This window comes from Leucopleurus acutus, assembly GCF_964270905.1.
Source record: "Leucopleurus acutus genome assembly, chromosome: 1".
Classification (NCBI taxonomy): Eukaryota; Metazoa; Chordata; class Mammalia; order Artiodactyla; family Delphinidae; genus Leucopleurus; species Leucopleurus acutus.
In genome coordinates, this window is record NC_139142.1 from 181235060 (window position 1) to 181307148 (window position 72089).

Below are 72089 nucleotides of genomic sequence, written 5' to 3' on the forward strand. Positions count from 1 at the left end.
CCACAATGCACCTTTTTTTCTCCTGCCACTAAAGAAAGAATCTTCATTCTACTCCTGGAGTGAAGCATGTGGATCAACTATTCCTGATTTAGGCTGAGATTACCTCTCCCGGTGTGGGAAGAATAGGTGATGACAAGTTGGCTGTATTAATCATGGTGCTCTCAAGTCAAAAACCTGTATTCTTATTTTGAAGAAATCAGAATTTTCTTCAATTGGAAATATACTCATTAAAGGTCTCTTAAAGTACAAGCCTGGAGGTTTTGAGGATTATAATACAATCGGTGGATGTACTCCTCATCACCAATAGTTCAAAAAATTTTAAAAATCAGATTTACTTCATAAATCACATGTCTAAATAAGTAATTTTAGAAGTTATTAAATAAAGTATGGAATCAACTACAGTATATATGTTAAAGATGTTTTTGAAAATATTTCCTTTAAACTTACGATGTAGAATAGTTTAATCATATTGCAAGTTTTTCCATGAAATCTATAGCAATAAACTGTTAAAGAAAGGTCAGGGTATATAACAGCATGCACTGGCCTTCAAATCTTTTACAGCAACTGAAAAGCTGTTAAACAATTGTGACAGATAACTGCTTACTTTCTGACTTTTGTGTCACACTGAAAGCCATTTTTCGCTAGATATTTGCCTGAGTATTAAAATACAGAAATTACTACCAGACTGATTAACTATCAATGCCACACACACGCGCCTCACTCTAAGTGGTTCAATAAACGATGTTTGAAATCTTTATGGTTACTAGGTCGAAAACCTCCAAATCTTTTGGTCTACCCGACTGGAAAGAAGTCATCATTCTTCAGAATTGGAAAGCCAAAGAAGATCAAAAAAGGCAACAGGATGATGACACACAACTTTAAAAATTTTTTTTCATTGCCCTTTTCATTCATGTACTTTCAAATACTGAATTATGATTTTCCTTCTCAAGAATTCACCCAAATCTCTAGTGAGATAAGAACACAATGTATTTATGTTCATTTAGATTCACGAAAGAAATAGGGACACAGTTTGGAAGACGACCAAAATTTCTGAAACTTATCCACATGTTCAATGAAAGTTAGTCAAGGACCCTTTGACTCCCTACTGAGGGCATCAAATTGTTTCATCCTGTTCCTCCTTTGACTGATCACTAATATCTTCAGGATCCCTGAAAAGTCAGAGTTTGTAGCCAGATCGCTACCTATTTAAAGGCCATAGGACCTGTAATTTGATAATATCTTTCTCAATTGCTTGAGTTTAAAATAACAGTATATTTCCCTTTCATGATCTAAGACAGAAACCAATTGGGAGATGTCACAAATTCAAAAATATTGAAAATGAATCATGCCAATAGCTTATGCTGAATACTGTTTTATTTTTGAAAAAATTAGGTTAATATTAAAGTGAAAAGAAGCTTCTCTTTTTCAAAATATCCAGTCATTTTTAGAGGTTAGGAAATAGATGACATATGTGCTACAACTGAAATACATCTCTATTTATGCAGTGTTTTTCTAGGCAGGGACTTTCTAAGTTTTAGAAAACTTAAATCATATTCTTAAGGTTAAATGTATTACAAAATTATAAACTTCTGTAGTAAATAGAAATTAAAATATAAAGTCAAACCCTTCTCTTTAATCTAGAGAAAATATAAAGTATATAAAATGGAGGGAAAGATCTTGATAACTGTAGTTCCTTCTCCTTTATAGTTCTCCTCCTAAAATAGCACTCTGTAAGCAGTACCATGAATTAATTCATCTGAATGTATTTTTCCTCTGGTTTCTACAAATATGAAGTCTTAAAACCTTGTCTTATACAGAACTTTTAAACCTCTTTTGGCACTAGTTAGAATACAGAAGAAAGCATATTAGGCAGAAAAATGTGCCTCCATTCAGGCCAAGAAGTGCTAAATTCAGCCCATTTCTGGCACTAAAATGTATCAACCCAATTGCCCTTATTTCTAGTATCATACCAATTACATGAAGTTATCCTCCTAATTAGCTATTTATCAATTTTCAATCGAATTCATCGTTCCTCAAAGTGAGGTCTGGGAACTGACTGTGTCAAGATCACCTGGAGTGTTCATTCTCTCATAACTCCTAGGTTCCATCCAAAACTACTGAATCAGTATTTCTGGGATGGGTCCTGGAATCTGCATGCTTTACAGCCTCTTAGAAGATTGAGAATTATTGGTCGAATTCATTTCAGTCCATCCATATCAGTTGGTTGATGTAATACTAGACTAACTGATTAAGCCTGTTGAAACTAGTATTTATTTCACCACTGGTGTCAAATCCCACTTTTCTTAACTGTCTTCTTCTGTATTCTCATAGCACCTCCTTGTCTTTTCTTAAAGTTGACTTTTCTCAAATGATCCACTATGCTTCAAAACCATCACCATAGAGACTTCACCTTTTCCTATTTTATTCAACTTTGTATATACTGTGTGATCTTCTGATCAAATCAAGCTCTATGATAGCAGGGATTTGTCAGTGTTGTTCATGTTCATATCCATAGTGTCTAGACAAGGGTCTAGCACATATTAGGTATTCCATAAATACCTGTGAATGAATGAATGGATTCAGGAGAGCTCTAGCACTTTGTCCTTCTATAACCATAATATACCTCCTCATTTGAAAGACACCACCAAATTATACTGTATCCTTCTTCTAATTTAATTAAGATACCAATGTGATAGCTTTTTCTTTTCTATGCACTATGGATATAAAGATGAATAGGGCATATGCCATTGTGCTTGAGAGGTTTGGAATCAAAAGTGAAGAGCTCATTACTCCCGTCAGCTTAATTCGGCCCCTGATTCATGTTTTGCTATTTTATCCTTGAGTGGTATCCCTGATGACCTTTCTGGAAGCTTGAGCTCAGTCCTTCTACCCGCGAGACACTCATCTCTTTTGACACCAGTCGGCCATAGACAGCATACAGCTCATGAAATTCAGCCACATGTGTAACTGCATCACAAAATTTCAAAATAGGGCACTCCCCCTCTACATACAAGACTTAGTAATTGAACTGATTTAAACAAATATTTATTAAGCACATACAGTATTTTTAATGCATCATGTTAGAAGACAGAATAATGATATATATATATATATATATATATATATATATATATTCCTCTATCGATATCTCTATATCTATCTATCTATCTACCTACCTATCTATCTACCTACAGAGAGGGAGAGAGAGTAAATATACATAACAAAATCCAAAAAGACATTAGAATGTCTGTGGTAAAGAAGCATAACGATGAAAGTTAATAACTACTGGTGAGTGTCTTATAGTGTGTAAATAATGAATATCTGAGTGAAAAAAAAAAGTTAGATCATGTCCTTAGAAGACATTTGAAATCATCAGGGAATCTCTAAAAATCTCTCAGGACCTCTTCAAGAAGTTACCTTTTTAACTTTCTGAAAATTTTAATACTTTTTAAATATAACCCCATTCAAATATATATTATATCCCAATTGACAACTCCAATTTAAATTCTCCCTCTCTTCTCTGTGTCTTTCTCTTAGAGCTTTATTTTGTTTTTCATTTTACAATTAGCAGCTTCTTATGAAGAGTTATTCAACTCAAGTATATAAAAATCACCAGGGGAAGATTGGGAAATATTGAACAAAGATGGAACTTATTCCTTTCCTTTATTTGAACTACCAGTTACATAGCTTTGCATCAAATCAAACCTGACTACTATAAACCACATTCTTGAATAGTTTACTATTTTAAGTTATTTTACATTTTTTGCAGAAATGAGAGCATAGACCTCTTGACTCTCCAGCATTCTTTCCTCCATTCCAAACTGCCGGGCTGAGGCTAATTTTTGAGTCACTAAAGACATGTTGGATGTGTGGGTGGCTTCTTTTCTTTCCTTTTCTTTTTCCTTTTTTTTCCCAGAGACTGGTAAAATCGCACTGGCTCCAGAGTTTCACCCTCATGCCCTAGCAACAGAGGTCATCAGTAGCATGGAGTCAGTTTGGGGTATCTCCCAATCAGAAACAAATAACAGTGACTCCTTTGGGAATCCGCTGAGACCATTACAGACCTTCCAATGAACAGTTAAGCTTTGTAGTGTGCCTCCTTGAGAAACAGCTGTTTGTCTAACCTTTGAACTGACCAATACATTAATCTGAAGCATAATTTTGTTCTGTCTGAGCTTCTGGGTACGGCATGAATAGCTGGCTTGCTTACATTCTGCCAGTCTCCAAAATAATACTTTCTGTGCTTGTTTAAAAAAAAAAAAAAAAGGCACTTTCCCCTTCCCAATTTGATTATGGACGATCGTTTGATAAGGGAATGCCAGAGCTGGCGCATAGTTCCTACACTCCTGCTCTGATAACTCCACCTCTGTCCACCCTCGATCCCCTGTTAGTGACTGATATTCATCAGTGTCCATGAAGCAGCTACTGCTGTCTCTGGAGCCTCTTTTCACACCAAAGAGAAGGTTGTGCTCAGGGTTTAGCTCCGGTGAGGAGAGGTTAAGAGGAGTGGCACTTATGTACAAGCTCCTGCATTGTGAAGCAGTGTGCTTGTCAAACAACACTGTGGCATTCTACAGGAAAGCCCCAGTTTGAGGCAGCCTCCCATGGAGTCTCCTTTTGCAAGCTAGAGAAGGTTTCCAGCACACAGAACCATCCGATTTTGTATTTCCTTTATTAGAAGTAGATTCCTATCAGTTCAATAGAAAGAATGAGAGAGAAACCCTAGCAACTGGGAAGATACTTAGACAACAAATGTGTAACTGGAAGACTACAGTCCCATTCTTCTATGATGTAAGGCAAAGGAAATTATAAAATCAGGAAAAAAGAAAAAAGAACTTGTTACCTGAAATAATCTAACAGTAAAGAGAAAACGGTGACAGCACATTGTAACGCCCTCAGAAACCTCCCAGATGCAATGGTCACAAGCACCCATGAGTGTGTTTGCTTGCTTTTAAAGGAAACAAGAAAACACCAGTCTGTACAACTGAGAAACAACCAGTAGCTGACTTGTAGGTACAAAAGAGTCTGAAGGCTCTGAGCTTTATGGGATGATGAAAAACTCGGGACAGTGAGACCTTGAGCAGCCTGCCGGGTTCGAATCTCAGCTCCTCCACTTACTAACTGTGGAGCCATGAGAACTTTCCTCAACCTCTCCATACATGAGCTGTACAGCGTGTGAAATGAGAACAATCCTGATTCACTTATCTTATAGGATTGCTGTGGGTACAGAAGAGGTAGCACATGTAAAGAAAGAGACTGGCATGGAATAAATAAATCTCAATAAACTACTAGCTGATTAGAGACCTTTCATTCGCCAAACGCATGGCTATAGGCAAGACATCTCATATTTCTGAACCTCAATTGCTTCGCACATAACATTAGGTGAAAGGACTAAATAGTATTTAAAATAACTTCTAGTAATAAAATGCCATGATATCCATGAATTTAAGTGTTCACAATCTACTAGTTAATATTTATAGTGATAATAATAATTGCCCACATTTGTATTGCATTTATTGGTTTACAGTAATTTTCTCATACTTCCTTTTTATTCTTACGAGTCCTTTGAGATAGATGTCATTATATTCTCATTTTGAAGAGGAGGAAGTTAAGGTTCAGAAAATTTAAATGAGTCACTTGAGCTTAAGGAACTATTGAAAGCTAGGTTGTGTCCATATTTTTGTTATTACTATAAACTCAATAACTTTCATATACATATGGGTGGCTATACTACTACAAAACATTGAAGACAGGTACACACCAAACTTATACTCAAGGAAAATTTAATTGTCTATGCTTGTGTGGAATATAAAAATAAAATGTAAAAACTTGGTCCCTGTATTCACGTGTCCTATAGTTTCTGGGCCTCAATATTCTAATCTTTGGAGTAAGGAGGTGATATTAGATATTTCTAAGATCCTCTCTAGCTTTAATAGTCTTAAGCATTTTGCTTCCCCCTTAGAGCACATCTCCCTTCCGACATGACCTTCATTTGCAATTTACCCTTGTGTTTTCTCCTCTAATGAGGTATGTCCATTCTAGCAGACTGTTGCATTAACAAGCCATGTTGCACACTTCTGAGGATTTGGATGAAAAGATATGGGATCTTCCTAGAGAAGAATTCTCTCACTGTTTAGTCAAATAGCCTCACATATCCTGGTACCCCATTTGTTTTATCTCCATTCTTTTGGCTGTGCAACCTTCCTGGTCCTTTTTTATTTTCCTACAAGAAAAGAGAGTTTAATTGCTAAGGCATTATTAACCCTCTTTTTCTAGAACATCAGGCTTTAATTGCTTTTGGCAGGAAGCTTAAAGAAGGATCTCCTTCTGGGAACTCTGATTGTGAAGCACACTGGAAGTAATGCAAGTTTATCTTTGCAAATAAAAAGGAGGTGATCCGCCATGTTTTCACTATCTAATCAGAGAGCTAGTATTTCCCATGAGATAACCAATTTCTGGCTATCTAAACCCAAACTGTCAGCAACAAAATTCACATGAAGTCTTGAAATCAGTGACTTTCAATGTCTGCCAATCCTCACAACAGTACTATTTACTTCTTGACTTTGGGAGGAAAACAAACCAATAACAACAACAAAAATACCCCAGCCTTGACATAGAGTTCATGCAGAAATTAGTGAAGGATGGTTTTAAAGTCAAATACTCAACTCCATATATCAGTAGGACCATTTAGAGTGGCCAAATTACAGATTCTTTGGATTCTTCTTTTTTTTTACTCTAAATCCCACTACCTACACCTTAGTTGCTTCATTTCTCTTTAATACTCCCTATAAAAAGTGCCAGCCATCAACAATAGCCTCATGGCAATCTGTTCCTTTGGGGACTGATGTCAGCAACATGACAGGATAGGAAGTCTCAGATCTTCCTTCCTCCCATGGAGAAGCCGATTTTGACAACAATACATGAAGCTTTTCTTTTTATGAGACATCCAGAAACCAGTTAAGAGGCTTCTGCACTGCAGGTGAGTTCAAAACCAGCCACATCAAAGCTAGTAGGAATATTTGTGATACTCTTCCTCCATATTCCTCCCCCCTTCCCCCAGAAAACAGTGTTATGTCACTAGGAGAAATCTCCCAGCACTTTGCTTCTTCCTGAGGCACAAAAGAGTAGACTGGACTGTACATCCAACATTCTGACTTTCTGGTGTCTGCCTGAGGGACTGGCTTCTGTCTTCACTGTCTCAGAGCATGGACACAGCCCAGCATACTCTAGGTGCCTTCGGGAACAATGGTGCACATAATTTATAAGTTTAACTATAATAGAATTTTGATTCTGGTATAAAAAGACAAAAGTATTTTTTAAAAACCCTGTAACTATAAAACTATGGTAATAGATATACAATATAAAATGATGTAATCTGTAACTTGAATAACATAAGTAGGGGGAGAGAAGTGAAAGTGTAGGTTCTGTGTGTGATTGAACTTAAGCTGTTACCAGCTAAAAATATATTGTTACTATAATACTGTAAGATGTCTTGTGTATGCCCCATGGTAACCACAAATACCTATAGTTCATACACAAAAGAAATAAGAAAGAAATCAAAGTATGTCACTACAAAAAAAAAAAATCAATGAAACACAAAGACAGTAAGAGAGGAAAACAGAGATCAATGGCTACAAGATTGAGAGAAAATTAACAGAATGACCGTTAACAGAATGTCCCTCCCTATCAATAATTACTTTAAATGTAACTGGATTAAAATTCCCAGTTAAAAGACAGAGAGTGACTGAATGGATTAAAACAACAAAAAAGAAACAAGGTACACTATATGCTGCCTACAAGAAACTTGCTTTAGAATTAAGGACACATATAGGCTGAACATGAAAGAATGGAAAAAGATATTCCATGCAAATGGTAATCAAAAGAAATCATGGATGGCAATGCTTATACCAGACAGTAGACTTTGAGTCAAAAGCTGCCACAAGAGAAAAAGAAGGGCATTATAAAGATAAAAGGCTCAATTCACTGAGAAGATATATAACAATTATATATGCACCCAACATCAGCACCTCAATATATGAAGCAAATATTTGACAAAACTGAAGAGAGAAATATTTAGATGGTAACACAATAACAGTAGAGGATTTTGATCTCCCACTTTCAATAATGTTAGAACATCCAGACAGGAGATCAGTAAGAAAACAGAGGACTTGAACAGCAATACAGACCAAATGGACCTAACAGAACATTCCAGAATATATTTTGTTCATGAGTGCACATGAAACATTCTCCAAGACAGATTACATGTTAGGTCACAATATAAGTCCAACAAATGTGAGAAGATTGAAATCATAGCAAATATGTTTCCAACCAAAATGGAATGAAAGTAGAAATCAATAGCAGAAGGAAAATTAGAAAATTCACAAATATGTGGAAATTAAATAACACACTCTTGAACAGCCAATGGGTCAAAGAAGAAATTTAAAAGGAAATTAGAAAATATCTTGAGACAAACAAAAATGAAAACAATATACAAAAACTTATGGGATCTAGCAAAAGCAGTACTAAGAGGGAAGTTTGTAGCAATAAACACCTACATTGAAAAAGAACAATTTCAAATAAGCATCTTAACCATACACTGTAAGGAACTAGGAGAAAAAAAAAATTAAATCCAAAGTTAGTAGAAGGAAGGTAATAATAAAGATCAGGGAATAAATAAACATAATAGAGAATAGAAAAACGATAGGAAAAATTCAATGAAACTAGGATTTGGTTTTTTGAAGATTAACAAAATTGACAAGCCTTTAGATAAATAAGAAAAAAAAGAGAAGACTCAAATAAAACAAATAATAAAAGAAAAGGAGACATTATAACTGATGCAGATTATTTGTTAAAATAAATTTATTTATTTATTTATGGCTGTGTTGGGTCTTCGTTGCTGCGCATGGGCATTCTCTAGTTGCAGTGAGCTGGGGCTACTCTTCGTTGCGGTGTGAGGGCTTCTCATTGTGGTGGCTTCTCTTGTTGCGGAGCATGGGCTCTAGGTGTGCGGGTTTCAGTAGTTGTGGCTCGTGGGCTCTAGAGCACAGGCTCAGTAGTTGTGGCGCACGGGCTTAGTTTAGTTGCTCCACGGCATGTGGGATCTTCCTGGACAAGGGCTCGAGCCTGTGTCCCCTGCATTGGCAGGCGGATTCTTAACCACTGTGCCACCAGGGAAGCCCGATGCAGATTATTAAAATATGTGTTTAAGAGAATGTTCTCTAGTGGCAAAGGTGGGGGGTGTAATTTGAAGGTCAGGAACAGACTGCTAGTGAAGGCAGACCTCTTAAAAAGCTACTGCCATGTTCCAGCAAGAATGACAAGTCTGAAAGCGGAGTGACAGTGGAGCCAGAAACAAAGAGAATAGACTTCAGTGGCACTGGTAAGGTAAAAGAGCATAATGTGATGATATAACGAATGTGCCTCATGCAGGGTAGACACTAAGGATAGAATTTGAATATGAACAGAAAGGCCCAGGTCTGTACTTTCTGGGGTGTTAGAGAAATAATAAACATGTAAATAAATAAATTAACAAGAAAATTATATATGTTGAAAAGTGCCGTGAAGGAAATAAACAGAAGAGTATTACCATGAATAAATACACAAGAAAATATTAAAGGTGGATTGTGTCTAAGGAAAACCAGAGCTGTACAGTAGTTAAAGTGGTAAAAACCAATTTTATTCGGGACTATTGCAATAGGGGAAAAGAGACCTCCGGACAGAACTGGGCTCAATTCCAATACTGCTTGGACAAGCAGGATTTATAGCCAAGGAGCAGGGTGGAGGTCAGTGGATGGGAAATGACTAAGAGGAGACATCAGGAGTGGGGGAATTTTGGCTAAATGTACTTAACAGGATCTTTGCTGAAGACAGGCCAGGTGATCAGACAACACCTGGGAGGCGGTGGCGGATGAGGAACCTGATCAGATATTGAGGGTGAGGGGTTCTGGTTAAACTGACTTCACAGGATTCTTGCTAAAACTAGATTTTACAAGGAAATGCACAGATGGGCCTGACTGAAGTTTGGTCAGGCAAAGAATCTTTGTCAATTGAGAGTGCCTGTTCTATTTCATTTGTGTAAGTCACTATATTTTTTTTAAAGTTTTAAAATGGACATTTATTCATCTAATAATAAAGAAAATTTTATTTCCACTTTGTTAAAAAATAATTGAAAGAGACAAAGAGAACGAGAAAGTAAGATTCAACTCATGCGAAAACTGATTTTTTAAATGGAGAATTTTTATGCCTATATAACAGTAGCTGAGGCCAGAAATTCACTACACTGGTACTGTTAGACCGAATATATCTTTAGATAGATTAATTTTGTATTGGTTATCATATTCCTGCAAATTTAAGAATTTAAAATGGCATAACGATATGAAAGTAGTCTTTGGAACTATCTTATTCATTTAAAAAAAGTGAAGGCATTTGATATGTAAGTTCATATTCTATTTTCAGCAATTAGAATGTGAGATTACATAAAAGAAAGGAAGGTCTTGCTCAAGTAGGGTTAGTATGAGAATCATTTTAGGTAGTGCAGCAGGGAAAACTTTAATCCAAATGAAGTCCGTATTGATGCCTATTTTCTCACAAAAGCTGTGCTAAGCCCTGGCATACAGGAATGAGCTAGACTCCATCACTGTCCTTTCAGGATAAATTCTCTGATAATTTAGGAACTGATCACAATACATCAAGATGGGTATTCCATGGTGATGGGCACACAGTTTAATTAAATACATTTGTCAGGAGATGTCCTTTCACTCCCTCTCTGTTTCTACAGCACGGCTTCCTTCCTCATTATGCTTACAGTTATCACCATCCATAGGTTGGCAAAGAATCTCGGGCCTGTGGATGTTTATGGGAAAATTCAGTACATTGCTGATTCCTAGTTTATAATGGATGTCAGTTTGTGTTGAGAGAACAATTCTCATGTAATTTAGAGGGAAATTATGAGTTTTGTAATATGTTTCTCATACATAAGGAACTGATTAGAAATGTCAGAACAAAAGTTGTGATGTGCTTGTAAATATTTAACAACTCATTCTCTTGGGGGGAGTGAAAAGGAAGCCCTAATTTACAGCATTTGACAATTTCTATGGTGCAAACACTTCCTACCGTGATTTATTTCAAGCCACCAACATGACATTACTGAATGTGTAGTTGGGAAGAGGTGGTCACAGGCAGCTTTTGCAAACCTGTGGGGACAGCTCCAAATGCCACTGAAGAGTGTCAAATAACTTGCAAAATTACGTGTCCTGAATGAATCTCAAGTATAGCCTTTGCCACTGTAACTCATTATGGGTTCTTAAAACTTGAAGCACTATCCTCAACAGGCTTTGGAGAGGTAACAGGTGATGATGAAAAAGATCTTCCACAGAGCAGTGTAGAACTTGTATAGGTAACATTGAAAATTTATCAATTTTTTATTTTCAGTATTTTAGTTTGGACACAATTGCCAATATTTCTATCTGCCTAAAACAAGCTTTCTCCTCCTTCCAAACAAGACCAAAAATGTCTTCCTGAGTGTCAGTGTGAAACAATATACAGTTACTGTCTTATAATCAACTAAATATCACATAAAGATTTAAAACACTAATGAAATCATTCGTGAGCAAAAATTAATGCTAAAGGTGATTCAGAGACCAAAAAAAAAAAAAAAAGATAAAATGGTACCTATGGAGTGCCCTTTCACCTAAAATCCTGATGTACCATCATCAGTTATTAAGTTATCAGAGAATTTAGCTCCTAGAGGACAAGGATGGAGTCTGGTTCACTCCATTACTCCAGTCCCTAGCACAATTTTTACAGCAGAATAGGTTTAATAAATATTTGGTTGACCTGGGTTAAACTTTTCCCTAGCTTCCAGTATCCAAACTGACTCTCATACTAAACCTTCATGAAGGCAGATTTTCCCTTCTTACTTTTTTCATTAGCCTGAGGTTACATGGATTCACAGAAGGAAACAAAAGACCTACAAAACCTGACAAAGTATGTGACTAGATTATAAACATAGTCCAAATATTAAGGAAGTAGATTTAAAATTTTTCCACATTTTTGGTAATCAAATACATGCAAAATGAATAAATATTTATATTTAATTTTAACTCATTAAATAAGAATTTAGAACATAATACTTATTGTCCCATGTTAGGGATCTAGTGGTAAAAATCGGGGTTCCAATTCCTTCTGCTAGCACTGGAAGTTAATTCAAACCTTTTGGTACAGGAAAATAGATCAAGAGGTCAAGAGACATAAAAATGATCATACTCTTTGACCCAGAAATTTTTTTCTATGGAATATATATATATATATATAACCATATAAATAAATAAGTTCAAATGTATAGAAAGAAGACCTATATGACTTATAATGCTCACTGAATACTCTGTACAGTTTAAGATATGAAAACAACCTAATATTTTATCAAAGAGGAGAGGCTAAATAAATTGTGACTCCATGCTGACAGATGAGTAATGGAGAATTTACAAAAGTTTTTAGGTCGTAGAAATTAGGAAATATTTTTGAAATGTTAAGAAAAATTAATGCAATATTCTGTATATATTATATTGTAAATCTAAAGTATGAGTTGGCAAACTTTTTTCTGTAAAAGGCCAGGTATTTAATATGTTGGTCTTGTAGGACATACGATCTCCATTGCAACTACTCAACTGTGTTGCAGCATGAAAGCAGCCTTGGACAATATGTAAACCAATGGTCATAGCTGTGTTTCCAATAAAACTTTATTTACAAAACAAGTGACAGCCAGATTTGGTCCAAGAAATATGAACATTATGAACTAGAAGGGCCTATGGAAAATTGAGAGCAGTTTTTTTGAAGTGGGCAGTTATATTATTTATTTATTTATTTTTCTTAAATCCTTGTTTAATATTTTTGCTATATTTTTGAATGATTATACAACACCCTCTAAACCAGGGGTCCCCAACCCTCAAGCTGCGGACCACTAGTGGTCCGTGGCCTGTTAGGAACGGGGCCGCACAGCAGAAGGTGAGCGGCCGGCAAGAGAGGAAGCTTCATCTGCCGCTCCCGTCGCTTGCATTACTGCCTGACCATCCCCCCTCCCCCACCCGGTCCGTGGAAAAATTGTCTTCCATGAAACCGGTCCCTGGTGCCAGAAAGGTTGGGGACCGGCTGCTCTAAACTATATACGGCCATATAAAAACACCTCCCTCATCATAAACCTGCAATTATCATGTTTTATCATAGTAACGTGTCTCACTCAGAATATAATTTTATATGAGAGAAATTCATAAAGATAAGCATATTACTCTAGAGATCAGTTTAACAGAATTCATTAAATATTTCTCCAAATAACAAAAGGTGTAAACACCTTATGTCAAATTCATACTCATAAGACTAATATTAATTATTCATAATAATTTATAAGCATCTACTAAATGATTGACCTTGTGTTAGGAGGTTTATGTTTACATACATTATTTCTCTTAGTCTTCATGACCATCCTGGGGAAGCAAGGCAGATTGGGTTAATTATATTTATTTACAAAAACTTAATGTTTCAGTTTATAAACCCACATTGGAGGCATAATGTTCTCCCTCCCCAAGACTTTACTTCTCTTCTCCAGTAGTGAGCTTGCCATGGGATTTGCTGCGTTCTTAGGGATGCTGCCTCCCCGACCATACTATGTTGGCCTGGAGGGTAAGCACCAACATTGGTCTTTCCCTGGAGTTCTTTAGACTTGCTACTACTTAAGGGATCCAAACTCTTCCTGGAGGTAAAACTGTGAGAAACCTAAGCCATTTGATGAGGATGAGAAAACAAGAAGTGCATCACTCTGAGATATACTTGCTCATGTCTGGTGTGAAGGAGCGAGATGGGCGGAGAAGCACAGTGATCATGTGAGAAAAGACACCACCTTCAAAATGCACTGTCCAGCCTTGCTTGCCCCAACTCACGTGACACGGATTGTGATGAACCGCCCAACCAAGCTCTTCCCACATTCCTGACCCAAAATCATGGGCAAAATGACCGTTTTAAGGCACTAAGACTTGGGGTAGTTTGCCACAGGACAACAGATAACAGGACCACTTACCAGAAAAAAAGAATCTTTATGAAAAAAACTGTTTAAGACTAAGAGACATACTTAGTTCATTGATATAGACTTTTTGACTCAAAACTACAATGAGAATAAAGGTGACAGCACTTAAACTTCCTGTAGCCTAGTGATATTTATCCAAAGAAGTTCTATTAAGTGACAAAGGAAGCTATGTCTCATCTCACTACACACTGACAAGGTCTCTGAAATTTTGAGACTATCACACCTGGATACTGAATTCAGTTTGAGGTCCCTAAGCCCAGACAATTTGGAAGAAGTACAGAGAAGAGGAATCTCAACTCTGACCCACACCTCCCTCAATTAAGAAATAAAAATTAAAAAATTAAACAGAAACGTAGCAAGAGTCTACCCCACACATAAAACCACAGTGATTAAAGAAGGAAGGTCTGGCTAGAGATAAAAGACAAAGCATGTAACTCACTACATGAAAATATACTTCACGGCCAGCAACTGGGAACTACAGGGAAAGTATGATCCGAGGCTAGAAATACTTCAGAGTCATTTTGCACTGGCAACTGCACAACTTTTTATGAGGTGTTACTAATAAGGTAAAAAAAAAAAAAGTGTTTTTTCAAACTTATTCTTTTTCCTCAAGCCTACATGAACAAACTTGGAGCAAAATTGTGAACTTGCAGGAGAAGCAGACTTTACTAAAGGTTGGAGGAGCAAAGGTATATGAAATATAGAAGGCATATTTATGTCATAACACCAATAAATTAATCAACTTTTCCCCATGATTCCTACTTAGACAAAATTTTCCACAGGCCCCAGCCTCTCCCAATCTTGCCCATCTCCATGTGTCTCTTCACTAGACTAGTGCCCCCATGCGACCTAAAATTAATTTTCACTAGACTAGTGCCCCCCTTTAAACAGTACAGAGCACTTTAGTCCACCCTCCAAATTTCCCTCCACTTAAATCTTTACAAAGCCTGTATCATTATATAGCCAGAGATCCTTTCAAGTAGCTGGCTACCTTAAGGCCTCATCTGCTAACTTCAGGTTTGAATCTCTGCCTCTTTGAACAGCCTCTGCAACGAGCTGAAAATAGACTTGCTGAATTATGGCAACTTCCTAAAAACCTACTGACTCCAGTCAACTGTGGTTTTAAATAGTGTTTCTTTTTCTCTGTGAATCTGTCACAGGGTTTAGTGTTGGAGATGCCTGTTGTGGACGTTCACTGAAATCAACTCCTGGAGGCAGGTGGGGAGACGGACTGACAATTAGGAGAAACTGTAGACCTGACAACTTCAGCCCAGTGATTTTCAACTGGGGGCAATTTCCCCCCCACCACCTTCCCCCAGGAATATTTGATAATGCTGGAGACATTCTTTTGTGTGTGATGGGCTGGGGGTGAGGGATTGATACTGGCATCTAGTGGGTAAAGGACAAGAATGATGCTGAACATTCTATAATGCACAGGACAGCCCCTTAACAAGAATTACCCATCCCAAATTGTCACTAGTGCCAAACTTAAGAAACCCTGCTTTAGCTGACCCCCAAGAGGTACCATGGAAGTAAAATGGCTCATCAGAATTGTCCTGAGTTGGGCCAAAATAATTGGGCCTTGATAACCCCACCTCCATCAATAAGTGACCATCGGCAGACAGTCCGGGAAGAGGCTGACACCTGAGGGCTGTGCAGTGACTGCACTCCCAGAACCAGGACAGCCACTCCTTTATGGGACAGGGATGGAGGCAGCACGTCTCCATTCCTAAGGTTGTCTGTATAGCTATGTGCACAAGTACAGAGGACAAATATTTCATGGAACTTCCCCGTGTTGCTAAGGATAAAGAAAAATCCATGCATACCTGAATGTCCAGTGTCTACTGGAGCATAGCTAAGTATATGCTCTACTGTTCACTGAGGTCTATCTGGTATGTAAGATGCTCTATCTGCTCCATCATGCCTCACATTTCCTTATGTCAACCGCTATAAAGTTTGGTAACAACAAATCTGTATGTACCTGATAAGATTTCCATCTCCGGCCAATTCAGTGCTAAATCAGATGAAAACACTTAATAAGCCTTGTATGTAATCAGAAGCAAGACACAGACTTTGAAAATCATAGAATGTAAGAAGTAAAAGGGACCCTATTGATCATCTAATCCAGTTTTGCGAGCAACCTGCACATGCATCCATCTATCCACAATACCTTTAGCAAACTATGATCTTCTTAATTATCTGCAGTGAGATGCAACTTGCTACCTTGAGTGGTAACTCATTCCAATTTAAGAAATTTCATTGTTTTTCTTCTCCTTTATTAAGCTTAAAAGTTCCTATCCACAATTTCTTCTCACTGCACATAATTATATCTTACAGATACTAGTTTTCTATATGAACAGTGTTGAGAGGTATTTTGTTTCCAAATAAACTCTTTCTACATATTTTCCAAATCAAAATATTTTCCAAACTAAATATATCTTTTTTCCTTCAACCTGTGTGATTCATAAGACATAGGCTTGACTCTGCTGGTATTCCTGGCTCCTGTGAACTCTGAGATGATGTGTTTCTATTTGCCTTCTCCAATATTCCTTTCTCTTTCTCCTCCCCCAACAATTTTGCCTTATTGGTCAGAAAAAAAGATTCAGAGTAACATTTTCTCTGATGGAACTAATCATAGACTGGCAATCCAACAAAATCTACTTGTTACATAATAGTATCATAAATTATTGTTCAACATCTTTTAAAAAATAGTTAATCACTGTGTTTATTTTTATAACGTCTGTGACAAGAAAATAATGTCTGAAAAATAACAAAGACTCAGGAAAAATAATGGGAATTTTGTTTTTCTCATTATTTTCATTAGGGCAGTTTTTAAATTGCCCTTGAATATATTAGTTATTTTTCTGATATTTTAAATGGTTGAAGCCCAAAGTATACAAACGATATTTGAATGTAATGAGGTTTTTCTTTTCTGGAATGTAGCCCCGGTTATAAAAATATGAATGATAGTAAAAGTGAATGGAATATGTTAATAATTATTCATAATTGTTAATTCTAAGTTTAATAATTAACATAAAATTGCAAAAAGAAACATTTGGTCATATATAATATGCATATTATAAAATGACATTGCATAATCAATGCAGAGGAAGTTAAGGAGTGCCCATTTGAAATCCCTAGTCATTTATGTTTATGCTTATTAGTATACAACAATTAATAAAATAATTGATGATAAGAAAATGGAGTATGTAACTAGTTCTCCATATGTAAACCCCCAATGACGACATTTTTCTCTGGAAAAATGGTTCTCATATGTCACATTTTTTTTTTTTTTTTAAGAAGATGTTGGGGGTAGGAGTTTATTTATTTTATTTATTTTTGCTGTGTTGGGTCTTCGTTTCTGTGCGAGGGCTTTCTCTAGTTGGGGCGAGCGGTGGCCACTCTTCATCGTGTGGGCCTCTCACTATCGCGGCCTCTCTCGTTGCGGAGCACAGGCTCCAGACGCGCAGGCTCAGCAGTTGTGGCTCACGTGCCTAGTTGCTCCGTGGCATGTGGGATCCTCCCAGACCAGGGCTCGAACCCCTGTCCCCTGCATTAGCAGGCAGATTCTCAACCACTGCGCCGCCAGGGAAGCCCTCATATGTCACATTTTTAAGAGTTTGGTACATCCATTTCAGTTACCGGAATCAACTTTTATGGAGTGGATTCAAGACTCTCATTTTCTTTTAAAAGAAATAAGCACGTTTCTCCTCTTTGAGTTTAAGAGAGTATTAACAACAATGCATTACTGGCATAAAGAGGGTTATTCTTGTCTCTGCCATTCTCCAGGTTTTATGAATTTGGCATCTCGTTTGCCCTAAATCCCACCTGCAAGGAATAAAACTAATGCTCATTTTCAATGCAGATGTTTAAGAGAAAGAATACACTTAGGATCCATGTTACACAGGACAGGCCAACTGCTGCAATCAACAGCCCCCAAATCTTGGTAGTCACCTAATAAAGGTTTACTTCTGGGTCATGAGACTGTCTATTGAGGAGGGAGGCTATCTCCTCGTGCTTTGAGGTCTATTTTATGCTGTGTACAAGGCCACGCAATAGAGTTTCAGGACCCAACCTGGAAGTGGCAAACATCACTTTCTCCCACATGAAGAGGACTCAGTCACCTGAGGCTAGGGAAGCACGGGGATGTCAGCTGTATTCCAAGAAAGAAAAGAAAATGAGATTTGGCGAACAGCATCGTCTCTGCCACAGACTCATTTTGGAGCAATTACTTCCCTCACTTATTTTTTTGCTATAGTTTCCTGACCTAACTCGCTTTCCCACACTATACCACTGGCTCTGAACTGTATTACAACCTCAGGTTAACCCAGCCTCCTGACCCACTACCCCCACCCCTCCCTGTCAGTTTGCAAGGAGAATGAAGAAAAAAGAGGACAATTCAGGTTTATGGAGGGCTACCCTGAAGCAGCAGATTGTTCTGACAGTCCCCAGAAAAGCCCCCCCAGTTATCACTAACAGGACCGTCACAGCGACAGCGGCCACCAACACGCATCCCACACCCTGGTGCCTCAGTCAGCTCACCTGCCCTTTTTAAACTGAGCACACACATCACTTTGTGTATGAAGTATGAGTGAGCTGAATTTTTTATTATCTTAGGTTACCTGATAACACAGATAGTAACTGAGACAGAAGGAGAGGAAATGCATTGCTGGAAGAGGAAGAAATTGATACAGTGCTTAGTCAGAACTGACTGAAATGCAGAAGAGAAAATGACAGAGTAGTTATTGCTAAGAGGACATAAATGCATTCATTTCTCATTCAACTTAACCTAAAAAACTCTTCAAAAGAAGTGAATGGCAGACCAAATGGGATAGCATTTTAATATGGATTTTTAAGGTATTTGTCCACGCTGGCTAATTATACTATAATCTGTCACAAAGTGGAAATAAATATAATGCTGAAGCTGTATTTCCCATGCTCAATAGCTTTGACCCAACAGGATGTGTGAAACATTTCCCCCAGAAAACCCACGTGGTTGGCTGAAGAGTGGCTAATTGTTCTCTACATACTCACACAGTATATTACTATTGTCTCTGTATTAGAAACCCTAAGGCATGGATTGAAGTGTTGACTCTGTTTGTAAAGTCCAGGCCCAGGCTGGTGAGGATGAGGAAAAAGCTTAGATGTGAGGCAGAGATAAATGGATTGCAGTGCTATTCACTGCTCTGATGGTGACTCCTTCAACACAAGCCATGGATAACTAGTTGCTCAGAAGCTGTGCTTGCTTGGAAAGCAGGACTTTTCACGCAGGTTCACACAGAAGAATCACACCAAAGAGCAGCCCACGAAAGAGGAAAGGAGAGGAAATTTATCTAATCAATTTCTTCCAGTCTTCCATCCTAGTTTGAAATAGGGAGTGACTCAGCTCTCCATAGGGTGTCAAAATTCACCCTATGGAGTGCTAAGTCACTCCCTATTTCAAACTGGGCCATTCAACACCTTGCCAGCTTCTCAGGCAACTAAATATCATGCTGTCTGTTGGGGCATTTCGTCCAAGTATAGAAATGGAAAAGAAAATCAGCATGGACAAGTCATTGACCATAAGAGAGAAAAGAGGCAGTTAAGCAAAAATGAGGTCTACAAGGTTTATATCTCAGACAGTGCCCATTCCTACAAGTCGTGTCCATCTATGTCCTTTGAATGTGACGTGTCAGCTCACTAGCTCACTGACCATAACGTGATCTGTAAAGTAACTTCAAGCCAGAATTGTATTTATCACTTGATCTTTGCCCCATTCTAACTGGTGAACCATGGTTGCATTTCAAATTCCCAGATATCGATGTCCTCTAAAACTCCATGCCTAATATTTTTTAAATCTGTGTATTTCCTATCCACCAGTACACAATTTTCTAGGCAAATACCTATACAAGTATTCAAAGGAATAATTGGAGGAATATTTACTTCATATACTTGCTGTGGAATTGCAGCGTCCCTGCTCACGGTAACCTAGCCTCCCCTTCCATCAAAGTATCCCGGGGATCAGGCACAACTTATATTTGGAAACTGGGTTAGTAACCATGACTTTCCATTCCAAGAGCTATCAATAGCTTTCTGCTAATTTATTCTTGACCTTTTTCCTATTACATAAGACATATAGCACCCTATTCAGCTGTCTATCTGTCTCACTTCCATGGGAATGCCCTGACCTGCTAGCTGCCACCATAGGTCTTTGTGGGTCAAGGTCCCATTTGTCACTCTGGACCTACTGCCCATTTTGATGATTATATTCATCTTGGTGCTAATGATTAATTGTTGCTACTTGTACTCTACCTTCCCAGAATCTCATCTTTCCTGGAGAGAATAGAGAGGTCAGGTCAATGCCTGGAATACCTACAAAAAACAAAAAAACACCTCACCCTACAGAGGACAGTTACTACCAAACTATCAAGGACTATCAAGGACTCTGGTACCCATCCCCACCTCTGATAGTATACTTTTTTTACTCCCTAGTGAATGGAGGATCCTTCATCGGCTCCCAGGGAACTTGGTCACATGATGAGTTCTTGAACTATGCATAAAAACAGCCATTATAACATTCTCATATACTAGAACTTTCTGATTGCCTCTTTAACATTTTGCCAAGGAAGTTCTTACACCCCTACTTGGATTATTCCTGGCCATGACTGAGTCCAGGCTTCTAAGAGCAAAAACAGAAAATTATTAGGACCAACTTGGGTAGTCCTTTCTAAATACTAAATCCTGATTCTTGAGACTCTGGGCCTACCCAGTCTTACATTCCATCTCCCTTCCCAGTCTTACAGTCTCAAGACCCAGACCCACACATACATTCTGGTTTCTTGCCACTACATACCCTGGTTCTGCTATTACTTTTCCAGTATAGGTTATTTATTCCTGGAGTATAGTTTTGAGTTCCCCTTTGAGGGTGTGCTGAGACCTGACTTTGGTTATGCCTTGTAGGCAGTATAGTGTGATAGGAACACATCTTGAGGGAAATGTGTCTTATTACAAGATGCTGGCCTCGTGTGAGATCATCACATAGTCTCTAGGTAAGAGGAGACTGACGTGTGTCCTATGACAATAGAGAAGGGCTGCAATTTGGGGTTCGATATTGTCAAGTTCATTTACCCATTGCCCCATCTCTTTCACTCTCAAAGTCTTAACTTCGTCATAGAAAAACTACCAAGCCTGCAAAGTTAGCGTCCTCTGGCTTACTGAGAATGCATTAACTTGGAAAATCTCTTGCCTGATTCTTTTAATCTAATATTTAAGGTCTCTATTGCTATCATAAATAATTTCTCCACATCACAATCCTTACAAGAACATGGTCCCTAAAATTGCTAAGATCCCTCCCAATGCTTTGCCCTCCACATCATAATTAACCACAAATGGATGCCTAGGTAATTACGATTCCACTTAATGCCAGCAGTTTTTGTTTTTAGAGAGCTAAGGAACCTAACTCCAAAGCCCCATGCTGAGGCACTGATTGTGTTAACCTTGGCACTCTAGAAAATAGAGCCTGAGGCAGAGGCAAAGAATACAGTGCTAACAATTTATTGGGACATGCAAGCACAGGGCTCTGAGAGCCAGAGAGAAAAAAGTGCAACTGAGTCAGGAAAGAGGCAGGCAAGGGAGCTGGAGAAGGTGTACAGGTATGGTGACATCCCAATTTTTAAAAACTAAAAATCAAATAGTGAAATATTTAGTCATTTTTAATATACTTTTGTGGTCTTGATCTTCTTATGATCTGAATCAATATAGTTATATTTTGCATGTATCATTTTCACTGCTCTGCTTATATGGTACAAACAAAAAAACCTATTTACACATGAAAGCGGCAGATAACACATATTTAAGAGCAAATTGTTCACTACCTGAAGCAGATATAATCTCTTCTAGGTCATCTGAGGTAGAAGCCGAAGTCGTTCACATACATACAAGAATAAAGACATTTAAACATGCCAAATTATACAGGAAATGCCTCTGATAATGGTTGCCTTAGATAATATATCACAAGTGTAAAATCAATAAAATAGGCACTTTCAAGCTATCGTCTTCAAAACCTATCTCAAATGTCCCTTGTTTTTGGAACTTGCCCTAGGTTGGGCTGGTTACTTCCTCATATGTATTCATTTAGCAAGAACTGTATCATTTTATATACTTCATATCTTTCTTCCCAACTTGAAGTTCAGGAATGTCATTTTTCATCTGCCCTTACTCTTAAAACAGTGACTAGAATGTGCAATGCTTTAATAAACAGATGAATTAAAATGGCATTTTTATTTTCAAATGCCTCCAGCTTTTGAGTCTTGCTCTTTGCACCTTTCTCAGTAATAATTACTCAGACGTTCCTCCAGGCATCCCAGGTCCTTATACTCTATTCTGTCAAAATATTCTCTCAAGAGAGGAGATGAAACTTAGTTTTACTAAAATGTAAATGAATTAAAAAAAAAAAGCTTAAGGATAACATAAGGCATAATAAATATAGATTTCTCATACTATTTCAAAAACCTTGGAAAATGCAAAAAAAAAAAGATTATCAAAGAAAACAAAAGGAAAAATTAGTTTTAAAAGTACAGTTATATATTGGTTTGCATCTGAGTGTGTGTGTGTGTGTGTGTGTGTGTGTGTGTTTGCACATGTGTGCTTTTGCATGTAGATGGGAAATTAGCTTTTCCCTAAACTGGAGAATTAGAATGTTTCATGAAATTAATGGAAAGAGTAACCTAGAAAGAATAAAAGGAGGTCTGGATAAATTAAAGATTTTATCTTCAACCAAACTGGAGTAATTGGCTAAATTAACTTGTCTTAAAGAGACACGTACTGAGACATTGCAAAATAAAGAAAAGATAAAAGGAAATTAGAGAATGTAATATGGCATATAAACAGCAATAGTTAGAAATAAAGGGGAGCAGAGAATACCACTGTAGAGGGGAGAAAAGATTTACACCTATGAAAGTGACAAATGTGCCAGTTCATTACGTGAAAAGAAGCCTTAGCATCTTTCAACTTACATATGGACAAAAATCTTGCATTCATTTTCCCCCAAATTCTATAAGGAAAAGATCAAGCTATAAATTAAAAGTAAGAACTTACAAAACATAAAAAATGGTAGCTCTGTTTCTCTTACGCTACCCAAATTGCCAAAAGATTGTTCTTTGCAGACATTTATATATAAATTTATGCATAGTAAAACCGATTTATTAACAAGAAGTTTAAAAGTTCTTGCATTTTTCAAACATTGTCTGATGACTTTGGCACTCTTTTTTCTTTGAGTCTTGATTACAGAATTTCATTACAATTCTCCAGATTTGGTTAAGAAACAGGCACTATTTGGGAAAAATTAAAAGTAGTATTCATAAATCATATGTGATAGAATACACTACTAAGCAATATTTTTATACATGCTCTTCTCTGTAAGAATCTAACAAAATGGAATTAACATGGCAAGAGAAGTAATTAAAATTATGTTTCCTATTATTACTCCATAACTAAGATTTAGCATTTGCCTTTGAATTTGGACTACTGCATGGTCCTAAGATAATGTCTAATGTCTATCTCCTAAACACAGCAAGGAAGAACAATGAAAATATTCACTATTTGGCTATTGCATCACTATTTACAGCTTTGGATTGATAAATGCATCTTTTGTTTTTATTTGAATAATTATTGACTACAGATAAAGTATCTTTAGAGTCACAGAAACACTAAATTTCACATACCTCAAAATTTGAAGGACAGAAGCAATATTGGTTATCATTTCAAATAAAAATACCTGTGATGAGTTTAAAGCATGAAGAAGGGAAAACCATAATCAACGTTTGTGTTGCTATATAGAAGAATTAATTTAACCTCTAGTCCTTTCCTGTAAAGTTACTAGCCTAACAATCATATTTCCTTCTTGCCCTTTCTCTGATGCTTATTACTCAGGAACACGGTCCTTCCTGGCAGCTTTCCCAAGAATCCTATCGTTCCTGTATATTTCCCCTGTACAGGTATCACAATGGTAGCTTCTGGAGACAATGACCCAGCTTTGCAATCTAATGCTTTTGTGACTCTAATAATGAGAATTTCAGTAAAGGGTGGTATCCTGGCATTATGCTAAGAAGGCTAACATGATGCTTTTGTTTAGGGCTGGCCTCCCAAAAGAAAACCTGTGAATCGGGTTATTGTCATTATGATATGAAATATCCCAGCTTTCTAGCAGAACATAATTAAATGTAGCTTATAGAGTTCATATAGTCAGCTTTTGCCAGGTTCTTAGGATGAATAATGGATTACAAAGTCATATGGGGAGAGTAGAAATTTGAATGAATAAAAAAAAATTTGCAGCCAAAGACACCCTTATTATTGTACCCTTGTAGACAGAAGCATTAGTTTCAGCGAGGTCACGTCTGCTGTGATCCCATCAGAATTCTATAAACACTCTCAATACTGGTGTTCGGGACATACCATAAGGGCATGGTGCTCAAAAAATTTTAATTTTCTAACCACCTTCCCTTTCATCCAGACTGGATAATGACTTGTTGGCCACCATAATGGTGTCCTTAAATCATTTCATATTCAATTCTGAATAATTTATTTAAATTATTTTGGACTTAATTTTGTCTTAAGTTAGTATATCAACAACACTAAGAGGTTTTATTTCCCTTGTTGAAAGGGGAGAAATACCATTCCCATAATTTACACATCTCTGACTTAGGGTATTGTTATGGGTTTTGATTGAAACGAGGCTTGAGTATTCTAAAAATATGTTTAGATAAACTTTTCTTTCAGTTGGGCTGAGAAATACTCTTGTCTAGTCTCTTGCAATGTTGATTACATTTTATATTATGAACTAATTGACTTGAGAGGCAGGAGACGTATGGGTTGCGACAGCCAGCGTGTGGGCAGCGTAGTGTAGGCAGGGGCAAGTCTTTATGGAGGAAGCAGGCAATTTATGTGGATGTTGAATGGTCACTAGAACCTACACAGGTAGACATGTGGTTGGATAGAGAACAGAGTGTGAGCACAGAGATGGGGTGGGAATTCTATGTTCTAGGTGTGATTATAGTTCAATACTATATGGTCTTAAGTTTTTTTCTTTCGGATTGCAGTGAAAAAACTGGAAGGTTGCATGAGGTTAGATCTTAGAATGCTCTGCATGACTGTTCAGGAGAGTAACCATTATTATTGAATAAACACAGAAAGGAGTCAGGTTTGTATAACATACTAGTCACTTTCCACTTTATCAGGAAAAAGATAAATGTTTGAATCTCTGCATGTATATACATTTATTTGTTATGTGGAGATAATGACGATTAAAATAACTAAGATGTGCAATTTACCAAATGCTTCATATAAATCCTCATTGCTAACACATGAAGTTAAGTACTCTTTTCAACTTCATTTAAAGGGGAAACAAGCAAAAAAAGGAGTAGTAACTTTTTCATGGCAACGTGATGCCAAGTATCCAGCTGACCTAAAGACGCCCAGTTTTAACCACTGAACAGACTCTCTCATGTGTGAAAGGCAGCATTTCTGTAATCCAAAATTCTATATATTCCTGCCCATTCCCTCTGACTTACTTTACACATAAAGTCATATAATCCAAGGATGTCAAAGATACATGATGGCAATTGGAGTTCTAGCAAGAAAACGCTCCGTGAAGGCCAGGAGCAATGGAAGGAGCTTTCTTCACGTATGGATCTCATTGGGAAGTTGCTGATTAAAATAATGGCAGCGAGTCCAGAATAGGGACTCTCCCACTCAGTCTCCAGGTATACTTCTCAGCCCTGGCTGTATACTTTTATCACTTGGGCTACTTAGAGAAGAAATATTCTTAGAGAGTAATGCTGGAGCCCTGTACCCATAGACACTGGCTGTGTGACATGGGTGTGGCCTAGGTAATTTTTACTCCACTCCAAGTGATCCAAATGCACAACCAGTGTGAGAAACTATTGACATACATCAAGGAGGAGAACTGGGAAACCAGAAATGAAGACCATGAAATGAGATGGTTGCCTTTCACTGGCCCTAAATTTCATCACGAGCACTGTATCTGCCGTAAATTGTAGCCACATGCTTCTTTTAAAGACCATTTTAGCTTAGACAGAACAGCAACAGACCCAGTTTAGGGCAGGGCCAGGATCACTTGGTAAAAATCGAAGTTCAACATCAGTGAATTATTAGAAACACATAACAGATTCCTGTCTACCTATAGGCAACATTAAGTTGAAAATACTTCTGGTGAAACTTTATATAGATATGTATATGTATTTTTACATATACAGAAACAAATCACATGATTAAATTAGTTAGTAAATGTTACGTACTTCATCCCTTATTAAAAATTTACAACATGCAATAAGTAAAATTTTGATTATTTGATGTTAAAAACTGTATTGAATGATAAATTTCCCAAGGTAATTGGCAATGAAACCCTTTTTTACATGAGAATTAACTTATACTCTGAGGAATCAGTATTCTATGGAAAAAATATTGCTCACATCACATCTAAATCATGCAGAAAATCATTCAGGTCCCAACACTATAATTAATAATAATTATCCCATTGAATTTCATTGCAAACTTTTAAGTAATGATGAAGATCTACCCCATCGTGTCTAGTTCACGGATGACAAAATGAATTATAGATACTTGCGGGATTTATTCAGTGAACTATGAAAATTGATGATAGAAGGAGAAATGACACTCAACTAGGAATTCAGTGGGAATGGTCAGGTTATAAGAGACTTAAAAGATGGGTTTACATCTCAGAAAAAAGATTACGGACCTCATGAAATTTTAAAAAAATTACTGCTGTTATACTCACTGATTATCTGTTGTTATTATTAGTGTAGCCACTGGATCAAAAAATGTGTTTAACATATTTTCCCATTCAGCTTACATGAATGTTTCCTATGATTAATATTTCCATTCATAAGATAGCATACTTTAGCTATGAGTTTTACAGGACTAGAATCAGAGTCACTGAATACCATATTGCTAAAATTCTTCAGTGGAAGAAACTAGTAACATTAAAACCATTGAGAATGAATATTGAAATTTAATCAGAAACATATGTTGTCAATTCTCAGCTCAAACACTGAGAGATAAATACTTAGAACTATTGAATTTGTTTATAAATTCTTTCTTAATTTTAGCAACACCTTCCCAGATACAGTTGTAAATTACTTTTCCAGTGCCATTACATATGTATTCACTTCCTTCTCAGAAAACCCACTTGGTACCTCAGAAAGCCCTCTGTACCTTTTTCCTGGCTCTTACCCACTTCTGGCTTACTCTGTAACTGTAAGAAAAGACTGTAAACACCCAGAGGACAGACGCGAACTTTTGGTTCTCTCTTGTGCCTAGTACACTGACTTTCAAAACAACAGTGCTCAGTATGTTTTTTAAATTTGATTGAAATGAAGTAATTGTGACCTCAGTACATGGAAAATTTCTCTAACCATTGATACTGCATAAATCACAAAAAGCCCATATTTGTGACCTAGCCTTTAATTTTATCTGTTCCCAAAATGCAGTCATCAGCCTGGACATATTTGCACCTGCCTAAGAAGGACATGCTTGTACCCAAGGACCCATAAGAAGTACACTTCATCACCTTGCCCAAAATAATGTTTGTGTTTGTGAACAGATATCTAGATTTTTCAGAGATTCTGATGTGTCTGATGTTTTATTCTTTCAGTAAAATATTAACTATAAAAAATAGATACTGTATCACTGTCAAAAGGGAAAGACAACTTGACAGCTGTCTGTGGCATGCCACACGACAGAACTGGTTTAAAGTTTTTATCGTAAATGAAATCTCATTACTTATTAGTTAAAAAGTAAAGCTATAGCAACACTGCTGATCTAATGGCCTATGTTTCTGTTCAGAGTAAGTATAAAACATAACGACGTTAATTAAAAAATCTAATACTGCATATGATACTCTCCTGCCCCAAATTATGACTTGAGTTTACATTAGTTTGTACATTAACTGTGTAAATGGAAAAATCAGTCATCAGATTGAACTGCACTGGCTTATTTTATCTTGGTATTCTGAAGAAAATGCCTGCATATGTTGGTTTCTTCATTAATTTTGAATTATATATTCTTTAAAATTTATCACAATAATAATATGCTTATTATTTCTATGTCACTATAAGAATACTTTATTTTTTAAATGTATAATATTACTCCATATGATTTAAGCATATCTATCTTATAATTCTAGATTAGTTTTTGTGTTATTTTATAATAGCTAAAATGGATAATAATTTTCATATGAAAAGATAATAGTGCCTCTTTCCAGAATCTAATAATATATACGTAATACATATATACATATACATACATATATGTATACATATATATATATACATATGTTATATAGATACACAAATATAACATGTGGTTTTCCTTCATGAACATTGATAGCACAAATGCATTTGCAAGATAGTGTAAGTGGGGAGATTTTTGATTATAATTGTCACAAAAAAAATGTAAGGTCACACTGAGAAAATTTTGGTAGTATAATGGAGTATGTACTACTAAAAATTATTCAGGAAAAAAGAAGCAACCTATTACTCTAATTATAAACTTTAATTCTTATGTTATTATAAACTGATAAAAAGAAGAGTCATTCTAATAAGCCTATCAAATTCTCTATGTGTATGGTCACAGACATACTCTGTCTTTAATTTAATAATTAGTAATATATATCTAAAGAATATATCCTCTTTGGTTTAAGGCAATGGTAGAAAATATCAAAAGAAACCAAAAGAAAATTATGTATTAATTTTCTGCTGTATGACGAAGAATAAATATGGCACTGTTAACAAGGTTTTTTTTTCCCCCTAAGATCATAAAGTACTTTTAAGCAAAAGTTAATTATACTGCAGCATAACACCACCACCCCCGAGGCAATATACTTCTTGTAATCAGAGTAAATATCCAGTGCACACAAAGTAATTTAAAATGCAAACAGTATTATCATTAATACTAGTAGTTATGCATCAGTAGAAAGGGCATTGTGGGAATAGTTTAGAAAAGTAAATAAAATTATTTCTCTTACAAAACACATATTCTATTTACATAGTATTTTTCTTAAAGAAGTTCAAACAGTTTAGACCTAACAAAACTTCAGGTCACTGACTGAGTCAACAAATCCTTCAGTAAAATGGAGCAATCTCTAGGCTATTCTCCACTGGATACCCTTGTGTTTGTAAATTCTATTGAGACATAAGTTTAAACTCTATCCACAAAGCAGAGCTCAGAGAGGTCCATTCTTGCTATCTTAATAGACATATTAATAGCTTTACAGTGAGACATCAGCCCTTTCCTTTGTGTAACTCACCAAGAATAAGGAAGAAGGGTCTTTGTGAGCCTGGTGTATGGCTACTTTGAGAGGGAACCCCACTGGTAGTTTATTGTAGAAAAGAGAGATTCAACTTCTGGTAATGGCAGAGTAATTTATATCTGACTAACCCTTTTATGGATGTTCCACAGACAATTATAAATTCTAGAAAAAGTATTAAAATCAGTTATTTGGAGGCACTAGAGAGTGATCAAACTGAGCATAGATGATCAACCCTTGAAGGAAAGGAAATGCATTGGGAAAGATTTCAATTTATTCTCTTTCTACCTCACAGTACTCCCAGACCCTAACTGGAGGATCAAACTCAGTCAGAAAGCTGCATTCACACTGCATAATGAATGGGACCTAAGAGCAGAATTCAGGGCTGACAAAGTACTTGAAATATGTTGAAATATGTGTGTGTGTGTGTGTGTGTGTGTGTGTGTGTGTGTGTGAGAGAGAGAGAGACAGAGAGAGAGATAGGGGAAACATGGAAAGGAGGGAGACAGTGAAAGTAACTCCAAAATGTCATATAAACTATGAACTGATCGGGCATACATTGGGGAGAGTGCAAGACCAACAGAAATCAAAAGTTGAAAGCCTAAAATCCTGAGCAGCAATTTTAGCTGCTGCCCAAAACAGGGGAAAGAGAGGTTGAACTTGAGTAAAATATGTGAACTGCCTTCTAGAATAAAAATCAGCATTCTTAAAAGGAAGAAAACAGAACCCAAAGTCTCTACAATACACTAGCCACAATATTCAGTATATAATAAAAATTTTTAGACATGCAAATAAATAGGCAAAAGTGACCCAAATCAGGAAATAGACATATAGTCAATAGAAATAGAACCCAAGATAAGAAAAATGTTGGAATTAGAAGAAAAGTACTCTGATGTTACTAAAAGTATGTTCAGAGTATTAAAAAATATTGTCATAATGATGGAACAAATGGGGAATCTTAGCAGAGATCTTAAAACTAAAAATACTGAAAATTTAAAAAAATTTAAAAAAAACTGAAAATTACAGCATCTGAAGTAAAAAGTAAACAAGATAGACAATAACAGACAGAAGGTAGTACTGAAACTCAATGACAGAAATTATCCATTCTAAAGAAAAGGGTGGAGGGAGGTCCAAGAGGGAGGGGACATAGGTATACATATAGCCAATTCACTTCATTGTACAGCAGAAACTAACACAACATTGTAAAGCAATTATACTCCAATAGAAAAATTAAATAAAAAAAATAAAATAAAAAATAAAGAAAAGGAAAAGAAAATATTTTTTAAAATAAACAGAGCTCTAATTACCTATTGAAAAATATCTAATATACGTGTGTTTGGAATCCCAGAAGGAGAGGAGAAATAATAAGGCAAAAATATTTTTGAAGATATAATTATCAAAAATTTCATAAACATAAAGTTCCACAGCAAGATAAATGCAAACACAGCTACACCTAGAGACATTGTAGTAGAATTGTTGAAAACCAAAGATAAAGAACACATCTCAAAAGCACCCAGAAAAAACAAAAACATATTACTTATTGGGAAACAATTGTAGAGAAAAATGCAGGACAGAATTCAACGGGTTAAAAATGCAGGACAGAATTCAACTTGTTAAGATCTAAAAGTGCTGAAAAACAATGTTAACCAGAAATTCTATACCAGTGAAATTATCCAGCAAAACTAAAGACAAAATAACAATTTCTGGATATGAATGGAAGCTAAAAGAATATATTGCCAAGAGACCCATAGTACAAGAAATGCTAAAGGGAGTTCTTCAGGCTGAAGGGATATGACACAAGATGGAAATTCTGAGCTATAGAAAGGAATGAAGAGCACCTGAAATAAGTGGATCGATAAAAAAACTATATATTTGTTCTTAAGTTTTTTAATATGTATTACTATTTAAGCAGAAATCGTAACATTGCATAGTATTTTTAAAACATATTTAAATGTAATATATATACCAATAGCATAAAAAATTAGAGTAAATGGTACTATATAGTTGTAGGAATCTTACTTTTAACGTGAAGGGACAGAATTTCAAATCCAAGTATTAAGTTAAGGAGTGATATTGTAAGGACTGTAATACCTGAAACAACCAGTAAAAAAAAAAAAGTGCAAATTGATATGATTAAAGAGACAACACATTATTTAAATGAAAAAAAATTTTTTTTTCAATTAACCCAGAAGGTAAGAATGGAAGGACAGAAGGGAAAAAAGGCAGATGGGGAAATAACAAACAGGTAAATTTAGACCAAATGTTAATGAATAATAAGTATACATGTGGACTAAAAACCATCATTACAAGACAGAGAGTGTCAAGTGGAATTTTAGAAAAGAACAAGATTCAGCTATATGGTTTGTAAAAGAAATATATTTTAAATATAAAGTCACAGAAAGATTGAATAGAAAAGATAAAGTGTGCAAACAGCAAGCATAAGAAAACTAAAGAGACTCCATTAACATCAGAAAAAATGTTATTATATTTATTTATTTATTTATTTTTGCGGTACGCGGGCCTCTCACTGTTGTGGCCTCTCCCATTGCGGAGCACAGGCTCCGGATGCGCAGGCTCAGCGGCCATGGCTCACGGGCCCAGCTGCTCTGCGGCGTGTGGGATCCCCCCAGACCGGGGCACGAACCCGCGTCCCCTGCATCGGCAGGCGGACTCCCAACCACTGCGCCACCAGGGAAGCCCAAAAATGTTATTTTAAGTTAAAGAGTAATATGAGAGGTAAAAAGGGACATTTCATAACAATAAGACAATCATTTTTTTACCATAGTAATTGTAAGTATATGAAGTCACATTTATCAATCACCTCAACCTAACTGAAATTTATCAAACACTAAACCAAACATCTGCAGAATACACTTTCTTTCCTAATGCAGATGAAACGTTCACCAATTTGACCATATGATGGGCCATAACATAAGTCATAATAAATTTCCAAAGATTAAATGCTTACAGATAATGGTATCTGACTGCAAAAAGAAAGTAATGATAAAGATATGTGTATATATATGTAAAATTACCAATCTAAAATAAGTAGAAAGAAAGAAATTTTATAGAACACAGTGGGAATCAATGAAATACAAAACAAACGATGGAGTAAAATAATAAAGCAAAAATTGGGGGTTTGAAAAAAATTAGTAAAATGAATAAACTTCTAACAAGGCTGATGAGGAAAATAATAGAAAAAATACAAAGTTTCAATATCAAGATTGAAAGAATATTACTACAGATGCTACAGACATTAAAAGGCAAAAAAGTTAATGCACACAATTTTATGCTAATACATTTTAAAACTTAGATGAGAAATACTGATTAACAAAATGAATGCACATGAGGTAGAATATTTGAAGTAGAAGTATATCCATTAGAGAAATTGAATTTTTGTGGAAAAAAAAAAATGTGCTACAAAAATGGAAGAAAATAAACCTGTAGATCCAAATAGTTTCCCTGGCAAATTCTGTTAAACATTTAAGGAATGAAAAATACCAATCTTACATAAATTTTGATAGAATGGAGAGAACAAGATAATCATTTCCAACTCATTTTATTAGGTTATCATAACCTTTTTAATAAATCCTGATTAAAATGTTATAAGAAGAAATAAAATTACAGACTCATGAATACATTTTTTAAAATCCTTAATAAATGATTTGCAAATCAAATCCAGCAATACAAAAAAAAAATACAAAAACAAAAAACAAACCAAAAAAACATGAACATATGGTTAGTTTAGGTTTATCCCAGGAATGTTAGTTCCTTACAATATTCATAGTTCAATCTAATTATCATAAATACACGATGAAGAAGAAAAAATATGATCACTTCAATAAAATAAAAAAGCATTTGACAAAATTCAGTATCTATCCAAAAACTCTTGGTTAAGAAGTAGATTGTGGTTTCATTTTCTAAATTTTAGTTTTGCTTTACATATTTGAGGCTGTGCAATTAGTGCACATACATTACAAATTATGAAATATTCCTGGTGGATTCTAATTGTTAATGTAGTAATGATTATGATTATAAAATGCCTCTTTATCTAGTAATGGTTTTTGTCCTACAATCTACTTAGTCTGATATTAGTATAGCTATACCAGATTGCTTTTGGTTTTAATTTGCATTGTATGTCTTTTTATCCTTTACTTTTGACCTTTATGCATACTGATAATTTAGGTTTATCTCTCATAAGCAGCAGATAGTTCCTTTTTTAATTTAGTTTGAAAATCTTTGCCATGTCATTATAATATTTAGCCTATTACATTTAATTACATACATATTTAACTTTAGATCTACTATATTCCCATTTTCTATTTTCCTCATCTTTTGATATTCCTTTTCCCCCAACTTTCTTGCCTTCATTCAGTTAATTATTTTTATTATTCCCCTTTTCCTCCTAATAATTCATTATCTTAATGTTTTCACAAATGTATTAGTGGATACCCTAGAGATTAAAATGCATTCTTGATCTATTAAAGGTCAACATAAATTTGTACTTTTACTAATTTCAACGTATTGCAAGAACATTAAAACACGACTTCTATTAGTGCCCTCTTGTTTCTGCTTTGGTTTTCATATAGTTTACTTTTACGTACATATTTTAAACCCTATAATGCACTACAAATATATCAGTTTTATATCATTACTCTTCCTTTGCTTTACTCCCATACTTACATCACATATTCTCCATTCCTCTCAGTAGCTCTGTGTTTCCTTACCTAGTTGTTTTTCTTTTTACCCGAAGAATTGTCTTTTGGTGTTTCTTTTCTTTAATGTGGGTCTGCTGGTGACAAATTCTCTATTTTTGGTTTGTGTGAAAATGTCTTTATTTCACCTTTATTTTTAGCAAGACAACTTTGCTAGCTATAGAATTCTAGGATGGTAGCTGTATTTTTCCCTGCATTTTGAAAAGATAATTACATTGTTTTCTGTCTTTCATTAATTTGGTTGAAAATCAGCCCTCACTCTTATTCCTCATTTGAAGTAAAACCAAAGGTTGTTTTTTGACTGCTTTTACTTTTTTGACGTGTGCTACATTTTACTATGATATGCCTAAATGTGCTTTTCTTTAAGCCTGCTTGATGTATGCTGACTTTCAAGATCATGTCTCAAAATATTTTGTTGGTTTTGGAAAATTCATTGCAATTATGTCTTCAAATGTTTTCCCACGGTATTTTCCTTCTCTTCTCTTCTTGTAACTCCAGCTGTACATATAATATGCCTTTTATCACACCACATTATTTTTTATGCTTTTATCTATTTTTTTGGTATTACTTTGCCTTACCATGTTTCAAACTGAATATTATACCTATATATATACATATATATTTTTTAAATGACTCAGTCTCTTTTCTTAGGTTAATTTCAGTTACTGATTTTTCAGTTCTAAAATTTCCTTTGCTTATTTTTAATAGTTAATGAAATTCTCCATTTTACCACTTAAGTTCTTAAACCTATTAACCCTTGTCATTTCACTGTCTGCATCTGATAACTCTATTATCTGGATTCCTATGTGTTTGTTTCTTTTGCCTCTTGTCTCTGCTTTCATTCAGGTATTGTTTTCTCTCATTCCTGGTTATATTTATGTGAACATTGGACATTTCATATTAAAAATTTTAGAGAGAATGTGAGACCTTGGATTACCTTACCTTCTCTTAGAAAGGATTTACTTTTATGTTGTTTATGGAGACAGATTACGGGCACTAGCAATCACAAATCAATTTAGGATAGTAGAGATTAAGATGATTCAAAGAGGGGCTTCAGTCCTTCTAAGCACTGTTCTACTCCCATTTTACGACACATATTCCTTTGGTAAGCACTTCACAGTACAACAGAACCCCTGCAGTTTTTATGGTAGCCCTTTCCTCTTGGCAGTAGTGGAACGACAACTTTTATCCCCTCATTAATGAGACTGCTAGAATCTCTTTTCAGCCTCGCAGCCTCTTTGTCACTTTGGTAGAGTTTCTCAACCTATCAGCTTTTGCTCTGCAAGCCGAAGATGCCTTGAAATAAACAGCAGCACTAGGAGCAGGGTCACCGCCATTTGGGATCTTGGACCCACAGTCTTTATTTCTTGGTAGTTCTCCAATGACTTCAAAGACACTTTATATGTAATCTCCCCCTAACCCATCCCACATCGGTTTTTCTGACAGTTCTTGGAGGGAGGTAGTTGACCTTCCATTGCCAGATACAGAAATCCACCTGAAACTATTGACTCTTCCATCGGAGCCCTCATTTTATGTCTCTACTCAAAAATCAGAAGTTTTCTGATTCTACTACAAACACTTATTCCACTCTAACCATATCTATTTCTGTTTGACATCTTAAAATTCTTTGAAATGCCTAGAATTCAGAACACATCTCAGTACACAGCAACTTCCTTCTTCTTATTTCTCAACCCAAGTAGCTTGAGCCATCCTTGACTCATCCTTTTCACTTACAGTCCACCTCTAATCTATCAATACATTCTTTAAGTCTATCTTAAAACATATTCAAATTTTTCCCACTTTTTACTACTTCCACTGCTGTCACCCTGATCTAAGCCACTGTTCCCTCTTGCCTAGTTTTTCTGCAATAACCCCATCACTAGCTTCCTGGCTTCTGCTCTTTTTCATGACATACAGTCTCACCACAGAAGTCAGAATGGTCCTGTTAGAATTAAGTTATTCATGCCACTGATTTACTCAAAACCATCCAGTGACCTCATATTTCACTCAGAGTAAAAGGCAAAATTATTTTAATTGTCTATAACACTTTTCCCAATGTACACTCCTTATCATCCCTTACCTTCCTGAATTCATCTACTAATTGCTCTCTAGTTATACTAATCCCTCTTATCAGATACTCCCCCATGAAGACATTTGTATACGTTTTTCTCCCTTCCTGTGCAAGTTTTCCTTCAGACATCTGCATGGCTTGTTCCCCTACTTTTTCATCTCTTTACTCAATATTTCCCACTCAATGAGCGCAGTTCAGAGAAGAAAGAAACTAAATGGCCAGTATATGAATATATGCTTAAATTTAATTTTCTGAAAATTCAAATTACCAAAAGAACAAAATATCTTTTATACATGAATAGATAGCTAGCTGGATAGCTAGTTAGAAAAGGAAATAGATATTATGATTCATAATACCAAGTGGATCTCTTATATACTGCAAATCAGAATGGAAATTGGCTGACCATTTTGAAAACAAATTTGAAAATATCTAACAAAAATGAATATGTAGGGCTTCCCTGGTGGCGCAGTGGTTGAGAGTCCGCCTGCTGATGCAGGGGACACGCGTTCGTGCCCCGGTCTGGGAGGATCCCACATGCCACGGAGCGGCTGGCCCGTGAGCCGTGGCCGCTGAGCCTGCGCGTCCGGAGCCTGTGCTCTGCAACAGGAGAGGCCACAACAGTGAGAGGCCCGCGTACCGCAAAAAAAAAAAAAAAAAAAAAGAATATGTAAATATATGATTTAGAAATTATTTTACCAGCTTTATAACTTGAAGAACTATTGGCATATAGTACATACTATATGTACTATGTACATACTATATGTACTATGTACAATATGTACAATACTATATGTACTATATGTACTATGTACGATACTATATGTACTATGTACAATGTATGTACATATGTACAATGTACTAAGATGTACTGGTAATATACTAGGATGTTCACAGAAGCATTGTTTGTAATCAAGAAAAACTATAGAAAAATATCAAATTATATCAACAGGGGATGAGATAAAAAACTGTGGGATAGTCTTACAACATAATAAAGCAGTTGAAATTAATGAATCATGTATACATTAATCAATATGTATATATCTCCGGAATATTATATGATTAAAAAGTTATGAAAACATCCATGTAATATGGGCTTCTTTATGTCAATTTTAAATGCAAAACCAAAATACTATATATAATATAAAGTATGCATATGAAGCAAAAGTATAAGAATGTAGCTAGAAAAAACAAACATCAACTTCAATATCATTGTTATATCTGAGAGGGAGAAAATAGTATGGATGACAACGCTTAAGTCGGATCTTTTACTGTTTGACTTCTTAAAGAATAAAAGAAGGTGACAAGTATGGTAAACTGTTTTCATTTGTTTTTTCTAATATATTTTATATTTGGATGATATGAGCTTGGGTGTGTGCTGGTACTTACTGCTTTTCTATTTAACATATTTAATATTTTTAAAAAATAGAACAAAGTGGGTATATATTTCCTTTCCTTTCATATATGTACAAGATGAAAATATTTCAGTAGTTTGTCTGCAACACAAAGAGAAGAACGTTCAACTTGAAATACTTCATGTAATGTTTTTGTTAGTTATTTGCTGATATTCCAGATACACAAACTTTTCTAACCTATCAAAACCAAGCATCTTTGAATTTATTAGCTAGGAAGAGGTAAACTGAGCTAATTTATTGAAGAATTTAAGCACCACATGTGCTTAGAGGCCTAGTTAAGTTATAAGACATTACACCTTGGGGGTCAGTCTATTTTTCCCCAGCTGAAAAAGATCTACAATCTCTAAATACATTAAAACCTTAATTTCTGCATTGGGATCAGTTCCCAGCTTAACAAGTTAACCTCTCTTTCATTAGGGATAAGCTAAAAGCAAGACGTAATTAAAGATTTTATTCAGAGAGAAACGGATAGCTGTGACTCACGCACAGATGTTTACTGGAAAAAATTTTTCTTCTCATACAAGAACTGTCCACAAAAATATTTTAAGATAAAATAGCATTTGGTGGGATCAAAATGTATTCCTTTGGAAGAAATGAGGAAGGATTATGTTCCCTAAACTAGCTTACAGATTTGACCTGAATCTCAGTAGAGCGATATCTTTCTCCACTGAGATTTTATTAAAACAAAGTTTTCAAGGTGTGCCTAAGATATACTCCAAGTTATAATATATTTTTTATAATAAAGAGAATGAGGGGAGCTTAAATGTCATCTAGTACATATATTACTATTTTTAGGTGAAGGATCTAAGATCTTAAAAAGTTGAAAGTCTAAGATTTCATAAGAGGCCATGATAAAATTTAGAGCTGCAAAGGCCTAATTTCCTCCTAGTTTACCCTCTTTACTATCTGGTTCCTTTGATTAATAAATCTAGGAATTTTTAACTTCAGATATCTTTATTCTCTGTCACTTCACTGCTTCCAACACTTCAAAAGTTTAAGATCCCGTATTTCTATATTGACAAATATCCACTTACCTTTAGAATTTTAATGTGTCCAGATAAAAAGGGCATAATACTTACTACGAGAACATGAACAAAATCTCTCCTTTAATTTAAAAAAGTCTTTGCTTTACCTTTCTATATTTTTCTCAAGAGAGAGATTTCATTATTACAATATAAAAAGATACATTCTATGTGCAATAAAAGTATGACTGAATGTATGTATTTATGCACATATGAAGTATACTTCCTTGAGGTTTTCAAACATGAGACAGTCAGTACTTCTAGAGATTTGGGTATAGAATATTCTAGTAATAAAATATTATAATGTTCTCCTCATAAATGCAAATTGCACCTTTACTATTATTACCATCTCTCTGTTGTTTCTGATACTTGTTACCATGTATGTATTAAGTTTGGAAATTCACCAACCTCTTTTTTTTTCTAAGCTAGTCTTCTTACATAAAGTAGTTTGGGCCTTCCCCTCTCCCCCATTTGCCAGAAAGCTGAGCAAAGTGCACTGCATTTTTCTAGGTGAGTCAGATGGTCACCTTCGTATTAAAACAGTAATATGTAAAAGCTTAAATTAATTCATCTACCTCTGCTAATTATTTTGAGGTAAATAAAATGTGGCACTATTATCTTGGTTTCCTTCTGCCCTCCTTTACAGAAGTTATTAAAATGTAACCATCTAAGGCTTATGTACAGATTAATATGAATTTTTCTATGCAAAATTTTAATGTGGCTTCTTATTCCTGAAATGTTTGGCTTTTAATTTAAAAAAACCCTTTTTAAAAAATAATGATGATTAAAGATTTTACATGCTACTTTTTATTTCTTTGCCATTACCATTATAAATTTGCCTTAGAATACACATTCCTTCAGGAATATATATGCAAATAGTTGCACATGAATCAGACCATGAACCTCCTCTGGGTAACAGTTATTACAATCAAAGTAAATAGGGAGATAGTTACTGAGATCTAAAGAGCTTGCACATCCTAAACCTTCAGACAGCAAATCTATTCTGACACCAAAACCACCTCCCTATGGCCTGAGTACAACAAGCAAAGTAAATTATGTCAATGAAAATGTTTTCAATTCCCACTATTAAAGGGATAGAATAAATGGTCTTATGAGATATGAATCCAACCATTAAAAAAACAAACATAAATTCCTTATATAGAGAATCACAAAAGACAAGGAGAAAGCATTGCAGTTGCAGTAGGTTATAGTGCTTGACTACATTTTAGAATTCTAAGATCCATGTGATGAGGGCATTTGATGACTAGATGAGGAATGCATAGAAGGGAAGTGAAATAGACACCAGATGGAAGGTAAACAGGAGGCAGTTATGGTGCGTGGAATGTCACTGACCATCAGAAAACACACATTTTAAAAAACTGAATAAATGTGACATATCACAATGTGTAAATTTAAGGTGTACAGCATGTCACTTTGATACATGTATATATTGTAATACGGTTGCTCTTGTATGAATATTTTTTACATTACATACTGATAGTACAACATTATTGTCTATATTCAAGATACTGTACATTATATCTCTATGGCTTATTTAATACTTGTTACAAGTTTTAACCCTTATTTACCCACCCCTATCCCCTGGTAACTACAGTTTTATTTTTTTATTAGTTTTTAGAGGTTTGACATTTTTAGATTTCACATATAAGTGACATCATACGGTGTTTGTCCTTCTCTGTCTGTCTTATTTCACATAGCGTAACATGCTCATTGTCCATCCATGTTGTCAAAAATGGCAGGATAACCTCCTTTCTCATGGTAGAATAATGTTGCATTGTGTATATATGCCACATCTTTTTAATCCATTAATCTGTTGATGGGCAACTGGGTAGAAAACATGAATTTAAATCTTGCTTTTGCTACTACTTAACATAGAATCATCTACCTTCTCTGAGTATCAGTTTCACTGTCTGCATGATGAAGATAAGGTCTACTCTATAAAGAAGTTAAAATGATTGAGATCCTTCAAGAAAAAGTCCCTAAAAAAATCGCATACAATGCATGTGAACGGATTTCAAGAAGGGGAAGCTGCTGCTTTATTAATAGCCATAAAGACTTCTTTTTCTATGTCATCAAGCATCTACATTGCACAAATTTATACATGAAAATGTATAATTTTTAAAATGAAATTTTTTGCTTTTCATATTTCTTTGTATCCAGTAGAGACCTTTCAAACCTGAGCCAATGTTATCCCTGCCTTGGGTGAAAGGTAGACATAGCCTAAAACAAAAAAAGGCAATTGAACTTCTCAGCAAGTTTTAAAATATGTAATTGGGATAACAATCTGAAATACAAAGTGCTTTTCATTTGCAAATGCCACACATTTGACAGAGAAGAAAAACTGTGGACCTGTAACTTACTTGCTTGAGTACCAAGAGCCCAATTTAGTAGATTTGGGGCTTGGTTTATTAAATAAATCACTAAATAGGGAATGATAATAACAATTCATAGTAACATTTTTATGTAAAATAGTATTGTTGTTTCATGGCTGACACTTACACAGTGCCGACTGTTTGCCAAGACCTTTTCTTGGGCTTCACATATATTCACTTATTTAATCTCAAACAACCTATGAAGTAGGGGACATGGCAGACAATAGGGGTTCAGTAATTTGCTCAAGATCATTGAGCTGTTAAGGAAAAGCTTTGAAAGCAAGCAGCCTGATTCTATAGTTTTAATTTCTACCCTTGACTGTGTACAACAATATCTCTGGCTCCAAAATGACAGCCCTTCACCAAGAATGAAGGAAGGGCACCAAAGGGATGCATCTAGAACTCAGGTTTAAACAGACTCCTGAGAAGGGCTCTAGCTCTCTAGGTCAAGTTCGGTGGGGGGGGGGGGGGCGGGGGGGGAGCCACCAGCAGGATGGGAACACTATACAAATTGAAGGGGTGGAGAGAGATCCCAAAGCTGTCTTCCCAGTGCCACCGGAAGTTACCCCGAGATATTGTACATGGGGCCCATCAACTGAGCAGCTGATTGAAATGCAGGGAGGAGTACTCTAAAGGCAACCTTGGGGAATTTTGTTCATCCCAGGAGGATAAGGTATGATAAGGCGGGCACAGCATGTGGCAAGATTGGTCACCCAAACCAGATAAGATGAGCTTTCCTTCTACTGAAGCCACTGTCAAATCCTATTCACAACCTTGCCTGTTAGGGCCATGTATTTAGGTGGTGAATTGCAAGCATACACTCCTATTATTATCTTATTTTCTATATCTCAGCAATAAAGAGCAATGTGCTCAAGGGGACAACTTAACAGGTGTCAAAATGAGACATTCTACATCAAAACACACAACAGCTAATTATTCCTAACCCTTCTACTATGTCGAGAGTTGGGGGAAAGTGACATACTCTGTATATATGTGATTATATGAATGTGTGAAAAAAGTTAGGTCCTCGTTCTACATAAAGCCTAGATGCAGACTGCTACTTATAAAATGTTAGTGCTTCATTTCCAATGTCTGGTGTTTCAGGACATGTTAACATACTGAGTATAGCTGACAAATTCAAAGAAGGACGTTTTCTCTGTAAAGTTTTATTGTTTCTCATGACACCTTATTATAATTGACAAACAACTCAATGTATGCTCAAAAGTAGAGACTATGAGAAAATTCTACTGTGGAGGTCCTAGCAGCATCATTTCTATGAATATAAAACACAAAGGAATCATGTCTTTGGGACCACTTGTCTCCAATGCCAGCTCCATCACTAACCTCACTTCCACTTTACCTAGATGACATCTGCATTAAATGAATGCAGAGCCATGGTAGCCATGCCTTGGTTGTGGGTGTATTTTATGTAAATTTTTCTAACTCCTTCTCATCTTGGTCTCATTTCAACTCCATCCATTTTAATAGCATTCCTTGATTCTTCTGCCCCTCCCCATCTTGGATAAAGTTTGGAAGCAGTGTGTAGCTCCTGAAAGATAAACTGAGAATCAAGGAAGACATATTTCCCCCTTTAACAAATGGGCTATAACTACAGACATATTTGTGTGTATCATAAGTATATCTTATTACTAGAACGCCAAAGAAAGAGTTCAAACTTTAACCATTAATATATTCTTCCCAGTGTGAATCTAATTGAAGGTTATATTTTCAACTAAATTTGTGTTTGTCTACCCACATGAAGAAGAAAACAGAAGTAAAGCAATAATCTGAATACTTCAGGCAACAAATTTTTGCTTAAAATGTCTATCAAATATTTCACTAAAATAGTAAGAGAGTATAAGGGATGTAATCGATATTGATTTCCTCACCAATGTAATTCTGTGTCTTTGTTACATGATGTTACTGAGCTGTGAGCATTAAGAAATTCCTAACTGGGCCATAAAAACGTAAAAATTCTCATGGCTTAAAAATGCTGAGTGATTTGAAATCTTTAAGTATACTATCACTTTGCTGATGAGTTTAAGATTTTATACACACACACACATATATATTTTTTTTCTAAATACAGACTCTTTTATAGGATGCCATAATATGTCTTTAAAAGAAATAAGGGTAGCAAAAGTAACTCTGGAGGTCCATTTAGTCAGCTTCTGAGCTACCGAAGGTAAGAAACTTTCTAAGATATGCTTTGTATTACTGCTTAAAAAAATTTTTTTTTAACTACAGCTACAGGTTTTAAAGATTTCTTTGAAACAACTGAAGAGTGAACTTTAATTCATGTTTTTTAAACAAAGGTTATATGAGACTTACAGCAGTCTTACAAAAGAAGAGTATCAGCAAGAATTGCACATTACGCTCAGAGTGCAACTGACTTTCAAATTTCTCTACAGGTATTATTTCCCATGAATAGGAACAAAGAGCAAAAACAGTTAAAAAAGCATATTCAAATGTGTGCATAAAAAGGCATGGTAAATGAATACTGTTTAGTTTGCTGACATAATTACTTGAATGTAATTTTTATGAGTCGTAGAAATCTTGGCATTTTCACTGAACCAGATAATTAGACTCTGAATAGAACAGGGTCAGAATAATTAATACATCAAAACTAGATGAACTTTTTCTAATTATTTTTATTTAATCTCTATTATAATTATTGTTATACTCTGCTGAGCATGATTGCCTCATGTTCATAGATTTGAATGCAGTCTTATAGTTGCATCCTGGGACTTTGTGGAATATTAACAAACCGTGGCATGGAGAAATTAGAATGGTGTAGTTTCATGATGGAATTCTAAATTGGAATTTCATATTTTTCTATATAGTTGCACAAAATTTGTTCCATAATCATAAAAATATGAATTTAAAAACAAAAGTCTACTTTTCTTTCAAGTTACACTTCTCCAAAGTTCAAGAAAAATTATTTTCTCAGAGTTTTTTTTTTAAAGGCGTATCATCAGCTATTGAATTCATGTGAAATTTTCTGAAAGGGGATTACATTAATTTTTTCCTTATTTGAGAGCTTTTAATATCACGATAAATCTTAATCATTAAAGCAAATGTATCAACAGGAAGTAAAGACCATTACCAACTATTATTAAAGACTTTGAAATCTGTGTTAGAAAGTAATGGCGTAACTTTCAGATGATAGCTTCCTACTTGTGCCAGACCTTTGTGTACTCATGAAAATACAGAAAAATAGATTATAACAACCAATGAAACCACGAATACTGATGAAATACATTTAAATCTCAGGGCTGAAAGATCATATAAGCCAGTTAACAAATGATTAGAAACTAACCTATGTCTGAATATATGAAATTAGAACACTGTAATACAGAAAGGAAGGTCTTAGCCACCAATATAACATCCAATAAAGACTGTAATTCAAGGAGCCGGTGAGAAAGTTTGAGGTTTCTCTTAACTCCCAGTTCTCATTTCAGAGCTGGTCAGGACTACCCCATCCTACCCTTGTCACTATCTCTCATCAGTCTACGGAAGTCTACAACTTTCCCTTGTACAGGACTGAAAATTGGTGAATTTAAGGAGTACTGCAAGGAAAAAGCAGGAATTAGTAGACGACTGCAAAAGCCTGAGAATAATTCATTCTGAGAATTTATAGAATATTTAAGATTATCTAGGAACTAATACATCTTCTAATATTTAGAATAAAGGACAGGAGACGCAGGATAACATTCTGCCTAACTTTTGTGTAACCGGGCCATTTAAATGTTTGCTTGATCCTGAAATTTGTCTAGGGAAGATACACATCATTGGGGAGAGCAGTAAAATGATTATGAGATTCTAGAAACACAAAGATAGAAAGTGATGTCCATTGGAGAGAATAATGTCCTTTGCAAATATCAACAGTGTTAGATTTTACCTCATTCAAGGATAAAAAAACATTGACCGGAAGCCAATAAATGCAATTTTCACTTAAGAAAAAAAGTATTTGCCATAAGTATGTCAAATACATATAAAATGGGAAAAGAGAATAGGGAGAACGTTGAAGTATAAATGTTGCTGGCAAAGATATAAAAAGAATACGGGAGAGAAAAAAATGCCACAATGGGAAAATTAAAGTTGGCTTCAGCTGTAGTAAAGAACATAATTGGCCTGGTAGAAAATGAAACCACTAATAAAGATTACAGATATCTAAAAATAAAGAAAAACTGTAATAATAATAATGATAACAATAATAATAGATGCTATAGAAGAAAGAAAACAAAATATATAAATAACTGGCAGCCATTGGGAATGAATTAAAACAAATGAAGCTAAACAACCATTCATTAAGAGAACACTTTTCATGAGTTTAGCAAAAGTAAACAAAACAAAACAAGAAGAGACACTACCTGAGTTTATGAGTCAGTAGAGTTCACTAACCTGCACCCCCCATACACACACACACAAATTAAGTGACTTAGAATAAACTTGGCAAAGTTTTTGAATTTTAAGTTTAAAGAAAAAATTCACTACTGTTTGAGCAAAGAGTAAAAATAAAGTCATACTGGTTTCAGATCCCGTTTAACTCAGAGTGCCCAGAACACAATGCACAATGAGAACAAAGTTTTCAGAGAAAAATATGTGGCACAAGAATATTCTGACCAAGAACAAAGTAGTTAATATGTGGGGCGCAACAGAATGATTTCTATGCTTAGATCTGCAGGATTCAGGACATAAACTGCTCATGGATACATCCCTTGAAACTTTTCCCTAAAAACGCACATCAGTAGGGTAAAGATAAATAATATTTAAAAACCGAAGAATGGGATATTTGAATCTGAAATTACTGTGTTATATATTGATATTAGTTTAAAACATATTTGCTCACCAAACAAAACACAATGCTCACATTGAAAGAAATAAGTTAGGTCTCTGTATATGCTTATAACATAAGTAATGCCATAAGTGATATAAGTAACAATATAATTCTTATTCCTAGCAGGTATAAATGTTATGATCATGAATATATTATGATCTTTATATAAGCAGATGTAATATTCATCGAATAATTTGGGGACACTTGGCTTCTTGGAAAATAACCTTTAAATTGGATCCTTATCGCACACTTTAAGTTAATATGAACTTAAGGTAAAAAAAGGATTAAAATTTATAAAGTAAATATATTTTTAGAAAAGATAAAAATATAAATGATAATATTTCTGTTCTTGAAGCAATCACAGAACTTTTAAGCATAAACACAGCAAAATTCATGAAATTAAATATTGAAATGTTCCTCAGGAAGAAACCTATAGAAGTTTACCTTACCAAAATCAATGAACAGATGTGGTATAGGTTTCATTAATAAGACAATGTTATGCCATAAATATTTTACCCAATGGCCCTGTACATATCTGCCTAAACATGCAGTCATGCCAGTGTGTCAATAACATTATAGAAAAAAATGATACAAACAAGTTAACACACATTAAATAATATACAACTTCCGTTTATTATAAACTTCACATATCCCAGCATCATATTAAGAGATTTACTTTAATAATCCAATTTGGAACTTGCAACAAACCTCTTAGGTAAGTGCTATCTATTTTTCTACTGATGAATAAACTGAAACAGAAATAACTTGTAGGAGTTGAAGCAGGATTTGAATCCAGGTCTAACTACAAAATTAAGCGGAGTCCGTTGTATGCTGCTTTCTAAGTATCTTACATGCAATGTAAGGAAAAGTTTTTTTCTGTGTTGTTCTTATCTATAGCCTCTTGGTTTAGCATACTGCCTGCTTATAGTATGCACTCAATAAATAACTGCTGCATGCTGAATGTATTTATACAAGACGCTGTATTCGAAACTGAGAAATGTAACACTGAAAACAAATGAATATCTTACCCCAAGAAAGTTCTCATTAGGGTTTGGTAGGGTATAGAAATGAGGGATTTGAACAATACAGAACAGTACAGTGAACAATATAAACTATAAGGCAGATTTCTGAAAGTGCATTGTAATGCCCAAAAAGAAAGTGAGATCTCAAAGGAAGAGAGACCATGACAGAAACTAGGTAAGGAGATCCCCCAAACAAACTCTGTTTTCAACATGATCTGGCTATTGAAACATCCAATATGGCTTTCTTGGATGCTTTTTCATACAAAAATGGCTAAAATTAAGTATCCCCCCCTCACCGAAGATATAATGATGTAATAAAAATTTCTGATTAAGAAAAAAGGTTAGTCTGGATTAATCTATTTTAACTGTAAAATTAATATGTTAAACAAGAAGTTTGGTAGGAAAAATGGTGATACATTCACTTTAAATTAAGTTAACCCAAAAGAATTGATGGCTGACCTAAGTAATACTCATACAAAGGAAACACTAATAGAATCTTGTCCTTCTAATAGGCTAAATACTATAGTATAGTATTTAGCCATAAAAATACATTTAATCCTTGCAGATAAAAACTTAGGAGGTGATCATATAAGAGGCTTCAATGTTATGTCTTAAGGTAAATAATAAGAAATAATAAATAATTGGGGGCTTCCCTGGTGGCGCAGTGGTTGAGAGTCTGCCTGCTAATGCAGGGGACACGGGTTCCAGCCCTGGTCTGGGAGGATCCCACATGCTGTGGAGCAACTAGGCCCGTGAGCCACAACTACTGAGCCTGCGCGTCTGGAGGCTGTGCTCCGCAACAAGAGAGGCCACGACAGTGAGAGGCCCGCGCACCACGATGAAGAGTGGCCCCCGCTTGCCACAACTGGAGAAAGCCCTTGCACAGAAATGAAGACCCAACACAGCAAAAATAAATAAATAAATTACTAAACTCCTACCCCCAGCATCTTAAAAAAAATTAAAAAAAAATAAAAAAAATAAATAATTGGAGGAAATGCCATCAAAAAAAGATCAGATTTAACCTACTTTTATAACATTCAGGTTTTTGTTAAACCAGATTTCACTCTCACTCTATAAACTCTTCTCTGTTTGTTTTCCTTTCTATTCCTTTTTCTTATCCCCATTTTATTGAAAAAAAACCTTTTTTGTTTGTTTGTTTGTTTGTTTTTGCGGTACGCCGGCCTCTCACTGCTGTGGCCTCTCCCGTCGCGGAGCACGGGCTCCGGAGGCGCAGGCCCAGCAGCCATGGCTCAGGGCCCCAGCCGCTTCAGGGCATGTGGGATCCTCCCAGACCGGGGCACGAACCCGCGCCCCCCACATCGGCAGGCGCACTCCCAACCACTGCGCCACCAGGGAAGCCCTTTTGTATGTTTAAGACATAGAATCTGAAATTGTCCATCTAAAAGTCATTAAATGGTGGTGTTTCTACTTAGAGTCTATACATTCACCTACAAGTTAATAAGTATCTGGCATTTTTGTATTTGTTATTATTTTCTTGGTGTTTTAGTCTCATTTAATTGATTTGTGCATAAGAATCAGATTGGAAAAAAAATTACGCACACATTGTGATATTTTATCCCAGTCACACAACACCCATATTTGCACCGGTTCTTCTGTTGCCAATCTCTGGCAGTTCATTCCATTGTCTCAGATGCTTGATGTGCTTCCTGGCATTTTAGTATTTTATCAGTGAGTATTAACTTACAAGCGATAGAAGGAAATGGACTCAAGAACTCAGGCTTTCCATTTGGCAGGTACTTTTTATTGGTGCTCATGTCTGAATTGTTGACTATTCCTAAAATCATGACAGAATTTCTGTGAACCTTTTAATGACCTTAGTTAAGAACATTTTTATTTATGTAGTTTGGAAGCCTATAGAAAATGTGGACTTTCAGAAAAACTGGTTCAACACAAAGAATGAGGAAATAGCTGAGAACAAATATTAACCAAGTGAAATAAGTATTAAGAAGGCAAAGTAAGAGCAGAGGCAAATTATGGAATCTGTGCATTTAATTGGATTTAAAATTTCCCTTTGGCAATGCCCAGGGAACCATGAAGACTGGGAAAGGAGAAAATGGGCTGAAAAACATAAATCCTTTATATGAATAGCCATTCTTCAAAGAATTTTCCAAATATTAAATACTTTACAGTTTGCTTGATGTTTATCACTTACTCTCATCAGAATTTGAACTCTTACTTTTATGTATTTAATATGAAAATACATAAATACCCTGTAAAATAAAGATTTAAAGTATAGCCTTCTGGAATGTGGAGCTACTTCTTTTTTCTGCTCTTAAAGAGTTTTTCTCAAACACTATCCACTCAATCACTTTACTCTGCTGACAGCCCCTGCCATTGCAGCACAAACCAAGCCGAGGATAAGAAGATTTGGCAAGATGCAAACTGCATTCATGATTGTTTTTTCAGTAAACAAAATATATTTTTGTCTTACAAAATATTCAGTCCCTAAAATTGATTTCTAATTTGAACGTCTGCTATATTTTCAATAGTGACTTGGAAATATTGCAAAATGATCATAATTTTGATTTTAATAGCTTAGGAACTTCTCTAAAACCAGACAAATAATACGTGTAAAGTATTTAATACCAGGTACTAACTAGGCAGCTTTCAATGAATATTAGGCTTCTTTCTCTTTGTCTTCTTCAGTATACAGTATAAAAAATGAAATATTTATTATTTAAAGTTTAATTGTTTGGAACTATTTCATAGAATTACAAAACTTTAAGGAAATAATGGCTTTGGTTTCTTTATCAAGTGCTTATAAAAAAGACAAGGAATTTAAGTGTAGTTTAGAGTTAGAAGTCTAAGAATTTTATTATATGACTAAAATCTTTTTGCCAATAAAAATTTTTTGTTCATCTTTCATTTAATTAAAAAGTTGTCCACTTTGCACCTGAGATTCTCTCTATTATCTGTCTGTCTTTCTAACTATCTATTATTTCTGGAAGTCATATACTTTCATACCGAAGTACATATATTCACAACACACAGATTTGGTTAAAAAAAAAAAATTATTCACAGATGTGACTGGTTTTGACAGTTTTTTTTTTTCTATCTAAAAACATTTGTTCACTAGAGACAGAATTCAACCTTTTAAAAACTTGCCTCATGTTAACAAGTATGAGACACCTGAAGAATGTACATGTCATCCTTGCTCAAGGACCATGTTAATCTTCTCTATACCATTCCAGTTTTAGTATGTGTGCTGCTGAAGTGAGCACTGCATTTATTTTTAAAGCCTTAAGGACATAAGGAGTTCTTTCTCTACTGTCTTCTTTTGGGGGGAAGTTGGAGGCAGGTGTGGACAAGCCATAAACACTCCATTTAGTTGTTAAATGTTTAATATTCTACTCCTTAAATGACTTATATCAAATGCAACCGACATTCATCGTTGTGCATTAATTGGCACACATACAGGGCAGAGGAAAATGCTATCCCATGCAAAATTTAGATATGTTTCATACAGCATCATCTCCCAATTCCCAACATCAAGCTATAAAACCATATAGTGATATGGTCCCAGATGTCACGTGTCCCCTCATATATCTGAATGTATTTGTATACACACAGATTCAAATAACTCTGCACCCTCTTTGTCTTTTAGAGCGTTACCAAGTGTTCCAAAATCAGGAAGAAATTCTTGCCTATAATGCTTCTACAACACTGATGTTTGCTTCCATAGGGATATGGAGACATTCTTTTTATCTAAGAAATTTAAAAGTTACTCCTCAGATGTAAGGTAAATAGGTATTAGTATATAATTTGTCATGATTTCACTTTCCATTTCCTGTTCCTTAAAATTCTTATTTAAAAGTCTTTGGCTAGATTTCCCCTATAATTGAGGTTGAAACCTAAGACTCCAGAATAAAAAATACAAAAAGTGGAACAGTAGGACATTATTCAAGTTTTTGATCAGTGAATTAATGTAATACATACAGTCAGAAGACAGGATCCTGGTCTCATAGAGTAATTACTTTAGCTTGAATTCTTGAATTATCTGTTTACCTATGAAAAAAATATATATATTTACAATATTGCAAACGTACCTTACTTCATGCAAACAAAGTTTAGTCAGTAAAGCTTCAACTTTAAAATGAATGGAAAATTAAAACACAAATCAAATAATTCAACTCTATTCATTTAGATCTGACTATGTCATGAAGAAGAAATAAGTTTTAAAAACTAGTGATTTTACATAGTTTGGTTATCGAGAGCACAAAATAAATTATTCATATCATTTTCAAATACTACTGAATTATGCCATACTTCTATTTTTTTTTAGTAAGACCTTTTTTTGGGGTTTTTTTTCTTTTTCTTAAATAAATTTATTTGTTTTTGGCTGTGTTGGGTCTTCGTTGCTGCGCACGGGCTTTCTCTAGTTGCGGCGAGTGGGGGCTATTCTTGGTTGCAGTGCACGGGCTTCTCATTGCCATGGCTTCTCTTTGTTGCAGAGCACAGGCTCTAGGCACGCGGGCTTCAGTAGTTGTGGCACACAGGCTCAGTATTTGTGGCTCGCAGGCTCTAGAGCACAGGCTCAGTAGTTGTGGCACACGGGCTTAGTTGCTCCACGGCATGTGGGATCTTCCCAGACCAGGGCTCGAACCCGTGTCCCCTGCATTGGCAGGCGGATTCTTAACCACTGCACCACCGGGGAAGTCCCTATGCCATACTTTTATATGAGAATGCAACAGAGCTGTGAAAAGAGAGAACCTTGTCCTTTCCTGGTTCTTTAGAATTTCTTTTTGCAAATGTGCTTGATTGATTTAGTTGTCTCATATCCATGGAATATATATGGTTGTCTCAGATCTATGGACTAGATAGATTTATATGGGCTGCTTGTGGGAAACAAATAAAAGATAAATATAAAGAAACCATCTCTAGCTTTGTTTTTTTGCAGATCCACAAATATATCCCTATACTATATATACAAATTATATCTCTCCATTTAGTAACAAAATGTATTCATGCAAAATTAGAGGTAACATTTCAATAGAGAGAGATTAATGTCCCTTTTAAATCTCTATTCCTACAATTGAATAATATTTTCTTAGTTAGTGTTTCTGTGTTGTTAAGAAAAATAAAACTTATTGGAAATTTGACATTTGAAAAAATTCTTATTTTTTGGATGCTTGCAAAGTTTAAATCATACTACAATACGCCCCAGAATCCCCATTCTCGTGTTTTCTGTTTTTGTTGCTATTGCTATTCTGCAATATTTTAAACCATTTCAATGTCAATCAAAAAGGTATACAAGTGATTTTTAAAAAACAAATGAAAATATATATTATGGTTCTTCAGTATAAATTATTACTTTGCATACATGTAAACTAACTGTATAGTAAAACTATTAAGCTTTATTAGTAAGAAAGGTACCATACGGTATAGGCCAAGGTTTTTATAATTTAAAATAGAATACATAGGAATGAATAAGGATGTTCTCCAAAATAAGGGTAATTAAATTTATCTGTATTAATTTCACATATTTATAAAATAATTCACCCCTCTTTATTTTAACTTCACTAATACAATCATCTTACCCCACTCATCAAAATAATAATCTGAGGTTTTTTTCCCTTCACATAGCCCAGCAAAGTTATTCAGAATCAAAGGCCCTTACTCAGGTGAATACATTTAAAGCCTTCCTTCCCTGAAAAACAAATTGCTTCATTGTTACAAGCTATGATAATATCTAATATCTTCATAATTATCATTAATCTTTGAATTGGTAACAATTCAGATATTTACATACTTTAACACTACAAATTTTCTTTTAACAATTTTATCAGCCTAGCTATATCTAAAAAAAATTTTAAGTATTATTTTTCTCATTGTCAATTAAAAACCAATTCATTCTGGAAAATTAAACTGTCATTAGTTAATTGTCCCAACTATAAACAATTATTTGAAACATGTATGCATGTTGGAGTGTGTGTAGGTCATGACTGAAGATGTACTTTAGCCCACAAAATACTGAAAAAAGTCAGGGATATTTTTTGCTATATGGCAGAAAGCAATTAAATAATAAATATATGTATTTGTGGTCCTCTGCAAGATTAGCATCACTCAGTGGCAGAAGGGAATCTGGTCCCCTATTTGTATTTCCCTCTCACTTCTTTTTTTCTCTCTCTCTTTTCCTTTTTTACTTCTGCAAACTTGGCCTTCTATTGACCACCATCAAGTTCCTAAAAACTGAAGAAAGTAAGGAAGTTTTATTGGCTGCCTTAAGATGGGGTGGAACAGAGGCAAGAGATCCAAAAGCAATGTGAGCTGTTGGAGAGGAGAGTCGCTCAGTGTATTTTTACACATTGATGTCCTGAGACTCAAGGCCAAGGGTTGTGTCACTAAGCTCTATCAAGGGACAGTGAGCATCTTGGAGACAAAAGCTGTCACTGCCACCCAGTGGCAGTATCAGTTATTGCATGTTCAGCCAAACCCCATCTGTTTGGCCTGGTAAACTAAGATGGAGATGGACAGCTTCTCCGATCCCTTAAACAGAAAATAAAATACAACAAGCCTGTTTATTCTGCCATATTCAAGATACATGAGGAGAAACAAAAGTAGTTTTTAGATTATCTTTCATGCTAAGTTTGAATTATGCTATTTTCTCTCTAGATTTGAGGGAGGGTATGTAAGATGACTTGATTTTTAGGCAAGTCAAAGTTTGCTAGTATTTTTGAATTAATATTTAAAGTACTTAAACTCCAAATGAACACATGTTTATAATGTAAGGGGATTGCCACTGATTTAAAAATTCAATGGTTTGGCCTATTCTTTTTCTATAGCATTACTAACACAAAGAAGTACTTATACTGATTCAGAACGAGGCCATATCACACTGATGAAAGTTATGCAGTTAAAGAGGAGGGTGCAATTGACATATGTGTGTTTAATAAACATATAAACTGGGAAAGAAGAATCAGAGAGGGCAGAGAACTCTTTCCCTTTTCAATTCAGTGCAACATGGCACATTCTTTATTTTTCTATCACTTTGCTGACCTCCATATTTTATTTATTCCATATATATAAGAAACACTCTTTCCATCTTCTGTGTAACTTTCAATAGAAGTCCTACTCAGGGTCTTTGGTTTTGAATTTTTTAACATGTTAAATTGCCTTATGTTTCAACAATTAAATATATATATATATATAAAAAACAGCATTTTATGTTTCCTTAAAAGCTCGTCTTCCAGAGCCCTCAAAGAGCTTCAAATTAATCTTGTTCCTAATAGATTTCAATAGGGTTATCCTGCAAAAATGATATCAGTTCAGGTTTTTGACTCCTCCGCTTTTGTCTAACTATTGCACATGATTAAATCCTACTTTTTTGTGTGACACGCTCTGTAGACATTTTATAGGCATTGATTTTCAATATTTCACTGCTATTTATTTTCAGCAGGTTATAAAGAGAAATGAGATCTTTTAAGAAAGGATGTGCTCTGTATTTTTTCTATGAGTGGAGTTATTTTACCTAAGAGAGAGGATGACTTTATTGTATGGAACACATATTTATATTATTCTATGTGAATACATATTTACAGTGCTTAAGGGCAATCCACAAAGCTGAAGTAAAAATTGACTTAACCCGAGATTTGTTTCCTCAGTGTTCTTGCTAATCAAGCTGTAGGGGTCCTCTGGCACATAAATAACTTTTCATTTACTTTGGATTCACTGGTGTTAGCCATTTCAACAAACCATGGTCAGCCAACAAGCTTCAAAACTTAAAAAAAAAAACCTATATATAAAAGGTATGTATATATTAACACCTTGACTCACAATGCCTCTTTTATTTTGAAAGAACTTTCATAAGGCAGAATCAAACATATAAGTGACCGGAACATCTTCATGTATATTCATCAGTTAAAACAGTTTGAACATTTTTCTTTAAAAAGAAAAAAATGTTGGTATTTGTCACCCCTCTGTTTTCCTGTTATATATTTGCTTAATATGTAAACAAAGCCTTTCTTCTGGAAAAGTTGGAATCCATCCAAATTATAACAGAACTGCACACAATTACATATTCTTGGAAGCTCTATCCAATGCACCCTTTTTTCTTACTTGAACGAGAGTGTTTATCTCCTGCTCTTAGCCTTCTGCCTGCATCCTGAGCTGTATTTGTGTGACAATCTATGTAGTCAGTTTAACTAATCATTTTATTACTAATCACATTAAAAATGCATGTATACCATTCCTATTTCTGTTCAGATTTCAGGTGCTGTTTAGGGGATGTTTGAGCTTATGAAGTAGAACATCAGTGTTACTATTCCAGACCAGTGTCATGGAAACAGTTTAGGAATTTGTGATGGCTTTGTCATTGGCAAATGCAAGAGACACAGTGACAACAGGAAGTAAGAAAGAACAGAACAAGTTGTTAGAACAAAGAGCAAGGCAGTGGATCTAAATTGCCCTCTGCCAGGAATTATTTTCATGTATTCAGTGCTAACTCTTAGTGGGAATTTTGCAGTTGACTTAAATTTTAGATGTTGACATGAGGCACTTTCACACTTTTCCAGTTGAAAACTGTCTTAAGGCTTGGTACCTTGAAAGTCTGAGTTTAGGAGATGGTCTAATACTCCTTTCTCAAAAATAATATACTTCCATATGGATTATTTTCATCTGCTCCACAAATACACGTTGAGAAGTTACTGACTGAGAGATAATATGGAGTGGTGTACACAAATAAGTTATTTTAACAATAATGCTCCACAGACACTGGGATTTATAATTCATGATTCTGACTTTGTGTTTTCACTTGAAGCAGCTTCCTAGAATTCCATGCCCAGATCTCGTCCTTCACATGTCTATGTTTCTTACTGAATTCAATGACTAAAATGAAATAAAGGCAACAGAAATAACTTGAAAAGACAGTTCAATATCTGCTATGGAAGAAAAACAAATTCCAAAGAAAACAAGGTTGCATTTAAAAGAAATTATTACCTAAGCAATATATATGTTGTTTGAAAACATAAAAATAAACATTTAATATTGAAAAAATAAATTATAAATATAATAAAATGCCACCTATTGACTCCATATACAACTACTCATTGCCAAAGTTCATTTAATTTAACCCTCTGCTACCTATATACAGTTCTGATTAAAGTTAAGATTTACCTAAATTTACATAATTTTCTCTGATAGAAAATTTGGTCTAAACAGAAACCACTAAAGAAAACCTTTAAGAATCTCAAGACAGTTGAACTAAAATATAGGAAAATAAGATTATAAATAAATGACTCATTATGCAAAATCACCTATGAAAACAGGACTCAAGGAAAGTACATCTTGTCATTCTCTACTTTTTAGCAGCTATCGCAGCATACTTAAAAGATCTTCAAAGTGGCATTCAGATGATAGCTTTAGAAATATATAAAATTGAAGTAAAACATGTTTTGACTTTAACAAAAACATGTAAAGCAAAAATTGCTGATAAAAACAAAACAGATCACTTCTAGTGAAAACAAATATATATATAATTGTAAAATAATCACTTAAATCGATAGATAGTGATTTTTCTAAGTTGTATTGAACATATACACATAACAGAGAAGAATGATGGTAACTGAATGGAAGAAACTACTTTTCCAAAAGTACACAGCTGACTTCAAGAACTCCATGTATCTGCCCTCATTCTCTTATGCCCAATGCTAGTTTGGAAAAAGAAATTAATACCTTAATACTTCTTGGTATTACATCCCAACTGAAACTCAGCAAAATTCTGTCTCATATCCAACTTGATTTCCAGAGCTACTGCTTTGGAAGATTCCATCAGGGCTACAGACGCAGGGCAGATAATAAATCCTCTCTAAAACAGTATGACACTATGAAGTCATGCAGAAAACAGTGTAATTTACTATCAAAATGAAATATTTTCTTACATGTAATGTGAATATTCTCTCCTAGAAGTGTAAAGGGAATAGTGTAGGAGAAGAAACACAACTTTTGGAGGACACTCAAAAGGCTTGTTTTTTATCTGATGTTGATAAAGAATGAAAAATATCATAGCATAACGACTGAATTTTTTGAACACCCACATTAATTCTATTCCCATGAATTCTCAGTACTTTCAGACATGCAAAGTTTTAATTCATAAACAATTCATTGCTGTCATGTTTGATTTGTATATTTACTTCCATGATATTCTCAGGATATCTGACTAGTAACATTAATCATAGACCTCAAAAATGATACAGGAGGATGCCACAGATTCTCCCATTTCTTTCCATGGCCTCTCACATTCCACAAAGGAAATGGTGAAATGCTTTTGACTGTCTTAATATGACTGGCTTTCCTTATTGTATCAGACAAGATCCAATCAGGGAACAGAACCTATCCAGTAAATTCAGCAGGCAATATGTAAAATACAAATGTATTAACTATAACAAAGAATCATTAGAGTAACTGAAGTTTCGATACTAAGAAGTAAAGATAACTCTAAAGAATATATAAATAGAAGATTCTACCCCTAAGGCTGAAATAGAGCACCCAAGGAAGAAACAAATCTAGAATAGGACCCTGTCCCCAGGACTGAGATCCAGACCTCATTTGTGAGGGCATGGCTATAGCCCAGTGGATGGAGGAGAAGTTTGCTGAGGTTCCGTGCCACCAGGAATCACTGGGAATCTGCCCTCTCAGGTGTCAGGGGGAAGCCATCCATGGAGAGGTGGCCACATGAAACTCATTTGGAATCTGTTAGTGGGAAGGTACACTGGGAAACCTCCCTCTGGGTGTCAGGGGAGACTGCCCTCAAGGGGATGCCACGCACTAGTTGCTGTCACACACCATAGGAACCTGCTGAGAGAGAACACACACTGGAACCAGGATAAAGAGCCTTTCCCCCTCCGGGTTGCCTCCAGTGCCCCCACTGATAAAGCTTTACATCATGCCAGATGGGAGGAGAAAAATGATTAGGAACCACATGCAGGGCAATAAAGAGCTTACTTGGAGTTGTGAGGCAATAGATTGGTAACTTATGTAATCTTACTTAATTTAGCAAGTGTCATCATTATCAACATCCTACACCATAAGGGTATATTTGTTGCAACTGATGAACCTACACTGATATCTCGTTATCACCATTAGGTTTCACTCTTAATGTTGTACATTCTGTGGGTTTGGACAAGTGTATAATGACAAGACATGATAATAGGAAATGCATATGTTGGGACAGGGAATATATGGAAAATCTCTGTATTTTCAGCTTATTTATGGTGTGAACCTAAAACTGCTCTAAAAAATAAAGTCTATTAATTTTAAAAAATTAAAATTAAAAAAAACGGTGTCATCAGATTTTTTTTCTGAACCTATAATTGTGGTACCACCATATTAAAAATTACAGTGTGTGTTTATTTTTTTGTTTTTTTTTGTTTGTTTGTTTGTTTTTTTGTGGTACGCGGGCCTCTCACTGTTGTGGCCTCTCCCGCTGCGGAGCACAGGCTCCGGACGCGCAGGCTCAGCGGCCTTGGCTCACGGGCCCAGCCGCTCCGCGGCATGTGGGATCCTCCCGGACCGGGGCACGAACCCGCGTCCCCTGCGTCGGCAGGCGGACTCTCAACCACTGCGCCACCAGGGAAGCCCTTGTTTATTTTTTAAATTGTAAATTTTTCATTACGAATACTGAATATGGCAGAAGGAGCTAAGGTATATATTAATGGTTCCTTATCTAATAACAGAACTTTCGGGGCACAGGCTACCCAGTTAAGAACTACATTTCCCAGACTCCTTTGCACCTAGGTGGATCCATGTAACTAAGTTCTGGCCAATAGGATGTGGGAGGAGGCATGACGATATACAACTTCCAAAGTCATAACCTTTAAAGTAGTAGACTGGTGTTCCCCTCCCTACTTCCCCTTCTTTATGGCTGGAAGGTACACCTGCTAATGAACCATCATGGACCATACAAATGAAGGTAATTCCCTAAAAATGGTGGAACAAAAAGAGAAAAGAGCCAGGGCTCATAAGGACGTTTGCAGAGCACAGTTGCCACATCAGCTCAACTTCTGTGTGAGAGAAAAAGAAAGAGACCTTTATTTTATTTAAGCTGCTATCATTTTGGGTCTTTGCCATAATACTGTTAAGTTTCTCCTATCTCATCGCCATACCATTGTTGACTAGAAAGCAAATGTGTCAAATATAAAGCAGCATAGACCTATTAATCAAAAAACTTTCATGTAGAAAACTACCATGCAAAACTCAAAAACCACAAAGATATTAAAGAAAAGTGAAAAATAACGATTCCCTTGGTAATTTGGGATGTGCTATATTCATCATCATAAATTTATTTTCTGAAACATTATTTTCTCAGTACTTGAAATCTAATAATGATAAGTTATTTCATTATATTGTCATGTTTGAATACCACCTCACCGTTTCCAATGCCTGTTTTGTAGAAGAGACATGGGAAATTTTGGTTTTTATTATGAACAGGATACTTTTGTCCAAACCTTAATGTCTTAATCAGTAAACAATCTTTGAGGATAGGTAGGAGACGACAAACTTTTAAAAGTTTCTTTTTTTTTAAAGAAGTCATTGAAAACCAGCTATGCCTGAAGTTGTATTACGGGTTCTATGGCATAATGACCTATCAGTTTAAAAGACATTTATTTATTTTCGGAATTTAACATAAATGATCAACTAAGCCTCAGAGATAAGAAAGTGATAATTACACATGCTAACATGAAATTATCTTTTGCTGTTTATTTTCCCAAATTTGATGTGGAATTACCTAATTTTAGGTAATTGGTACAGGATATATGTGGTATGATGAACCATGAAACATATTTAATAAGCATTCTGCTTCTTAAATTATTTTTAGAGGTACATCTTTAATATAGTAAGAACTTACTAATTAAACACAATGCAGAGGGAGAAAAAAATTAGAATGATTAAAATTTTTTAAACTTTATTACTTTTAAGTACATTCATATTACCAACCAAAATATCAATGTAAATTTAGGTAACAGAAAATGATAGTGCAAAATAAATCTACATCAATTAATAATATGCTACCAACACAAAAGTCTTTTGCCATAGGAGATGTAGTAGTTCAAAACATGAATTGAAAGCATATTAAAATACTTTTTAATTCAAAGCATATATTTTCTAGTCAGACAGACCTGGGTTTGGATTAATTGTCTCTTTTAGCCAACTGACCACTGAAAAATCATTCAGCCTCTCTAGCCTATGGTTTCATCATGAAAAGTTTGATAATATGATTTACTTCATAAACACTGGAACATTAACAGAAATAGCATCCTAACCAGATCACAATTCTTGACACACAATAAGCACATAAAAATGATAGTTTTATTTTACCACCATTTCATTCACCTCAGATTGAAAATGCTCAGATCTGATGCCTTGGTGCCCTTCCTTTAAACCATAACGATTGTTTTCTAATGTATATACACCATGTCTGAATTATGACAAAATCCAAATTAGCAGGACTAGAATTAGTGAGATTAGACTGTATTTTTGTAAGTCATATATTTTACAATTACTACTCTTCCAAATAAAATGTGGCTTTGATATTCACTCTGTCTCAAATTTTAAGATTTTGAGGATGCATGAAAAACCATTTAGTTATTAAGCTTGATGACACTCTTATCAAGTTCAGACGGATTATCTCTGGCCTTCTCATGACCTCAGTCAGTAAAAGGTCTTGAAGAATTATGTAAGAACAGAAAAAATTTAATATACATTGTTGTGAACAATAACTCTACAAGGTAAAACTCCTTCAGAATAATTTGTAGCTTAAATGTAAAGTGTATTCATACACTTTTATTCTGCAAAAGAAAGTAATTTAAATATTTATAAAATGTGATTTACATGAAAATACCATCCTACTTTTCATTTACTGAGCTGTTCTTATGTCACTCAAAGTTGCCTTCTTTAAATGTACATTTGGAAACAAATTATATTATGATCCGAAATACAAAAAAAGTAAATACAATGTGGAATGTGGGAGCTTGAAGGAGGAAAAGTGACTGCAGGCACAGTGAAAAGAAACTAGCTTGTTGAATTTTCACACCCGGAACTACTGAGCAGGCTTATTTAAATCTATTTTCCTTTATGAATTATACATGGCTATCATCACTGAGGTACACTCCCAGGGTAAAAACATTTTAAACGACAACTTACTGATAAGCTGTCAAATTGGAAAAATCCACTCATTTCTTCAAATCTGTAGCTGATTTTTTATTAATATTTTAAATGATTTTCTGGCAATGCATTTAGGTTACCTTTGACTTTACAGGAAGAAATATATGAGAGTGCTTGATCCCACTTTTCACTTGCAATATATAACAAATCTGCATGCATGGTTGTGGAAACAATAAGATAGAGTTTGTTTGGGGTCTTTTTGCAGAGTACACGTTGGCTCTTCTACTCTCACCTGCCTAGGCCAGCAGGTAAGATTATGCAGGTGTTTGCCTGCAGGAGAATCCTGCTAATCAGGGAACGAGCTAGGCAGTGGAAACCAATCTGCAGGTATTTTCAGTTAAAACTGTTGAAACAACAAGACTATGGAATGATTTGCAGTGTTTCAATAACTAGAAAGCTTTCATCTTTTCTTTAAACTCACTTACTGATCAGTTTCTACTACCGATGAGAGGTAAACACCATGAGGCAGCCATGGTCCCATACAAATGTCTCTGGATAAAAATACTAACAACATCTAAAATGATCATTATAATCATAATAATAAAGAAAAAGAGTCAACATAAATTTAACTTTCATTCAGAAAGGCATTGTCCTTGTTACTAGCAGGGGAGCCAGTATTTTTCCAGAAGAGGAACAATGGCAGTTAAGCTTTACATCTTGTCTTGCTGTGGCCCCATCTTCTAATGACACAAATTCCTAACAGCGCAGTCTCATCCATCATCTAAATTATTTGTTTACAAGGCACACCAAATATTTTCTGTACTGGGTTAAAGAGACATAGCTCCTGCCTTAAAGGGCTGTATCACCTGGTCTAGGAGTACCACCCTTGGAAACATCAGTTATTTTCTTCCTCTGTCTAATGGACCTGCATATAGGCAATTTCCTGGTGTGTCGGCCGGAACACAGGCTAGAGCCCGACTCTAAATAAACGGTATTTTAAAGGTCATATTATAAGTTGGGGACAGTGGTGTCATAGAGCAGCTTCTGAATTGCTTGTTATTCAACAGATTGTCCCCCCACGTTTTTCTAAAAGAGAAAAACGAAGGAGAGAAATTTTAGAATTTCAAGCACATTGAAATGGCTATGGAAGAAGGTTAGTAGTGATGGTTAAATATAATCAAATTGTAGAAACTAGAAATGTGACTTTACAAACCAAAAGATTTAGGGATAAATATGTGTTTGATGCAAGGTACTAAGTATCACTGTGGTATATATGTACACACATGTATATATGTATATAACGATACTGATATCATAAACACACAAAGACACTCTCACACTCACACTCTTCAGGAATCTCCTTAAAAGTAGTTAAAACTAGGGCCTTCCCTGGTGTTCTAGTGGTTAAGACTCCACACTCCCAGTGTTGGGGGCCCAGGTTCGATCCCGGGTCAGGGAACCAGATCCCACATGCTGCAGCTTAGAGATCCCGCATGCCGGAACTAAGACCCAGCGCAGCCAAATAAATACATAAATATTAAAAAAAAAATAATTTGAAAAAAAAAGTAGTTAAAACTAGGCAACACTTTTTCAATCGTATTTCTCAAACATAAATAAATTGATGTTAATGATACTTGGGTTCATTAGAATGCATTTAATTTAGTCATCCATTTTATTTCGTATAAAATTCTACGGTGGAACATGTAAGTTCAATCAGCGAGAAAACACCCTTAGTTTTTTTTTTTTTTTTTTTTTTTTCGGTACGCGGGCCTCTCACTGTTGCGGCCTCTCCCGTTGCGGAGCACAGGCTCCGGACGCGCAGGCTCAGCGGCCATGGCTCACGGGCCCAGCCGCTCCGCGGCATGTGGGATCTTCCCGGACTGGGGCACGAACCCGTGTCCCCTGCATCGGCAGGTGGACTCTCAACCACTACGCCACCAGGGAAGCCCCAAGAAATATTTCTTGACTAACCTATAGCTGGGTTTATAAAGTGTTTGTACATCTCGGGATAGTATTTTGATTATTTGATAGTATTATTTGATAGTATTTTGCTTGGATTACATGAAGAAATGTGTAGGTTTTATAAAAGTAAGGTTTTTTTTAATTCAGAAAATAACAGACCATTGAAAATATTCTAAAATATTTCTAAATATTTAAGTATCAAAATATTTCTTCCTATATTTATTCAAAGAATTACAGTAAATTACCAGTAGTAAACCATTTCCATATTGTTTTCTACCCAATGGCTTTATGTTCTCTTCTTGAGGTTTCGAGAGAGGAACAGTGATCGCAAATGAGGGAAGTGTTTACGTGGAGTGGTACCTTGACACTGAGGGGAGAATTAACTGGTACACTTGGAGTCAGATGACTTTAGAGTTATGTGTGTTGAGATACTCATCTTTCCTTGGGTTTCATATCCCTGAACTGTACATTAAAAATAATAATAATAATACTAATAAGTAAGGGACAAGTGTCTTATCTCTTTAGCATCACGAGTGCAGAGAGGAAGAGGAAATCTGAGGACATGTACTTCACAGATTACCAGAAGCCCTGAGCTGTTGCTCTAATGGGAGACTTGGGAGAGGGTGAATGTATTTTGCATGGGGAAGGGATGTACATCTTGGGGTCTAGAAAGTGGACTGTGTAGACAGAAGTCTAAAATGAAACCCAAATTCCCACCACCTGGTAAACTGTATTATCCCCTTCCCTTGAGTGTGTATGGGCTGAGGGAGGGCTGTGAATATGATGGGTGCTACTCTAATTGTACGGCAAAGGTGAACGGATTTTGCAGATGAAATTAAGGTCCCAAATTAGTTGATGTGGAATTAATCAAAAGGGAGACTACCCAAGGTGGGCCTGACTTAATGTTGAGAGCACTTAGAAGAGGGACTGGAACCTTCCTGAGTAAAGAAACACTCTCCCCAGGCCTTGAAGAAGCAAACAGTTATGTTGTGAACTTTCTATGGGAGGGCTGGTCTCTAGGGGCTGAGGGCCTCAGTCCCGCAACTCCAAGGAACTATCAACCACCTGAAGGAGCCTGAAATGAGAATGCAGCCTGACCCCCACCTTAGCTGCAGTCTTGTGAGACGCTGAGCAGTGGGCTCAGCTACAGCATGCCTGGGCTCTTGAACCAAGGAAAGGTGAAGTACTGTGATGTCAGAGATTAAAGATACTGTACAGGAGTAGAGGCAACAGTTTTAAATGATTAGAAAAAAGAGCTGAATGTGGAGAAAGAGGGAGAATTCTGAGGCCAGGGACTACAGCAGCAAGTTTATAATGCTGTGGGCACCACTTTTTCTTCATCGGGATTATCTGTGCAAGCACACTCAGATTTCATGAATCTTCATAGCTTCCTGACTCCGACTCCAGCTTTCTCATACCTGGTATCTCCTGCTGGTCTCTACAATGCACAACAGCTTTACACATCTGAAAGCCTGGAGGAGAGGGGCCTAGGTGTTACCAGGAACCCTCCAGATGCCAGTGAACTTCATGCATCTTTTGTTTGTGGAAAAGTCAACAGAGATGTTGAGATGTGACAGGGGAGAGAAAAGAGAGAGGAATTCCACTGGCTCAACATGACTGGGAAATGAGAGTGGGCAGTAGAGTGATTGCCCTAAGTTTCCACTGCTTTACAGGCATTTTCATTTATTTCCTAGAAAATACTGCTAATCTGATTGTGCACTGTTTGTAGCTGTCCTTATCCTTTTTTCTGATAAGAGTAGTGTTTATGTTTTTCCTTTCATTTTTGATCCAGATTTGGTTATCTTGAGCGTCTAAAAATTTCCCCATATAAATGAATGTTATTGATGGACAGCTATAGCTGTAATAAGAGATTTACAGTGTTATAACCTTGCAGACACTTCTTTTTAGTTGTTACTTTTATATCTGTAGAACGTAGTGCAGATACACACATCCACTCTCCAATAAAGGTGTCAATTTAGTATACCTAGTATGTAATTTGTATATTCCTGGATCTTGCAGTTAAGGAGTCTGAACACTGTACAGAAGCCCCCAAATGATGAGTCCTGAAATAGAAACAGCTCTGAAAGTCACTCTTAATTACTGGTGTTGAGAGTCCCCCTTCTAAAGATCCTTACAGCTGAGTCTATTGCTCTTAACCTCTCAACAGTTACAGAGGGCTCTGCCAACCTGTATTCTCACCGGGTTTCTCGGGTACGGAAGTAGAACACTAACGTGCGGATCCTCAGGACACGCCACCACACACAGCATACCCAATGTGCACACTTAGGCTTACCCTCGCCGTGACGTGGCAGGGGGGAGCAGTGGCACAAGCTGCCACCGTCCTCGCTGCAAGCATCCTGTTCTGGCTAATTAACAGGTCTGCTTCTGTGTACTTGCGAGAGGCACACGGTACTTGTTGTGATCCCAAATATCAGGAACGACTCCTTTTGACCTACGATACTTTCCTCACCTATTCATTAAGGGCTGGAATTCAATAAATAATATTAAAGCCTTTCAGCCCATAGTTAATCATTGGTTTTAAATAAGCCAATGCAAAAATGATATTTCATAGCTTTGTCCAATAAAATATCACTTTCATGTATGAGATTTCATTTTTCCCTTACAATCTCCCCATGTGGCAGGCAGAGCAAATGCATCTGGTCTCATTGTACAAATATGGGAATTGAGGCTGAGCCTTTTTCCTAGAAATAATACAAAGTTTAGAATTTTTTAACCCAAGTCTTTACAACTGTAAATCTTATGTTCTTTCTATTTATTAATTCATTATCTGAATATATACATGCAATACGGTGTTTTCGACACATATCCTGAGTGAAACTGATTTCATACACTCTGAAGTTAGGTTTTGATAAGATGGAAAATTTTTAAAAAATAGGCACTAGAAAAAAATTAAAGTTGTACTATGTTTTGGCACGGTAGAGGGGAAAAGAACTGAAAAAGTGAAAACTGGGGTAAAAATGTCACCTTTGTAATTTTTCTGACATAGTGGAAAGAACAATCACTTCTAAGGCCAACCTGGGTTCACATCCCAGCCTGATGTTGTGTGACTTTAAGAGGGTTCCAAAAACCTCCTTTGTAAAATGCAGATGATAATCCGTACATCATGAGTACTAATCGGCAAGATGAATATAACACACCTGGCACAGTGGGGACCGTCACGGTAGCTGTCATGGTGGTGGTAGAAGTAATAACAACAGTAGAGGAATAACGGCATTAACAGTCATGGTAGTAATCGAATTAAATAAAACTCCTAAGTGGCTATAGGATGACCAGCACTGTCCACTGATGGATGACATTGTTCCAACACTAATTTTTTCTGACATTGTTCCACTCTAAATATGCTATTTGATATTTACCATTTAGTGACTTCTGGTTCAGGCTTCCACTTTCTTTCCCTTCCCTCCCTCTCATTAATAAATCCTCTAGCCTCTTCTCCTTTTCCTGAAGACTTTTATATTCAATTCATGTAAATAAACATATCAATATCCTTAGCTCTTCAGGAGCACAGTTTTAAGAAATACCACTAGTCAAAAAATAATAATTAAACCTTTTGCTTCTGTAAAAATATAAAAATATTACTTTGTTAAAATACCTCTGAAAAATTGATGCTTTTTTAAAATAGAAGAGTGAGGCTCAACTTGTCAGTTTGTAAGTCCATCCATGATAAAACCAAGGAAAGATTGTGTGATGTATTGCTTTTAATCAGAAAACCTTGAAATCTGACACAGATGCTGGAGCATATACATAGATTTGCTGATTTAGTTTCTAAGCACGTTGAAGTAGACAACTGAAGAACTCTAAAGTGCAAGGCTTTAAGAATGCCAGAGCAGTCCAGGGAACTGAAGGTAGATGTCCTACAACTTGATCTATTTAGTCACTAAAATTTACGAAGCAAGTTCCTGTCTCAGGTACTCTCTTAGGGGTTTGAAATACAAAGATATTAAGGCTTTCTTGCTAAACTTCCAAACTTTAGGAAAGCAATCAGTTAAATAAGAAAGTAAATTTATGCAAGAATAGAGCCAAATAGCCCCATGGATTTGGTAAATCAATCTCCTGCAAAAAAAAAACCCATCAAGCGTAAAGAGAAGTTGATCACCAAGAGAGATTATAAACCATCACTGGCCCTTGGGCATTAGTGTGAATCCAGGTACTTGAGGCCATGTATGAGGGGCTCAAATCTGTACCAGTTTCAAACTCTGGAAGTTGGCTCTCAGAGATTTCATCCTCAGCACTAACCAAAAAAATATCGCACCTCTAGATCCACAATTATTTCCAGCAGTGGTCAACAGGTCAAATGGTGCTAGGACTAAAGAAGAGAACATCAGAATATGAATATCTTGCAAGACAGTTGGAGAAAGGTGCACTGAGCAGAACAGAGAAGGAAGAAAGCATGGATGGCTAGCAGTGCGACTAAGGACAGGTAGAGAGTGGAGAGGTAAGAGTGTGCCTTGTTATCTCAAATTACTACAGGGGCATTTATTTTGTTCAAGAGCAACTTATTTTGTTCAAGAGCACTTCTGATATGGCCCCTATACCACCACCCATCCTTTGCTCACCTTAAGCATGAAATAGATAGATCTGGGTTTGCATCCTAGCTTTTCCATTCACAAGCTGACAACGAAGGCCCTATTTCCTATTTTAAGGAAACATCAACTTTTCAGAGATATTTTAGCAAAGTAACATTTTTGCAGAAGCAAAGGTTTCAGGTATTCTAAAGCTTCAATTTCTTCATAAATGATTTCGAGAAAATATTCACCTTGAAAGAGTTAAATTTTATAATGTGTGTAAAATTTAAAGTCCCAGCATGGAAGAATTTCCAGACAAGAGGTGGTTTAAAAAACCAACGTATTTGCTAAATAATTGCTCATAGGTGGTTCTAGCAGATGCAAGGCTGCTTTTTCGAGCAAAGTTGACAAAATTCATAGTGAAATGAGAACATATTTCCCTTTAAGTAATTGCTAGGCATTTCTACCACTGATTTGCACGTTGACAATATCCATGACATCCTCCAGTACAAAGAAATCTTTCTTCAGCAGATATGAGTACTTAAAATACAAACTCTACAGTCATCAAGGCTTTTCTCTTAAATTATATTGTTTAGATCTGAGAGAAAATTATGTGCCCAGTGACTTGCCGTATTTTCACCAGCCACACAAATGTGCTCCACCAGAAAGTAATAGGGTAGCAATTCCTCCCGCCCCCCACCCAAGGCATGTGACCACAAAACCCACGTGTCCAGAATTCCCCCTGAGCCTCACTGAAACACCCAAATCCAACCAACCTTAATACCAGCAGGGTACATGGCAGGACTCCTTGGAACACTATGTCCCAGCTGCAGGCAGCATGAGCTCCAAAGAACAGATATCAAGACTTGGGGCTGCCGTGCAAGGTGCATGTAGGGACTCCTGATCACAGAGGGCAATGACTGGAACAAGACACTTTCTAGGTAGCACCTTGTATACAAGGATCAAACCCAAGGGATCGTTCTTGATGTTCATGCTATGTCCCTTTTCACACAGCTTCCTGTGGACAGTAGCCACTTGTTTATGTAATTGGGTCATTACCCAGCAGTAATCCCCTCACACATAATAATAATAGCAACAATGGCAACTAATGGACTGTTAATGATAGCTTAGAAATTAAGATAGTTGATCAATAGTTGACTGGTCTTTATAGTTGACAAGGAGTCTCCAAAAATCCCAATGAGGGGTAATTTTATGTGGACTTGGGGTTCACAACAAAATATGTACCTACTGCTAATAACTAATGTTCACTCAGTTTTTCTCAGTTTAGATACAGAATGGTCTCAGTACTTTCATGAGTTCTTGCCCCATTTCCTCTGCTAATTTTCCTATGACTTAAGAAGGAGCATAACTTCCTTTTGTCTTAGAAACACTGTGTATGTGTGTGTGTGTGTGTGTGAGAGAGAGAGAGAGAGAGGGAGAGAGGGAGACTGGAGATAACAGCACCCATCTACTCTGGGATATCATGAGAAATAAGCCGCGTCAATGTCAGATTTCTAACTAATCTGGAACAATTTGCGGCACATTTATTGGAGATCCGACTATGTCAAGTCCTCTTTATCATGGTACCACCCACTCTCCTTCCTCCAGGGCTATCACGACTCACTCCCAAATTATTCATCCTTGGGAATATTGTTTTTCTTTATCTCTTTTAACTCCCTTTAATCTACTTTAATCAATTTAATATCCTTAATTGTTTTTTATCTGGAGACACTCATTGCATCTGTTTCTCCTGATGTGGCCTATTCCCAGTATGGCACTTGAATTTCCTTACAAAATCTGGACCAAAATAAGAGGATGTGGCATGTGAGCTAAAAGGGGAACTGGTGTGGCTCTGAGCGATTAAAACTGTTTTATCCACTAAGTTCCAATGCAGTATTTTTTGGCTTTGATGTTCTTGACTAATAGCTCAAAAGTGGACTTTCTCATGGTTTTTTTCCCTTTTAACTGGAATCTGGAATAATCTTTCATATATGAAATTAACACTGGACTAATCTGTTACATATCTGTATTGACATGAAACCAGCTTCAGCTAATAAAGTTAACTAGCGTACTGCCAGTATGCAGTGCCCAAAATACGTGGTGATCTGGACTATCAAGTAGATGTTAAGCTTTACTCATGAATGAATTTATTCTGATTTTTAAAAAAGTGCTTCGATCTTGAAATACTGAGATATTAGCTACCCCCTAACAACAAGGGGTGAGGCTGCAGGACAGGGGAGAGAAGACACAGGGTGGAGACATAGATCCCATCATGCTCCTCTGAAATGAAAGGGACATAACTACATTCATCTTGAGAAATTACTTTTAGGAGTTACAAAAACTTGAGAGATTCTTTCACATGTCCAATGACCAATTATTAAAGCTCTGGGTTTTTCAAGAGCACCCAAGCTATAGAAAGCCTTTCCCTGCCATGAGTTTGGAGAGATTTCTTGCTTTGTTCCCTGCACCAATATTCCTGGTGTCCATGACACACCACTGAGATCTTTGAGCTTCTTTGAAGGGCGTTCTTTTCCAGGCTTCACATGGAGTTACTTAGAGATCTGGCAGGAGGAGGTGCCAAACCACAAATTAAACTTGCCTTGACTCATGGGGAGAAAGGTAGCGATTTCCACTTGACCTCACCAACTGAAAATACAAATTCTGCTGTTCCTGTGTCAATCATCATTTCTTAGAATGCACTCACCCGCTTAAGCACTTTACCTATTGTATCTGTTCACTGTTTAACTCTGCAAATTTACCATAAGCTTTTTAGTGTCATGTTTTAATTATAAGCTAATAGTAATGAGTCATGGCTTCATAATTTACTCTGTACAGGACCTAACACAGGAACACTCACAAATGAATGCTTGACGATGACACTGAAACTGAGTGACATTAACTATTAGCTTTATTTCCTTCCTCACAGCAAACACAAAAGGCTTCTACACCTAACACTCTTTTTTTTTTCCTTCTTTTTTTCTTTTCTTTTGTTTTAGCCTTTATGCTTTTCTTTGACAACAGAAACATGCCTTGATTAGTTAGTTGAAGTAGAAATAATTTGCAATTGTCTCTCAATTTCAAAGGAATTCATGAAAAGAGAGAGAGGCAAACTCCTTTATCGGAAACTGTTAAGTTTGTGTACTTAACTTTTCAGATATAAGTGGAAGGGTTGTCCCTGCTACATTCCTTTCTCCACAATACTAATTCTCTTTAGAAAACCAAAGAGTCTGTGAGTTCACAGACCAGGATTTCCCTATCTTTAGACATCCAGCAACGTCCCTTCCAATACTTCATCACAGATTAAGCGGAGTCTCCTTCCTTGACTGCTGATGGGTAGATTGAATTAGGAAATACTCCTTTACCAGGTCCTAACACACACCAGCCTCCTCGTCTTAATGCAACCCAGCCGGCGCTGAGATAATTAACAACACTCACCGCTCCAACTCGGTTCTTTACATTTTTTTTTCTGTCCATGCAAATATCCTTGTATCTAGTTGTTCCTTATTGGTTGATTTATTTGCACATGCATTAATCCACCAATCATTTCTGAGGCATCTATTCTACTCCTCACACTGACCCAAGTCCTCAGGACTAAAATAAATAACTAGAATCTCTGGAGGAGCATACAGTGTTGTAGGGGATAGAAGATGTACATTTGTTTTATATACCTAGAGGAAGAATTAGGCAATTGCAACATTATGATGTAAATAACATGCATCAGTGCGGTAGATAAGCAAAGTGAAAAAATGTTTGCTATTGGCTAAGTGTGATCAAATTGAGGGCACTTGGAGGAAATGGGTCTTATGCTGAACTTCAGTGAAGAACTAGTGAAGAAAAAACAGGAAAATGTGGAAGGTAGGGGCAATTATATGAGTAAAAGAAAATTGATTGAAACAAGGGTAGTTGTAATGTTATTAAGGAAGCCAGTCATGTGGGTGGTTGAATAATAATTATCTCCCTCTTTAAGTGGTAAGTTGCATTTTTACAAAGCCTGAAGGTGCGTCTTTGTTATTTATTTATTTATTTTTAATCTCACTGCCAAATGTATCTGACTGTGGATGCCTTGTTTCTTAAGAAGAGATTCATCAGATAGTTTTCCTACAGTCTTAAAGCTTTATTTATTTATTTTTTTTTTAAAGAAAACAACCCTAAGCTTGGTTTACACTGTGAAATATAGCTTCATCCCTTTTTGGAGTCTGAGTATAGCTCCTCTCTCTCCATTCATGACTGTATGAGAAATGTGATAACTTCTGCTGTTACAAATCCTATTTAGTGGACATTTCCAGTTAAACCTCTTAAGGACTCCATTTATTTTATGATGACCATTAAGTAGAACAACATTGCTCACTGGTGCTTAAATTAAGTACCCACTGTTTGCAAAGCAAGAGGAAGATATAAATTATATAATTCATACTTGCTTGAACATACTTATTGTCTGCACAGCATATTTACAAGTTAAATAAAAGTTAAATAAATAAATGTATTGATGAAAGTATCTTACTATTGACCATCAAATGAGATACACTGAAAGTCAGACCATCAAATGAGATACACTGAAAGCTCATAAGAGGTGAGATCTCCAAGGCAGAAAACTGAGAAAAAGAACATCTGG